Here is a 71116-nt window from a genome sequence, read left to right as displayed (position 1 = left end):
CTCATTAGATCGGAATCACTTCGCTATAACCGCATGGTCTTGCGATTTGCAACTATATCAATCTTACATCTCCGACAACGACTTTGATTAAAATTCTTATTTGCATTCCTCATTGGACAAAGAGTAATTATATCCTGTTTACGTCGAAGAGAGACTTAGCTTGGAATGTATTTTCGTACCTCGACAAACTAAAATATTGCGTTTCCTTAACTACAGCCTTTCAACAAGAATCGGGGATTGTTTTCATAAGAAAATCAATTTTGACTGCAACATTTCGTCTTTGGTACCTGATCCACATTTAATCACTGCATTCCTTAATATCTGGGGGCGGCAATCTCAGTGAACCAGGCCTACTAAATAATGTTATTTGTATACCGTTCCCTGACATGACAAAATGCACAAGCTGCGTACGCTATTAACCAGGTCGTCCTTGGTCCGTTAGTGGATGAAGGTCTCTACTTGATGATAACCAGAGGGATCCAACCCACGCAACGTCAACAAACCACACGACTGTATACTTCAGACTGTCAACACGTGCATACACATCACAGATGTTTTCTCTCAATAAATCCACAGGAAATGTGTTTATAACCCAGACATTAGAGCTTTCGACTCGTCTTCATTGGTTAGAAAAAGCAAAACGAAGGCGCTAGGTGAAAGGTATCGGCGAGACGTAGGCATCACTGATTTGATAGGTTAGGTGATCTATCTCTGTCAGTTACGTTTTTCTAACACGTCTTTCCCACGACAGTCTTTCAAGACGGGTGCTCCAATTCTCTTTTTAATGGATTAAGTGATAAATTAGTAGGAAGCTCCAATATGCTGATTAAAAGGAAGTGTTTTAATCAGTTAAGAAGAACATGTATATAATGTATATGCAACTGTAATGATTATGGGTTTTATGAAGGTTATGCATTTTGCTCAAATTCCGAAATAGCGAATGGAAATACAAGCTGTTGAAATGCGTAACTTTGTTTTTCCATTCAGAGGTGATATCTCACCCGCCCTACATTAGATTCCCGTCTAATATAAACAGCCATGATCAAGGAATACAATACCAACTATCACGTGATGCTTGGATACTAGTATGTCGACAACTGAGTCAAAAGTTCACTGACGAAAGTTCCGATATGGAAATTAAAACGATTGCGAAAGTTCAGAAAAGATAACAGGAAGACTACTGAAGAAATTAATCTTTTCTAGAGCCCCTGGAATTCCTGTTGGTTTGTTTGAAAACGATATACTCTCAGCATGCACAGTCAGTATACAATACATCGAATCATGTATTGACATCACCGCTTATACATTAGGTGTTTACTGGCAACTGCTCGATTGACAGCTGCTGCACATGCGCGTCTATGTTGTGTTTTTTTCCTGCGGTTGCCAAAACAATACGAAATGAACCCTTCATGTTGAAACGGCATAGGGGACAAAATGATTGATGCAGTCGATTTAGAAAAGTGTTACTATATAACCCTGAGATGTGTGGTTGAGGGAAACTGCAAATGTCGGACGCTGAGTAGACATACAGTACGGACACAAACGCTTTCAGGCAGAACTGATATTACGTAGAACCAAGCACGTAATACAACTACCAATGATTAGCGGCGATTGGGGCATAGAGACATATAAGAAAACTATGCTGTACAAGCAATTGATATCAAAATCTCTAAAATCGTTTTGTGTATTCAAAGTTGAATCGACTTTCAAAACAGAAAGGTCGCACTGAGGACGAAACTCTGGTAACCTTATCTGGTGATCTATTTTGATTAACTAGAGATATGACCCTTGGAAGGCAGCAAATACATCTGTGCTGGGTTTTTCCGTATAGGGTGGAGTTGAAATGATGACCCGACATTTTCGTTGGAAACTAAAACGAAAGTTCAAAAATACAGATATTATCATAAAAACTCCTGGTCCAGTATCAAGAGATCTAGACAGATGACGGGGAAGATATTGGACTGAAGGCGAAAATTGTTCGAATTAATAAAGCTTACTTGTTCAGATGATTATATGTATGCAGATTTTTGTGAAGTTGTCAGCTGAATTAATGCGCACGAGTAGGATAATCGCGTAGCTTGTTATTTATAGACTACTCAAAGACTATTTCATGGACAAAGCGCTCATTCCTTTTGAAGACTTTTCACAAGCTTGAAAGTTAAAAGTTTAGATGAGCATGTGTCTAGTCTGGTGATAAGGCATACAAAGAATAAAACAGAGTATACCACCATGTAGAATCTATGATTCGGATTTCAATCAGTATTGGAGGAAAATACAAACTATTATGCTTATAAAATGTTTTCTTTTCTGAGGCTCTAATTCAACTTGACAGTCAAGCGGAATGGATTGACAAAGATATCATGGATAGCGATTTTCAGGGAAAAATGAAAGTTAGAAAGTCTCGCAATTTACAGGTACTTAAAGGGATGGGGGTCGTCGGAATCTGTTCAAAGGTTGCCAGTAAAAAGTGTATCTAGGGTACGTTGGCGAATGATGAAAGTACAGAAAGTTGCACACGCGCAGTATTGACGACCTCCTAACAGAATTAGCTAAAACGAAAGTAACTTGTCTGCACTTTATTTTCGTCAAATCAACAGTTATTTCCTAAAGTTATCGAGGGTTTGGAGCTATTTTGACTGTGGAGTATTTATTCCTTTTGATTGCCTACTGGAAGTACAAAATATACACAAAAAGATATTATCGTTGAATTAGGTCATAGATTGCTCAAGGAAGGGACAGAGGGTACTTCAGTATTAGAGACACGTCTTTAAATTACTATAATATTTCATCGCGCTTTCCAACGCTTTAATTCAATTGCCCACTACATTATTGCCTGAAAGAGTAATATTACAGTTTGTTTTGATACTCGATCAAATCAGGTGTGCTAAGTCGCTGCGAAAAGTGCATTATGGGAAAGTTGTACTTTTGACAGAAAAAACAATAGTGTGTACAGAGCAGGAGTTATGTGATCCCAGCATTTCCTGATTTCAAAGTATTTCAAGGTTTTGATTTGCGGAGAAATAAAAAACCTTTGTCACACATTTATGGTGACCTTGGGTTCACAAAGTGTTTTTATGTTCTGAAAAGAGACAGATTTCTGTGACAATTATGCTGAGCTTCGTTTGTCACGAAAGGTGAACACACCTGCTTGACAACAGTACTCAGACGAGATATCCTGATAACAATCACCCTACTGTAGAGACTAATAGTGTTTTGTTTGTTTATGAATTGAATGTCCTAGCTGTGAAATACTGGCGTTCAATTGATGCTGTCAATAAGTAGAGTGTATCTTAGTCAGCATTAGAAAACGACCATCGAAGGGAAGTAAAAGGTAGCGAGAACTAACTGTACTTTTTGTTAACTGCGACACAATGCTGAACGTGCAACCGACATTGAATAATGGTGATTGGTGCCGTCAAGGTGGGAGTGTCTCAAATTTGACAATTCTTCCGCAAACGAAATGAAAGAACTTGGTTGTTTTGAAAGACCAGGCAATTCATTTTGTTACAATACAGTGTACTCGACCCCCTAGTCGAGATTATTTTTTTCGTTTCACCTACATTCGCCATTAGAAATGTACCAGCACATGGCTATAATTCGGGATTACTTAATCTGAGTGAGCAGTTTTGCTATTTGTAGGTCCCCTACACCCTGTACGTGTTTTCTAAAACTCGACGGTGTTGCTTGACACAAACACAGGTAGATGCAGGGACTAAAGCAACGATGTTTTAATTTGTATGGCCGGTGTGTTTTTTTTTGGGGGGGGGGCGTGAAACCGAACTCTACGGTTTTGGTTTTACTGAAGTTTTTTTATCCCTCGACCTAATTTTCTTTCACAATTGTCCTTTACATAGTTTACCCGTCTATTTCTTGCGAATCAAGTACAGTGGAAATACCCGCAAAACGAATTAAAAGCCGTATACTGTGGTAAGTGATAACCTGCAATACAAGAGTTTGACAGGTCACAATCATAAAAAAGACCATAACCTGTAAACAACCAAGATACCATATCTTTCTCCGAAGCATTGTTTGGTCGCTTCAGTGTTTAGGGACTGGTTGCAAGGTCGGACAATAAGTAGTCCGAGTTGCTTTCAAGATAATACAATAGACCGCGCAGGGCGGGATCCAGTCTGGGTGTAAACAAACGATTCCCTGCCAGACATTCGATCATGATTATTTGTGAGCACAGGTTTTCCACAGCTCCTTTCAAAACGTTTTATGTTTAGATTCTAGAAGAAATTTATTGATTTACTCCTTGTGTTGTCAACCATAAAATGAAAAAGACGAACAATCACATAATGCCCTCATTCGACATCAAGTGTTGATCGACTTTCAATCACCAAAATTCGTAAATCATACATTGCGGAGTATGTGTAAAGACTGTGCGTCTCCAAGTGGAGCTCTAGATCTATCAATGTTCAAGATCAAACTAATTTTGTTTACTCTGATTTGGTGATCACAGTTTAACCTTTCGTTATGTGACCCAAGTTGATGTTATCCTGTCTCTGGTTTTTGGTGGACTGACTTAAGCTGAATACCGTGCCAATTCCACCTGTGATGTTTCCATGGAAACAGGGTGCTTCCACGTGCAATTGTCATGATCGAGTCATTTTCGCTCATCTCATTCTTTCGTTTTGTGCAATCGCCTTCACAACGCAAGTTACGTTGCTTTTCTGCGATCCCTAGATAACCTCTGATAACCCATCGCCTGATGTCACGTGCGTCCGGTGTAGAGCGGTAAAGCGAAAATACATCTGTAAACAGGTGCCGCCAACTGGTAAATTACATGAATTTCTCAAAATCATCACAAAACATGTTTTGAAGGCTGATATACCGATTTTTCTTATTTTTGACCTTGACCTAAAATTTGGAGGGGAAAGTGAGAGCTGTTCGTAACTGCCCTCCCACTGGTATACACTGAAAATGTGCCCTCCCACTGAATTTTGATGCCCACTGCCCTCCGGTATCTACAGTCTGCCCGCTCCCCACTCCCCACAACAATTCAAGCTCCCCGCTGCCCTCTCCCCACTACTGCAATTCTCCATTGCCAACTAGATGCCCACTAGGCAACCCAAATCAACATAAAACCATGCGAGCAGTTAGCAGTATACCTTGGAACATTGCTCCCCTCTAAGTTAGGCGCTTAATTTCTCCTCAAGTTCTATTAAGCACGCCGCTTTCCCCTCCCTCTGCGTATTTTCCGGCGCCCACTGTCAAAAATTTTCTCCCCGCCCGCTGAAAGTAATGAAATTTCTTCCCCGCCCACAGTAAATATCGATATTTTCTCCCCGCCCGCAGATTAGTTTTGAAAGTTGCCCGCCCGCTGAAAAACTTCGCACGAACACCTTTTTGCACGAACAGCTTCGTTGGCGGCACCTGTGTAAATCGTCAACAACTTAACCTTCTTTTGAAAATTTGATTGAAAACGGCGTAAACTGTGTTCAAGAAATTACACAATGTGCTAAGTAAACGGTTTATGTCCACATTTTGCGTGGCATAGTGTCATTGTCAGAATAGTGATGGCGCTTTCTACGTTCCGTGAGCAATGAAAAAAATGAAATGTTTACACTCTCAACTCGATGTAGGCACGACGTGTCAGTATATCTGAGGAAAATAGATACGAAAAAACAAAGACAGTGAGAAGCAAAATTCACTTGAAATTCTGATGTGACAAGTCGATATAATTACAGTGTACTATTATGAAACCACGCTGACACTCTGTGCATCTGGAATATCAATATCAAATAACAATCGAATATCAATAACAATATCAAAAACTAGTATTACACAGAATTCAGTCTTTTAACAGTTATTATGATTACTCTGAAAGGTTGATTTCTTTACATTTCTTTTCGAGGAAGCCGATAAGACGGTTTTTAGAAATTACAGCTGCTCCGTTACGAATGTAAAACTTGAAAGGCAAAGTGAAAGCTGAACCACCCTCCCCTACGATTTGCCCCTTTCTGATATCCCACTCTCTCCATTACAGGAACAGTCCCCGTTGGCCGTCTTTTAGAACAGAACGACCAGTACTGTCAAGTCCTTTAAAGGGCTCTCTACAGATCTAAATCAACAACATGATTTTGCTTTTTATCCCGACAAACTCAAAACAACAGCATTCTACTCATCAACTAGTATCTCTGCTTGTTTTATTAAGTTCTCTCCTTGGCAAAGAATTCCTCCCGATGATATGAGAAAAAGTCTGCCTTCACTTCGCCCTCCTCGCTTATATGAGAAGAAAAGATCGCGTGCTACGCGAACAGAATCTTGGCTACCTCTTTTTGTCTAATCTCGAATGAGTCAAGACAACGATATCCTCATATGATTTTCTGTCTTATCAAGACGACTTTCCCTTGACCTTGGTCGGAGATCCATCAACTGACTCCAGATGGTCATGTCGCCAGCAACTTATTCTTTCTATGATAATCTAAATCATTTACTGTAATCCGCTTTTGTAGTTTACTCCAGTATGATCGTTAAGTAAGCCATTGGCGCCAATCAAAGTTGACCGTTTTTCGGGTTTTTCGGGTTTTCGGGTTTTACTTTCTTTGAAAATTGTCATCGATAGCGATTTGTTCTAAAATTATCCCTTTCATATCCTTACATCATATTTTTCCAGAAATGCTGAATTCACCAGAAGAGTTAGGGGGCGCAGTTTTGCCATAAATTACAATTCATCATGTCTTTGTATGCAAATTGGTGTCAAAACTGATATGCAACTCAAAACACATATGATATGACCAAAGTCCAGCATAAAAACTAAAACGACACAAATAATTGACCCCCTTAGTTGCGAAGTATGGCGATTTTATCGATTTGTGATGATAGAATAGAACTGTAGATACTGACGACAGGTGTGCATTGTGATGGGTTTCTTATATCAATGGACTGTTGATAGTTCCTCGCGCCTTGAGTTGTTCTGTCACCAGTTAGTGTAAACTGTGCCGTAAGTGGCAGCACAGTCAAAAGTATGCACAGAGTAGCAGAAGTTTATGACATTGGAAGCGATTTCTCGATGGGTTTTCCGTGTTTCGGGAGTGTGCACACGCTTGGATTTTCCACTCTCAGTTCAGCGAAATAGAGGAAGATACTTGACGAGCTGATAAGTCCGCTGTCGCTAGTTGCAGTCAATGCGACAATACACGCATAGCCTGTCAAGTGTTAAATGCATAGTTGTAGAGAAGTAGTGTTCCTGTAGATAGAAACATTGATAGAATTTCTTTTCTCATCCGTTTGCCAGAAACGTTTGCGTTTAACGCTGACTCAACGAAAAGACGCCTCAACCTGATGAATAGTTTGTGTACGGGTTTAAACGTAAAATCATTAATTTCGACTTTCCATCACTTAAAATTGTCAACAACACACGCTATAGTGCATCAATTACAGATGACAAGCAGAAGATGTGCTACCAAAATAAACCGTAAGGAAATTCGTGTGAAAATCCTTTACAAAATGGAAAAAGCTGACAAGGCGTGCATAGTGGAAAGGCATGCAAATAGCCTAAAAACCATTTCATGGTGTTAAATGAGCATTTATCGTATTATTTATTTATTTACACTTTTAATGAGCGGACGATTTACTGAAAGTAAGTAATATTCTTCGGAGCTCACGAAATTAACACAAAGCTTAAGTGAACCACGGGAGGAAAAGCAGTAAAGAAATATTCTTACAATAAAAATCTGCCGAAATGCACATATGTCTAGTAGTGTTAAATATACCGCAAAAAGATTATAATGGAATATATCTTTCTTGACAAATTATTTTAATAAAAATTACCTTATTTCTTTCTTTCTGCAGTAGCGAAAAATAACAATCATAATTATAATAATAACCATTAGATAGTGTTAAATGAGCAATACAGCACAGTCCCCCCTCCCTCCCCTCTCCGATTTGACTGATTATGGCTGCTGAGTAAAGTTCATTCTTGACAATAAAACTTTGCGAGGGCGTTGATGTCAAGATAAGCATATCAAATCGTGCTCGAAGTTGTTTGTTTACGTGGGCGGCTGGCATGGGTTACGTACTTTTGGACCCTGGATAGTTTCTGAATCTGTCATTTCGTGCATTTAGAAGAGTTAAAAAACAAGCAAATTGTTTGAACCTACGTTAAGGTTTGCTAAGGGAATTATAGCACACTATTTTTACCAGAACGAGTACAAATGTTTGAGATAATTGAAGATAAGCGGTGAAGAGAAGTCAATGTTTCAAAATATCTCAAACGTATACTTGATTAAAAAGAGAAAAATATGAAGAATCAGTTATTATTTTAACACATCATTTAACATTTTCAAAATCTTTTAAGCCGTTGGTAGTGACGTAGTTACAAAAATAAAACCCTATCTGCGTGAAGAGGTATCGAGGGACAGTGTTTTGACGACACCCTCGATCGTGCCCAGAAAATGCGGGCGGGAAATTTTACTTTTCTCAGAAAACATCTATCAAAAAGAGCGGCCAGTGGAAAGGGAGAATGTTTCGCCGATTTACGCTATCTCACCAAGCAAGGATTGGCGGGCGAAATCTTTTGGTGGGGAGAGGATAGAGGGGTATTTTGTGTAGAGGGGAGAGGACCAGCGGACAGTTCTCCTGGTCGGGAATGCGCAGAGAAGAGCTCGAAGGGAAGTGGGCGAGAGGCGAAAATGTTGATATCATGGTGGGACTAAAGCAGCGAATAGCTTTCTCTTTCCTCTTCGAATCTTGATATATCTAAATGTCTGGACACCTTTGGTAACAACTTCTCGAAATTTTTCGTTTGGATACCCATGTAGCGAGAATTCATAACTTTCTATTTGACGATTCAAACCTTGTGAAGTCTGAACCATATAGATGTTAAAATGAAAGGTCATTGAGCGAGTATCGCTGTTTTCCAACATAATGATCGCGTACTTTTTATAGGTTTGGAGGGACTGATTTGCAACTAAGTCTCCATGACAACAGTGGGGGAGATTGTAGTGTTCTGCAGTAACACGAACGCAGGGAAATGTATTTCAATATCAGGATTATGGTATTTCCTCATATCACGGTTTCCATGTTTGTCAGTGGTGCATTTTGCCACAAATAAACTTGTCAAGAGAAAACCAAATGTTATGTAGTCACGACTTTGTGAGAAGACAATGATGGGAGATGCGCTTACTTCGTAACCCACGACCTCTTTTCCTTCCTGAATAATATTTACATGTCTCAGTGGTAATAGATGTTTTTCTCCATATGTATTTAGAATTTTTGACACGAAAGTAACACACACTGTGCGCTTTGACCGACAATAGCTTGATATCTTCTTCTTGTCGTCTTCTGTACACCGAACAAAAGCTCTGGCGACCGTGACCCGATACTTTTGGTGACGTAAACGACAATTCTCGTGATTTTTTCAGTTTGATCTTTGCTCTTCGTTATCGCTAACGCGTGAGAAATTTGGATCTGAGAAGAAGAAGAAGACAGTGTTGCATTTGACCTTAAACTTGAGAACAAAGGTCAAATCTGACTACTCTTGATTATACTCTTTGTTCATAACTTGATATGAGAACAATTGGACCAAAAATCTGTTTGTAGAAAGTTGACACCTGCCATTTCTTACTTTACAATAGATTCTGGCAAAAGACAAAAAACAACAAGATAAATCATTTGCAAAAGATTAACCTAACTATATCATGCCAATCAAAACGCAACACTGCAACGTTTGCCGAGCCGATAATATTTAGCGAATTAATGTTGTTCGTTACAATGTCGGTCGAATATTTGACAGGCTCAAAGTGTTGATGGCACGGGGAAAGATCCTACTTCAGATCGAGCCTCGTTTTAGGATACAGGTCTGCCGCAACAATCGATGTAGAGTCATGATATTACTAACATGCTTTTCAACAGATTCACAACCACTATTCCTAATATTGCCTACTGAACGTATATATTCAATATAAGGCAGAGGATGCTTGAGTAATAAACGTCACAGTTCTGAAACAACGGTTAACGTCGATTGGAACAATTTCGTATAATGAAAACTTCCCTGTGATATCTGTCTTGAGATTTACTTCTGGCATGACACATCTTGTTTCCAAATCCATACCCTCTGTCGAGATCTCGAGAGATTTAGATGTTGAACTTAGCAATATGGTTCAACCAATAAGTATAGCTTTGTATAACTGTGAAGCATTTGCATTTTAACTTATCAGAAATGCCGATGAAGTGGGTGTATATTTCGGGTAAAAAACCTTAATTTTGGTATTAATGATGAAAATGAAAACTTGATGCTATTTTCTTAAAAGTAATATTTTCCCTGAAAGAAGAGTATATGTAAAAAAACGACTTTTTATTTTGCATTATCTTTCCTCATTGTGGAATGGCAAGGGTTGCAAGACTGACACTCAAAAAAATGATCAAAACATGATTTGCAAAATTAAAATGCCTCCTATTCAAAATGTAAGAACTTTATTGCAAAACAAAATAGTCATTTTGTTATATAGCATTTTAAGAACATAATATGAAAATTTCTGAAAATTTAACTAAGGAAGAGTGAAGTTAAACTCTTTGGAAATCTTGAAATTGGCAGGAAAAAGAAGACAGGAAATCGGGTGATTTGAATACGTTTGCATAAATTAACACTTCTTTATCACGCAACTTATGACTGCTTTACAAACGTAAGGGTGAACCAAACCAATATTTCAATGTTGGGTTAACAAATTTATTAAAATTGAATGAATATTTGCAAAAACGTTATATTTTTAGCTAAATATTTTGTGTTTGGTGCAGCAATATTACTCAAAATGTAACCCCACTTCAAAGTCACCTTCTGATACTTCGACGCATGCGTACGTATGATCCTATTGGAACCGGGGAATATCTTTGTCAATGATGGTAGAAAATTTACCAGATCGAGAGTGACAAATTGTATGGAAAGTTTATGTTTGGAAAATCGATTACGTTGGTTAAGGAAAACCGAAATTAGAGAAATTGCACTCGCTTTTCCGTGATTTCGAGCTGACAAAAGACTCTACAGTCTACTAGCATTACGTTTTAAACATTAATGCCCTGACAAGGTCAAAATACAAAATATCCTGAGTTTTCAAAACAACTCTTTCGTTTCTTAAAGCGTTTCCATTTCCTGACGACAGTCAAAGGGAACTTTTCAAGTGAATTCTAGGTAGGTATTGTGGGTAGGGCATCATTTTAGTTTCGATAAAAACACAATCAGTGAAGTAAAAAATTTATCAAAGTGGAAACTTTATCAAGGATTCAATTTTATCGTTCGTGTCATTGGAATAGCTCGGGTAGCTCTTTTCTTTTAACTGTAAAATTTTAGAAGGAATCAAGTTTAAGACAGAGACCTCCAACCTTAGACTCTGATCTGACTTTTGTAAACGTTGTGCAGTGACATATCTAGGCGCTGTGACCGTCGTTAACTTCATCACAGTCTCTGTGTGCACGACTATGACTTTATCTTTACACTCTAAGATCAAAATGTAACACTGTACCTGATTCGAAATCCAATACGCTCTAGCGACTATCACGTGACTCCATCTATTGATATTGACATAATTCGCGCCAGTCAAAGCAATCTTTGCTACACTTCTTCGCTTAAGCGTGAGAAATTTTGGACAGAGGGAAGAGTTGTGTATAAAAGTTCAAAAAGTGGCAGTTTTGAGAAATTTTATGTATTCAAATTTTATGCAAGAATTATGGATAGATCGAAGTTATATTAATTACGTATTGTATATATGCAGGTATATTTTCGATCATTCCGTAAATATACATGTCACAATTTGTGGATTCACCATATTTGTGAAATCAGCGAAGAGCGTTTGTAAAACTGAGACCGGAGCGTATTTTGAAGCTCATTAAGTAAATACAATTTTCACGGGCTCATTTTTATCATTTTTTTATTTTTCTTTGTTTTTTGTAAAAATCTGAAGTTTTGGTTTTCCCTATTGAGTTAATACAAGGATGGCAGCCATGTTGAATTGAAGTGTCATGTAATATTGGGTAATCATCATGTCTTTCTCTGGTACCAAAGTTTGCATGGTGACTCCGGATTTTATCTATGATTTCAAAAGAGGATGGCTTGAAGTTCTTTGGGAAGTTTTAGCAAATGTTAATGTACTTCAATATTTTGGTGGGAACTAGCTTCATAAAGATTGGCTCACATTTTTGCGTCTTCTCAGCAGTGTGTCAGCTTACTTTGCTTAAAGTTTAATAATTTGTTTTCATATTATGAGGTGAAAACCTTCCAAAAATTTAACTTTACATTGGTCCAGAGTTTGTTAACATTGATGGCATAGCGTACGTATTATTTGTCCCTGCATCAACATTTGCATAATTCTTTGACGTAAAATGTTCTTTTTCGGAAAAGTCTCACATCACCTTCAATACGCTACGCATGCGCAACGTGACATAGTACATATTGACAGCACCAGGAAATGTACTTTGTCAGTGACGACAGGAAATTAACCTGTTTTTCAAAAGTATCTAATTTTATTAAAAAGCGTTACGAAAAATCCCTTCAATCGATAAAATGAAACAGAAATTAACTATCTCTCAATTATCTATTCGATTATTTTTTGTCATCTGAATAACACGATTGGAACTAATTTAGAAGAGTTTGATCTCCATATTTTTCAAATTTCTCAAAAGTATAGGGTGCCTATCGCTGAATGTTGCAATATTACAAATTACTCATAAAAACAAGTGTTTAATGTAAAAAGAAAATCAGATTAGATTACATTTGTAGATTAAACCAACATTACTTCACTATCCATTTATCCCAAATTAGTTCCAATCGTGTTTGAACATACTTTGTGCTTCAAATAGAAAAGTTAGTCACACTTTATTTTGAACTTATCAGGTATCCCTTGACATCCTCGAAACATGAAGTGATTGTGTATATTTTCGTAACGTGCCTTTTGATTTGCACGCCTATTATTAATCACAGGTGTGCGGCAGGTCGTGAATGATAGATTCACACGTACAATGTCTACGAGTCAGTATCTGCAAAATGGGACAGCACTTTTTCTTGAAGTGGCATTAAAAATTCCAAAAATGAATTGAATGACTGGATGAGCTATAAACAGACAGCTGATGTCGCATATCGAAACTAACTTTCCCTTCACACTATTCATCTTTTCTTCGGGCAACTACTTCTCTTTGCTATGATGTCATCCCTGTCAATGTCTCTACTAAAAACACATCCAAAGTAGCGATGTCAATAATTTTGCACGCCACTGAGGAGTAATTCTCTAAACCCTAAGTTGTGTCTGAAACGATAAGGTCAATTTGAGTATGGACATTGGTATGTCTCATAGACTCCGCCATTCAAACAATCATACAAATTTGCAGATATTTTTGTGATATCCTTATGTCATCAGTAGAGGCGTTCAGAGAATTGAACGAAATGTATTTACTCAGAAGCCGAACAACATGTTTTCAATTTCGTGGACTTGGCTTGATTTATTTTTCAATGAATCAAAGGGTGTAAAAATAGCGTGGGATGTAATTACCCTCCTCTTGTTCTGTCTGTGGGCGGAATGCACGGTGGTGTCAGCGGTATTTCCCACAAGTCACGTGACTCAATTCGTCAATAAGTAGGCCTGGGCCAGTAGAGTTTGAATACTATACATTTGTACATTTTATGCAAACCGTAAATCCAAGCGACACCGTTCATCGTTATTCACATTTGACTGTGAGGCAGAGAGTCGGACGCGGATTCTTTATTTCTTATTCAGTCCATATTTTCTTGTAATTTTCCTATCTCACTGAACTCGATTATTATGGCTGATGAGGCGCAGAAAGGTGATAAAGTTGTGTCGCGGACTGTGATGTTTTCCTGCCTACAGATGATTATCACAATTGTCATCTTTTCTCTCGTCATCGCAATTCTATGGCTCCACTTCCAGAGCGAGCTTTCCAAACTTAAACTTTCCATGGAAAATTTGGACAACTCGCGGGCCAGTGGCGATCAGTCGAGAGCGACGTTAACTGCTGGCAGCAATTCAAAACCTTGCAAATGCAGTAACCCTGGTATTGATTCCGGGACGACGGGAGGCCATGGCGGCGTAAGTGCTGACGATAGGAACAGTCAAGACGGAGCAGAGAGTCAAAATTTGTTAAATTGCTGCTCAACAAACCAGGAAACGGTAGAACAGGTAAAAGAAGGATACTATATTTCTTCGTACTGGCTCATTCGAGCGTATAGTATGCACTCTGACCCGGATATTCCCACACGTATAAATAGTGCAATGGGGGATTCCCCTACTCATTGTTAACTGATACAAAGGACAGGGTACACAGACTTCATGGTGTGCCATTCAGTAGTAAGGAGTGACGGCACAATTTTAGCTCCCTGTTTTTGGCGGCTAATTCGTTTCAAATTTCACAATTTATTTTGAATGCGAAGCCAAACTCACATGAGAGAAGTACGAAAGATTAAAATGCAAAGATGTATCCAGTCAAATATACGATTGAAAAGATTTGCCTTTTTTGCGGTATCTTTTCAACCCATTTCGGATTAAACCGCACCCATCGTACAAAGTTGGACCACCTCTAACAACCACTGTTTTCATGGTATTCAAAACCAAGCGTATATTTGTCATTAAAATCCGCAAAAAGGATATTATATGTGAATTTATTATTAGTGATAAGGTTTTGATGATTTTTAATGTACTTTCTCTGTTTGTAAGAGGCAACTGCGGTTCTACTCTAAATCGTGTAACCTCTCCCTCTCTCCCTCTCCTCTCTCTCTCTCTCTCTCTCTCTCTCTCTCTCTCTCTCTCTCTCTCTCTCTCCTCTCTCTCTCTCTCTCTCTCTCTCTCTCTCTCTCTCTCTCTCTCTCTCTCTCTCTCTGCGATGTTAAATGTTGATATTGACGACTCAATTATAGTAGGGACCAGCTTTCATTTGCCATCAATAAAATCACTTATGTACGCAATGACGTACATTACATTTATGGTAGAAGGATGAGGCGATGAAGATGTTTTACAAAGTGAAAGTTATGAAAATATTAATAAAAGGTACTGATTTTTTCCGTTATTAAATAATTTATTTTCACTGTTATTTCAGTTGATTGCAAAATCCCTTGAAGGTGAGAGGCGGCTACTCGAACAATCAAGACAAGGTAAGTAGTTTCAATCCTAAAAATAGCAGTGACGCGTTACCATTTAATTCCGTTTTTCGATTGTTATTTCTAAAAATATCTTGCATTGTATACGTCATAAGCTACATTGCCACATTTACCGAAAGATTGCAATTAATTGATGTTTGGAGAGAGAGAGAGAGAGAGAGAGAGAGAGAGAGAGAAGAGAGAGAGAGAGAGAGAGAGAGAGAGAGAGAGAGGGGGGGGAAGGGAGAGTCAGGTGGACAGATAGAGGAGACGGTCAGACAAACGGGGAAATACAAATGATACAGAGAAGACAGAAAAAAGACCGAAAATAAGAGACAGAAAAAACATCAATCAAAACCGTGGTCTTCCACCAGCTAAGGGAGCAGTCGTTTTTTCACGGGGGAAGGGGGGGGAGGTCGGCGGAACTTAATAAACACATGAAATGAAAAAAGCTACCCTGTCCAAGTTACATTTCTAAAAGTTGGCACCCCCCCTTCATCAATTGTAACTGAACCCCCCTCGATTCAGATTTGATTCATTAATTCTTGCACCCTATGGCCCTGGGGTGAAAAATTTGCAAGAAAGTTTTGCCCTTGAAAAGTGTTTGCAAGAAATAGAGTGATCCTCCAAAATTTTCATGCACAAAAAAGTGACACCTCCCCAGATGTCAGAGTCCATATCAATAATATCTTAATTGACATATAACTTCTCATTTGAACTTTGAACCTTCAAAGAATCCAATATCATATTTGTTTTTCACATTTGCTCTTGCAAACATAATATTCTCATCACGTACATTTATAAATTTTGTTAAACATTTATAAATATACGAATTTAGCTAGTTTTGTATTAAAAAGTATTCATAGTTTCCGCATAGACTACAATGTATGGTGAATCAACATTTCGATGAAATGTTTAAAATTAATTTTTTCCATAACTCCATACAAACCTTCGTAAAATATGACCTCTCCCAATCATCGATTATAAAATGTGGCCCCTCCCCCCCCCAAAAAAAAGCGGTAACGTAAAAGTCACCCCTCTCATTTCCACCATCCCCCCACTATGAAAACAAATGCTCCCCAATGATACGTGGTGGTTGCCTTTTTTTGGAAAAGATGTCTTAGGATATCAAGGTTGCATTACACAAACTCCATATAGTCACCTCCAAGCTTTTGATAATTCTACAACGCGATGGAATATTTTTTATCATCAGTAAGTCATTTTCATATCGTGGGGTTTGTTGTCCTATTTTCTCAACTTAGAAATCCAACAATCAACTCGTGGCGAGATTGAGCGGCAAATTCAGCGTCTTTTAAACAACAACAGAACTCAAGAGCAGACAAGTCTAGGTAGCCGCAGTTCTATTCCCGTGGCTGTTCACGTGACCAGAGATTCCATATGCGCACGAGCTGGTAAGTGTACACAGATTTGCTCATATGTCAGCTCTTCACATATGTTTGACTTAAGTCTGTGATGTGTGATTATGTGTCAATACAATGCAATGTGTGAAAATCCTCACAGCTATTTAGTTTATTATTTATTCATCTGTCGTCCGATCTTTCTCTCGGGAAAGGGGTACTCCCACAAAAAGATGCACACGTATCGCCTTAAGGAGAAAGAGAAAGAAAATGAAAAGCACGTGTTTGAAGTTGTAAGCAACTACCATAGTTTCACCGTGCGAACGCGATGTGTAGCATGCAATAGAGTACAGTAAAGTGATCGTTGGAATTTCAAGAGAAAGTGAAAGAAAATGAGACGTTACTATCTTTCCAGATAAAAACATCTGAAGTTGTTACGGTGAAATATCAATTGAAATCGAGCAGAAATGACCGCTGACACTTCGGAAACATCCATCTAAGCATGGAAGATCAGAGAACTTAATTGGCCAGTGGGCAGGAATATCTTCCGCCACCGAGCGTTCGTGGTGCACACATCTTTATAGAGTTTCCATTGAGTTAGACATGTACACGGGTCACATTCTACTGTATTCAAATCAGTTACTGCGGTTTCGCAGAGGCCAATTAAAACGATTACGTATACATTTTACGAGCAGAAAAATACTGGTTGGTGGACTACCGAGGCAAGGTATTATTTCACGCCCACGTGTTATGCATACAGACAGACAGGTAGCTTCCATTGAAGCAGGTCAAAGTGCATTACAGGTAGACAATAAGCATTCCTAGGAACGAAATCGAAGTAATTTCGTCGAAATACGTCATCGGGACAACTTAGGGTCTGTTAATTTACATATGAAAAGCTCTCGATCGTATTGTTTGGCAGCGGAAACGTCATCTGCAGGCTTAAAGTTTGTCAGCTTACAAGGCTGCTGTTAGCAATAAGCTTACACGATTGTAACTAATTTGTGATAATTGAATGGTGAAGTAATGCCGATTTAATCTACAAATGTAATCTCATCTGCTTTCTTTTTACATTACACACTTGTTTTTATGAGTTATTTGTATTATTGCAACATTCAGCTATGAATTTAATTATCCCAAATTAGTTCCAATCGTGTTTTACATAGACCATTTCATCAGATTTACATTACCATTCAGCAATACATACAAGTGTTGTTGACTTTACAGGGCCCTCAGTGCGTCTACGAAACGATCAATATAACAGAACCTGTGTTCCTGAACTGTAGTTATGTGTTGTTATGTAATATCCGTCCTTGTTTATCTATAGCACTGTTACCAAATCGAAAGTGAAAGTAACCTGTTCAACATCGCCGAGCGGTAACACTCGCCAAACCAAAGACTAACTAGTGCTAGTCGGTGATACATTATTGAAAGGTTATTGAGTTTAATAGAAAACCAAATTTATCCAGGTCAACGCCTATGTACAAAGTGTGCGCGACCATCATTTCAGACAGGGACTCATCTTAGAATGTGCCCTCTGACCTACCACTCGTTGGACCTCATTTCAAAGCTCTTGGAGTAAGAAAAAATACCATCTTTGTTTTTCAAAATTCGAAAAGTGTAATTTTCCCATACTGAATTTCAAATATCGGTAAATGTTATGTAATGTGTTTGCCTCGTACCGAAGTTTGCATTGTGATCTCTGATATTTATTCTCGATTTGCTAAGAAACAAGTTGAAAGTTTCATTGAGGAAAACTGAGTCTTCAACTTTCGAGGTGCATACTCTCTTAAAGCGTCTAACTGCACCTGTTGATTTATTGTGTTATCAACAGTTTGACAAGCTAACAATACAATCACCATTCAGCAGGACGGTTTCAATTTCCCTCACATCATAGTTCCTGTAATAATATAATGATGACAATATTCATTTCCTTAACGGTCTTCGACGATGTTTCGATCAGCAAGTTAGTTTCGAGATGACATATCCGGTAGTATTTTCGGCGCGAAAGCCACGCAAGTTTCTTTCGGAAACCACAGTAAATTGACTGTATTTTGTGACCGCGGTTGCTTTACAGTAATATTTATTAGCCGATACTGGAGTAGAAAACACTTAGCTATAGTAAGGGTGTTGAAACTTTAATCGACCAAACTGGACGTTAAATAAGCACACAGTCATGCGTCCTAGACTAAACAATGAATGAATAAACGGAATAGGTGGAATAAGTTATTGCATGAATGAATGAATGAATGAATGAATGAATGAATGAATGAATGAATGAATGAATGAATGAATGAATGAATGAACGAACGAACGAACGAACGGACGGACGGACGGACGGACGGACGGACGAATCAATAAATGAACCGTTAACCTCAAGACAGTTGAATCTCTTGCCAAATCATGTATTTTTATAAATTTCAATTTCAGGTCAACAGATAGAAGAGAATTGGATCAAAGTGGGTCCATGGGAAGCATCCCATGGACTTGCATTCAGTGAAAACGTCAACATGGCCAGCGATGGTTATCATTTGGTAGTTCCGAAGTCCGGTCTTTACTTCGTCTATTCACAGGTCAGTAGAAGTACATCTGAAACGATAATTCGGTGTCAAAACAGACCAAAGTACAAGAACACGGATTAGTTTCCAGCTTCGATCAAAACATGTCATTTCACATGCAAACATGTCATCACCTCTAGGCCTACCCTAGCACCCCTTGTTAGAGTAAACAAGTCCAGAATAATAATTTATGACAGTAGGCTTGTCATTAACGATTGTGGTAAAAGGGCCATATTGTGCATGCTCATCTTCAACACTTACATAGTTTAGTTGCCATCGTGAGCTTCGTTTTGCCAGATAGGCCGGTGAGGGCGCATCTCCATATGTGGTCGAAGATTGGATCTTCGTAGCGAACGAGCGGCTGTGAGAGAGTCTGGCACTTAGCTATCTTCTTCCCAACGGTAGAATTTCTGTGTTTTTGCTCTCGGTGATGGTTCGTAACGTCTTCTAATCACGCCAATGAATGTATCTTTTTAGGTTTACTTTGTCTATGAAAGGGAAACTGGAAGATCCAATATCGACAACGAGTTGTTACACTTCACTAGTCTTGGTATGTATTTCAACTTTTTACTTTTACTTAGTTTACTTTTTAGTTTTGATCTAGACATGGAAAACGTTTCTTAATTTTACAAAAATTCCATTCCATTGATCAACAAAGAGATAATTATCCTTGTGGAATACTACATTTTACATAATGCCAACAATTCAAGGGCTAGTTTTTGCTCAATCTCAACCATACCTAAATAAGCGCTCAATGTAAAGATTAGACATATTTTGAAAACGTTGAAAATTTGCACCATACAAAATCAAACCCTTAGGAAGCATGTACAGATGTAGAATATGCGGTGGATTCATCTGTGTTGATTCGTTTTGTTTTCTTTTCTTTTAACAGGTAACGCCGATAGAGATTTGATGAAAAGTGTTCGCATCCGAGAGGGCGAGGTGACCAATGTCAGCAGTTTCCATTCCGGATTGTTCAAACTTCGAGAGGGAGACAAGATCTATATGAAGGTGTACCTACCTAGCAATGAAGTGAAGGTGGGATGTGAAGAGCAGTCGACGTACATGGGAATGTACATGGTCAATGATGACCTGTTCACATAGTGGAAAAAACATCGACTTCCAAAGCAGCTATTTGGAGTAATGTAGCTGCAAGCCTTGATACAGACAACAAGAACATACAGTCCGGCAGAGACACAGAAAGGCGTTACCTATAATCGAAACTCACAGTTCGTCATTTATAAAACAGTTGTTTGGTATAGTTTGAGTTTAATATAAAGGAAATGTGTATTTGCCTTTGAATGTGAATATCAGCCATGTTGTCTCAATGAAAATCAGTATCACAACACAATATTGGCGGCTTTTTTAAGCGGCCAGTCGAGAAAATAATCATATATTGATAAGCTACGATGAACGAAGGAGTTTAAAGTACTTTATTCACCTGTGACTCGCTGAGATTTTTTTTATGTGAATTAATGTTGTCTTCAGGGGCATTTCCAACGAACCAGAACCTGTGCCATTTATTGTAAACTTGGTTATTTACCGGATGGATTAAATTCTGCTTGCCTTAAAATCACTGATAAATGGCTAATTTAGGGGACACGTGCAATAACATAGCGACCATTTTGTTTGACTTTCCTTATCTCACACTCAGTGAACATAAAAAGTCTTTTCTTCACCAAAGCGAAAAGTTCACTCTGAAGTTAGTCTAAAAATTTAGTGGTCATATTGTTCTGTGTGCTGTTCAGTTTTATTCGTTGAGAGTGTACATTAAAAAGTGTAAATATTCGTTTAACAAATGAAGTGTATATTTTTTGTATATCTATTTTGTGAAAATAATGTACAGACACGTCACATTGAAATGCACGCTGTATGCATTCCGACAAAGAACATTTAGTTTTATAAGAAGTTACTAGTTAGATTTTTATCATTAGTAAGAAGAATACTAATTAATATAATTTATATATATATATATATATATATATATATATATATATATATATATATATATATATATATATATTATATAGATAGATAGATAGATAGATAGATAGATAGATAGATAGATAGATAGATAGATAGATAGATAGTTAGATAGATAAATAGATAGATTTTTGTAGAAGAGAAGATTATAGCAAATACTGGAGCATGTTTTCATCTTTTGTCGGTGATGACGTTTCTAATAGGTAAACATCAAGGCGAGTGGATCGTCGGGTAATCATGCGCGATACTTGAATCAAAAGTAATATAAGTAATATATGCAAGAAAATTGTACAAAGCTTTTCTAATGACGTAGTTGGATACAATTGCATCTCCCATGTGTCACTCTTCAAATTCAAGCAGAGTGGCACTTTCATTCAAGAAAAGAAACAAAACGTATATGCTACTGTTTTAACAACAGACAATTTTGAACACTTCGATAATTCACCTGTGCATATGCACCTGGCGACCGACTAGCTTTGTACGTTTGTTAAGGGGACAAGTTACCATCATGTGATGTCATTTCCTTTCTAGTAGTTTCACTTCCAGAACTACCGCAGTAACTAGCTTGTATCGTGAAATATGATTTGTGTAACATTTCCGAACCATGCCACCTCGGAGGGAAAATGACATCGACAGACTGTCACTTTGGACCGTTCAACAAATTATAAGAAATGTATAGAACTTTTTTTCAGATTTTGTTTGCACATATGCTGCGATGCCGATAGGCACGGATTGTAATCGCAAAAGTAGCAAGAACATTGAATCTAGAGGACATTACGTAGGCCAAGACAGCATTTTCCTGAGGTCCTGAGGGTGCCTCTTGGATTATGTTGATTTGTAAATATGTGCATTGTTAGCCCACAACAGTATTCATCTGTCTTGCTATCTTTCCACTTTGATAGCATTGCTTGGTCCCATGCCTGTGTTTTATGTGTGCATGCACAAACTGACATTTTCTCAACAGAATAATAATTATGCAGAGATGTCTGAAATCGGAGTTCATGTGACACCTTAATAATTTGTATTATTGAAAATAAAACGTACAAGGATATGAATGAAACACATACTTATGTTAATGATTACGTTTTTTTGTAAAAGACTGACAATCTGTTCCTACCAATTATTGATTTTCCATGATTTCGGTAAGAGTGAGGATTAGAGGGTATACCCTTTATCATTAGTAACCTAGGGAGTCCTGCATAAGTTTTGGTACACGATAGCTAGTGTTTTCTCACTCATGAGAAATTTAACATTATGAATCATTTGTGACCGCATAAAGTTCTTGCAATTTATTTATACAAGAGGCCTGTTCCACTATCACTGACCGATCTTTTTATTAAGTGTAACTCACTGCTGGAAGATGAGACTGAGTCTAAAAACTTATAAGGAAAGATTACAGCTTCAGACAGACTTTTTGCAGACAGCCGGAATTGTAAACTCCTATGATCTGGCCACAAGATAGAATGTATCACAAAACGCTTACTTGGATATATACTGTCCATAGTTGCACTTACTAATATTAAAGGATAAAACAAAATATGTCACATTCATTAAAAACTACATTTTCGCAAATATCTATCTTACAAGAATTATCTACTCTTCTTGACTGTACTCAAACTAATGTCAATAGAAGACACAGTTCTCAAAAGGACTATTCTCAAAGACAAAGTGCTTAACACAAGACATCCACAAAACATCTTGTACATTTATTTCTGCACCAAAGTATTAGCATCTGTTCTGACAAGTAAAACTGAAATAAAATTGTCTACATCTTGATTAATTGCACTAAATTCTTACTAAAACTCAAGAATATACATCTTTTGCGACACAGAGAAACCCCTAAACATATTTAGGATTTTCAGAACCCGCCGCTAGAGGGCGCTTTTTAAAAAATCTATGCATGGGTCAGAGCACAGTCCCTCCACCCAGGGAGGACTGTGGTCAGAGTAACTGTTTGCAGGCAGTTTCCTTTGGGATACGTAACTCCAATGTATGTTGTGGGGGGATATGGCTGCCTGGACGATTATATTATTTTGTTGGGGTGAAAGAGATAAAATATGAATAAAGGAAATTTTTATATGCATATATATGTATAGATATACTTTGCATCAAAATTATTTTCAGTGTTTGTTATTACATTAAAACATAACTGGCTTTTTTCAGTTAATAGGTACAACTGCAGTCATGCAATGTAGTTTAAGAATTTTTGTGGTATTAGTGTAATGAATCAGACAGTCCTTTTAAAACACATTACACATACATATACAACACTTGAACCATCATACCCAACTCTGTTAATATACTTTCCAGTGGAAGTAAATTTCAAACGTGCGCGCCTTGAAAGTGAAAGACTTAAACTTTCGCTCAAACTTTCCTTGATCAATCTTTCAACCATTCTCTTTCAAAATCAAGAATAATAATCAGTGGTCACCATACAAATTTTGGTATTATGGAAACAAATTTCCCAAGATTTACTTATATTTAAAATTAAAAATGGCCACCATAACTGTGCTAACTATATGAAGAGAAATAAAATTTTCGAATTTCGAAAAACTATACTGATTAAATGTTTTCTTACACCAAGAGCTTTAAAATGAACCCCCACAAGTGGTATATCAGAAAAGAATTGTAAAAGTTTGAGAGTCCAAATTTGTGTTCCCGAGGCGCGTTCTACCTTAATAGGTATTAGTTCAAACCAAATAACAAATATTAGGTGAATGATATGTCAGTGTGTATTTTTGACACAGTATGTCTTGACTGCTTGACTGTTATGTTACTTCATGAAAATATATAAAATTATACTATGGCAAAAATAGGTCAATAACCACACAAACAATCCGGAATTTTAAAAATGATAAAAATACTGGTTGTAAAGTAAAATTTTAAAACTTGTCTTTTATAAGGGATAAATTGTTGCAGACTATTTTCTACAATGCATGTCTATAAATCATTTTGATATATAATCACCAAGGATTTTAATCTCATCATCTGTGAGTTGCCGTGACACTGAATATAGATTATGACAACCCTCAAACAATGACAGCAAAGACTCATACAAGTCTCTCACATCTTTTGCATCTTTCTTCATGTCAGGACATTTGTGCTTTGTGTACACTTTACTTTGCTATTGCATAACAGCTGTATATTCTTTTCCTGTAATCAAACATGATATTAGCTTTCACACAACATTCATCTGCATTTTCACTTACTGACTTATAACAATACACAGCAATATAGAACTGAATGCTGGGCTGTAATACTATAAAAGCATTAATTTTCACTGGGATTTCATTTCCCTAATGAGGTACAATATGTGGCGTCATAAGGTTCTTCCATCATACCAAATATGAAGAGTGTAGCACATGTGGTTACTGAGTTATCGACAACTATGTATATTTCAGGTCAAAGGTCAATGGCGTCACGTGACATTTTGTAAAAAAAATTGTATTGCAGAGTTATCCCTATATACCAAAAATTAGCTCTAGCTCTATTTAGTCGCGTCGGAAGGTAGGGTTCCCATGCACCCCATGGATGTATTTTTAACCTACATTTTTGTAATCCTTAGGGTCTATATGTAATGAATTTTGATGTTCCCAAAATCAAATAGTGTCCCATGGGGTTCATTTGGCGAACTCTTTGGCGCCATCTTGGCCGCCATCTTGGGTTTCAACAAATTTTGAACGTCAATTAGACTTTATATCGGCCATTGACCGTAAATCGTAAAATTTGCTAAATTTCACATCCAATAATTAAGTTCCCGTTCCTCCAAACAATTTTTCATAAGGTATTTAAATATTTTTTGGAAGAACTCCGTGCAATAAACAAGAAAAACAACATTAAAAGTATGTGTCTTGAGATTTAGTGGGTGCATGAGCTTGTTTTCTTATTACGCGGTATGCCACATATCCGTGTGTAACATAAGGGGTAGGGGTAATATTTCCCTTTCTGTTTCGAATCATGAATGATGAAACCATAAAAATGTTACAATTTTTGAAAGTGCTGCATCAGACCTTTCTAAAAATATATAGATTTATTGGGAAAAGTTGCATATTTTTTAAGAACGAAATTACAACATATGGGGTAGGGGTAATGTTTCCCTTTCTGCCTCGAACCATGAATTATGAAACCATATAAATGCTATACTGTTTGAAAGCTCTGAAAAGGGCCTTTCCAAACATGTATAGTTTTATTGGCAAAAGTTGCATATTTGAAAGTTACAAAGCTTATGTCTTTCACTTTGTGTCAATTTTAAGTGATTTTTTAAACAAAAATATAATATAAGGGTCAGGGGTAATGTTTCCCGTTATATGAAACCATATAAATCTATCGATTGAGTGATCGACTTATCTATCGATACATTGATCGACATATCTATCTATCTATCTATCTATCTATCTATCTATCTATCTATCTATCTATCTATCTATCTATCTATCTATCTATCTATCTATCTATCTATCTATCTATCTATCTATCTATCTATCTATCTATCTATCTATCTACCCATCTAATACCTATCTTTCTATAAATCGATCGAGCTATCGCTCCCCATGAATCGCTGAAGCAGATATTGTCAGTTAATTGATACGTTATTGGTTGTTTTGATGCGGTATTGGTTGACTTTTCTATGTTATCAGTTGATTTAATCCGTTATTGGCGCATTGATATGTTATCGGTAAATTAGTTGATACGTTATCGGTTAGGAAAAATTACTACGTTATCGGTAAATTTTTACTACGTTATTGGTTGAAAAAAATTACTACTTTATTCATTCGTTACTACGTTATCGGTTGATTTACTACGTTATCAGTAAATTTTTACTACGTTATCTGGTTTGATACGTTATCGGTTAGTTACTACGTTATCGGTTGTAAAATAATCGCAATCATACCAATCCATAATCCAATGACAGTAGGTCAATATTCGCAAGACAATAGTTGTAAACATAGACACAAGACAGCACAGAACAGACAGTAAATATACGGTACACAAACAAAGTCATATTCATGAAAGAAAGATATATGGACCTCTGGCCAGAAGACCAAGAAGTGATGTCAGGTGTTTCGAAAATAGTAAGCACATCCTGCCCCACACGCCTGCTATGCCTGGTAGCATACAGACTTGCCACCGCTGGTCCTCGTGCAAAGAAACCCATCTTTTCCTTGTAAAATAATTATCAATGGCGTCTTTTTGGTGTGAATAGAGCGGTTGAGTCCAAAAACATTAAACATTTACACATTGCCCGCTCTTCGCCGACAGTGAACGCTGTGTTGTGGTACATGGTGAGCACCAAGATCAGCCCAAGTCGTGTATTGCTCATTACAATAATTTATGCGCGTTTATGAGACCTACTTTCTGATTGGCTCCGTTCAGCCAGCGCTGGAAACCAGCGATAGATCCGCGAATCTCTGCCTAATCAACCATGGTCTCTTAACGGGTAGCGCTGAGCTGTTGCCGTAAACAGGCGCGTGGTTTACGACGATGATATGAAGGGTGTAGCACTTGTGGTTACTGAGTTATGGACAAATATGTATATTTCAGATCAAAGGTCACCGAGGTCACGTGACATTTTGTCAAAAAAATTGTATTGCTAAGTTATCCCTATATACCAAAAATCAGACCTTTAGCTCTATTGGCTCACTCAAAATTAGATATGCGCATAATTAATGAGGTACAATATGTGGCGTCATAAGGTGTCCCATCATACCATATATGAAGGGTGTAGCACTTGTGGTTACTAAGTTATGGACAAATATGTATATTTGACGTCAAAGGTAACCGAGGTCACGTGACATTTTGTCAAAATATCTGAGATATCTGCGTGAAAGGAGGGACATGACCCAATCTATAAGCCCTGGGGCCCCCAGGTCTTCATCCGTGGGGCTAAAAACTGTGTCACTGCATCCTTTTTGCAATATGAATACGATGAGAAACTAAATTTTTATTTTACTTGGCCTTATACATGGGAGTCTATGCAGAACTGACTTATACATGGGAGTCTATGGAAAACTGCCATATACATGGGAGTCTATGGAGGTGTAAACTAAAAAGTCCTCTAACACGGCCAAATTTGATCGCATTGTGAAACAAATCGACGTGCATCTGTATGGGGTAGGGTAGGGTACTATCCTTGTGCAAAGTTTGAAAGAAATTGACCAGGGCTTGTCTGAGATATCTGCGTGAACGGACGCACGCACGGACGGACGGACCACGGACGGACGGACATGACCCAATCTATAAGTCCCCCCGGATTTCGTCCGTGGGGACTAATTAAATATGGTCATTACCTACCGTATGTTTCAGACAATCTTAGCCTACTGAATGAATCTTGCTTTCGATTACGAAGCCATAGAAAATCAAAAGGGTACAAGACAAGGAAGTTCGCTCTCTGCAGAACTCTACAAGATTTACAATAACACAATCCTTGATGATCTGCAATTTTCACAACTTGGCCTCCATATTGGTGATATTAGTATCTCTGCTCCCACCTGTGCTGATGACATTGCTTTACTCACACAAGATACCTACTCAGAACGTGCTCAAGCTACGATCATCCAACATTCAATAAATAAAGATAGACAAATAATTAATACCGCAAAATGTGCATCCGTCCAGCTTGCCCCCTCAAAATTAACTAATGTTCAAAACGCCTGTAAACCTTCGATCAATAACGCGCCGATAGAAAGAACACAAGAGACAGTACATTTAGGCCTAAATAGAAATCTACAGCAATCAGTATGTCCTGAATGCACTGAATTACAGTCCATCGAACAGCTGGTTCGCACAACTAAAATAAATACATAACCAATATAACTTACCAAACCCTATAGAGATGCTACTTGAACCTATATTCAAATACACACTCAAGAAACTGGTTAAATCAAACATTAGCGCCTACTGGACAAATCAACGACGCAATGAAGCGAATTCGAAATCGTCACTACGTTATCTAAACATTACAGCATGTAAGATATCTCAACCTCATCAAGTTTGGTCATCAGTAACATCATGTCCTAGAGATGTACAACGAGCCTGTGTCAAAGCGAAACTACTGACTGAAACTTACATTCTTCAGGCCAATAGGGCAAAATTTAATCAATCTGAGGTCAATGCTGTCGGTCAACTCTGCTTACAAGGACCAGAGGATCCCGTGGGTACATGTTCAGAGAAGTGATAGGGGTGTGCGGCTGCAAGTATAAAACCCAGGGCCCATTTTAGACCTAAAATCTCGTTATTTTAGGACCCCAATTTTTTAGACCTTTATGACCTTTGGCCCACGTCAAAAGTCGTAGCGTCAAAATTTGTAAAACGGAAAAAGCAAGTATTTGCCCTGGCAAAGCCTACCACTGTATCGCGTTACGGGCTATGTTAATTGTTGCTAGCCAAGCCATGATTCCGAAAACCATCAGGAAATACTAAACAATTTTGGTGAAAGAAAATGTCTTTCACCCTCACCAAATTTTGGTCCTGCTTCTGCAAATTTTAAGTTACAGTCTGACTGGTGTTTTTTTTAATTCCAATTCACAACAAAGCTCGCTGTTCGTCTGTAAAGCAATACTACTTCATGTGGCTATGGTCGATGTCTGTCATGATCAATACTTGGAGCAGTAGAGCCACTTTGTTTGGGTATTTCCTATTGGGCAAAAATCTGCCATATATAGAGTTCTGACGAATCAGTGACAATGTTTTAAAACAAAGTCCTATTTACTTTGGCTTAAGCCAGGGGGTCTCTTTAACGGTTCCCCTGCCACAGAAAAAGATACCGATGCTATTAGTGCAGCTCAGAACTCTGCTAGCGAGACGGGAACAGACGGTTGAAATTTGTTCTTGTGTGGCACTCAAAAATCAACCCGATTTTAGACCTTGGTTTACAGTGGAATTGATACCCCCATTTTAGACCAAGTTGCTGAAATACCCACCCCATTGGGCGGCACGTATACATATTGTCAAGTAATAGAAGTGACCCCCCCCCCCGGGCAGAGGATAGAGAACACTTTATAACAAGCTGCATCAAGCTAAATAACATTAGAGAAAAACATTGGAGCAAATTAGAACAAATTCTACAAGAGCATAACTTTAATGACATTGTTTCAATTGCCAGAGACGACACAGCCTTCCAGACACAGCTAATATTGGACTCATCCAAGATTGTTAACGACCCACATCCAGAATTCACCAGGACATTTGAGCACAGAACCCGGATGTTACTGTTTGCCCTACACACGGAAAGAAACACTCAGATTGAAAGGCTCGAACAATAGTGAATCCATTGGAACTGTTTTCCTGTTTTTTTTATGTTTGTGTGTAACTGTGTCTTGTCTGTTTATGTATATTCTTTTAACCTTGCTACAGACCTCAAGAGAGGGTGCTCCTATAGTGAAGGAGGAAATTCCACCACCACAACAACAACAACAATGGCGGCTGGAGACGTCACATGACAGAAAGCCCTACTTCTGGGTCTCGCCTCTCTTCGATCGTTGCGCACTTTGTCTTTAGGGACTGGTCAGTTTCTTCTTCGGCCTGGGGGGGGGGCGGTGGATTCATGGGGGGGGGGGGGTCACCCTGTTTTGACTTTGGTGGTAGGGGGGGTCACCATGTTTTTGAAATGCCCAATGGGGGGGGGGTCAGTGTGTTTTTAATTTCGACATGGCTCATACTTGCGAAAAATGCATTGTGCCAGCCACAAATTTCATCATTGCATTTTTCGGCGCGCCCTTCGGGTACATAACTTTAACAATAATAAGACATTTTTCGGAGCCCCGCCCTAGGGCAAAACTTTAATATATCAGACATATATATATCTGACATACTTGTACGTTTAAAATTTTTCTGCACGCCCTTTGGGCGCATTTCTTTAAAATATCAAACAATATTTTTCAGCATGCCCTTCAGCTGCATGACTTTCATATATCAGATATGTATATATATCAGAGATACCTGGATGTTTAATATTTTTCGGCGCGCCCTTCGGGCGCAGTAAATTAATATATCAGAGACATTATGTCAGATATATCTTGATGTCTGTCAATTGAAAGTCTGTTTTGCAAAGTGTACTGATCATTATGAAATCTGCAGTTTATATGAAAAGCATGACAAGTTCCTGATACTTTTCTGTTTCCTCTATGAGAATTCAGTCTTAGAAAGCAACATGCACTAATATTTCACAATCACATTTTTCCTATAACAGTTCTGGCCATCTGCTTTAGTATAAAAAGAGTGCAGTACATTCACAGCTCATTCAAAATACTGTATTCAAACTTCAGAATTGACACTTTTAAGTTCCTATTGTACAACTGACATGACAACAATTTCATTAAAACACAGAATGACTGAATGTTTAATAATAATAATTTATTGTTTAAAGACCACTACACACCTTGTCTCAGTGGTCTGTACATTACAGAAAATTATATTTAAATTATATATATATATATATATATATATATATATATATATATATATATATATATATATGGCATATATATACTGGCATTATATATATATATATATATATATATATATATATATATATATATATATATATATATATATATATATATATATACTGAATTCTCCACCTTTTGTTTTACCTTTGTCGCGCGCAGGGGGGTCAGCCTGTTTTCGAAAGCTGGAATAGGGGGGTCAGCCTGTTTTCGAAAATTGGAATAGGGGGTCAGCCACTTTTTGACGTCGGCAAAAAATAATCCACCGCCCCCCCCCCGGCCGAAGAAACTGACCAGTCCCTTAAACGTTAGTGTGTCACTTTGATCACAACCATATATTTTCAAATTGCTACAATGGTGCTGCAAATTTTCACAGTCGATTTGGAATCCAGAACTTGCTTTGGTCTGCGTTTTCGAGCACACTGACCTTGTCTAGGCACATGTTAAGCTGCAATTGCAAACTTACGCAAAGCCCACTTTTCTCCCTGTATGCGAGGGAAGCATTCGTATCGCCGCCATTGTGGATCTCCTTCCCGAAAAGCATGCTGGTATACTATGACAATCCTCGGCCATCGCCAAATTCTGATTTTTTTCTTTTTGAAAATAAATTTTTGCTTGTGACACGACGCCGAGGATTGTCGTTAGACTTCATGTAACTCTATGGGAACCGAAAAGGATTCTGCTCTACTATGACAACTGTCGGCCATAGTTGAAATAAATTTCATTTCGTTTTCATTTTACTTTGCGTGCGTTTACTAGTGCAGCTTAACATGTACATAGACAAGGTCAGTGTGCTCGAAAACGCAGACCAAAGCAAGTTCTGGATTCCAAATCGACTGTTTTTAAAAAAACTAGTGTGTAACTTATAAAGGAAAGCAGATGAGCTTACATTTGCAGATCAAACAGATATTACTTCACCATCCAATTATCCCAAATTAGTTCCAATTGTGTTGTGTGAAGATACAGTGAAGAACAAGGGTGATAAATCGCTGCCTGGTCGTACAGGCGAGACTCGCGTCTTAGACACTCGCCCTCCGACTCAGGCCATTACTAGTGTGACGTTTCCGGATGTGTAAACGTCTTTGTAATAGTTTCTTAATTAGTTAAGTGTCTTTTAATTGTTGTGTTTACGTTTAATTATAGTAGCGAGTAGCGCACTGTCCTTGGTACATGCACTTAAGAGGTCAGTAGACATATCCGATGACATGACTGGACTGCATTCCAATGCGTCTCTTTGTCTTAGAGTGTGTAGTCATTTATCACTTCTTCTGACAGTTGTTTTTGCCAACGTGGCAGTATTAGTATTAGGATGATATTCAGTAGGGATATTAATATGCAGATTTGGCAATCATAATGAGCAAACTATTGTATGTCATTGGCTTAGCTTCTGGTTGGCTAGAGAAGTCATACTTAAGCCAGTGTTTTGTGTGATTTTGTTGAGTTGGCAGCAGAGATCTCTAAGCTCTGGACTTAAAGTTTTGTAAGCAGATAGAACGGAGTTGCTGATAGAACGGAGTTGCTGTATGTGTACGAGACATCTCAGACGTCTCGACGGCATGGCTTGCAGACACAGGCTCTTGACTCAATGCAGGCGAACCGCTAGCCGTAACTGATACAATAAAATCAAAAAGGTGAGCAACAGCAGAAGCCATGCACGGAGACCGAGTAAATTTCAACAGACGGTTTCGCCTTCTTTTATCTCAAACACAACTTGCTAATTGGGATCGATCGATGCTCCAGTTCATCAACTTCATGAGTACTCACACCAATATCCAACATCTCTCTGTTAAGTCCATGAAAAAGCTGTGTTTTCGGAGCGGTGTCAGCTTGACTGGGGTCGATAGTCATGACCCACAAGGGAAAGCTTGTGATTGGATGACGGCTTTACGAACGTAAATTCAAAATATCGGTTAACTTTCACTTGTCCGCACCACAGGCTTCGCTATGGCAGCGTATTCATACTGGTAAGTAAGATTTTCAGTTTTGCTCATTAATGTTTTAACTTCTTATCTTACTTTGAATTTTTGAAATTTTCTTCATTATTCCTGACTTGTTGCCGTACCTAACAGGGGGTTTGCACCTAGTGCAAGTGGGAGTAGAAGCATATATTGTACAGGCTACTGCTATAGTATTTTGTTTTCGTTTTGATCATGTGTAGTAGGCAAAGTGAAAAACCCAGGCCTAGTCGGGCCTAGCCGAGCCCTCTAGGTTGGCGATCTAATTTAGCGCGAATTCAAACACGTTGGAAATTCCCGCAGAGACTGAGTTTCGCAAAGCTACATTGCATTGTGCCTCAGCTGGCCCTGTCGCGACGCCATGGATCGCTGCCAAAATCAAGCATTTTGCGTACCCTCGATGGATGATTACTTTTTTGCCAACGAACACAGAGTAAAGTTTGTGCAGGTTCGACTTTGCTTTTTTGCTATTATTTGTTTTATTGAAATTCTTGCGGCGAAATATCCACTTGTAATTTGCATCGATCGCAGCCTGCCATGCCTCTGCTAGCGCGGGGTTGATTACCGTAAAAAAACCCTTTCAATTCGACCAGAAAAAATAATTACAATTTGAAATCGTCGAAGTAATAGGAAATTAAAACTGCCGAAATAATTTAGTGGTCGAATTAATTGATACGACGATAATGAAATTTACGCCGAGACATGTTTGCTATGTGGAGACTGCTTCAAAGCATGGACTGTTAAATTTTGTGGGGTCGACAAACTTCGTCTATGCTGTAGGTTACAAAAAAACCTCAAACCTAAAAGGCACGTGGGTGTCACATCAAAATCAAAGTGGCCGCGATTTAGACGGAGCGATCTGTGATACTTTGCCACTGGCCACTTGATGGACGACGCGTAAGTTGACATCGTGTGCCGGCCCTTGGAAATATATTGCAACTCCGTGACAGGCAGATTAGATAATCTAAAAGCGTTTAATGCATTAAAATTTTGTAAAAATAATAAAAATTGACATCACCGATCATAAGAAACGTGGTGTTGAAGATATTATTTTTAAGAGAAGTCTCTGATGGTCATTTTCAGTAAGCATGGTCTGTCTTCGCAAAGTTGGGAAACCAACATCTGAAGATTTACTTCAACCAATACTTTGGGATTTGTTCAACTCTTATTATAATTTCTGGAAAGTAGATGTACATTTTCGATGTCTTTGTAGCTACTGGAGTTATATCCGAAAGATGTATTATTTTCTGTTTGAAGTTTCAGGTCACTGCTCAATGTATTAGTTGATGTCAATTTGCCGTATCGGGCATGGTCTCTGCCGTCACTCTAATCGTTAGTTTTTTCCTGATATATTCGATATCAGACTCAAAACACAACGTGTACAACGGTGATAATATAATGCATCTTTCGTATCGAAAACCGGTAAAGTTTGCAACTGGTGATGTCTGTGACGCTTTTGCTTCCAAATAGACATACTGAAATGCACAGGGAACTTAGTGGTATGGCACTTATATGAATTTTACTGTGGAGAAAGTCCATGACTTTTAAACTGGCCGTACAACCATGCAACAATAAACATGGCGGAGCAATGATACCGACTTCAGAGACTTTACGAATTTTTTTCATTGCGAGCGCTGGTGAGACCGAGTCGTCGAATTTTTTTCCCGCTGGCTATTTGGCTTTGATTTTTCAATTGCTCTCATGTGATAATTACAGCTACATGTAAAATCAAGAAAGGCCCTCTCTGTAAATCAATAAGCCTTTTGAATATGAAAAAATCGGACATCTGAACCTCAACACGCAGTTTGAAAGTTGCTCTCCGAATCAGGACAGGGACATCGGTGAGGCCGGATTTCACGTAGTAGCTATGGAAACCGATGGTTCATTCATTGTAAGAAAGCATGCGATGCACTGCTCCTGCTCGAGCTCCCTTGGCCCTTCTCACCTCTACACCGTCTATTACCTAACCATGCCAACAATCGATTACGTAATAGTGTTCAATCTTCAAATTTGGATACATTAAACTACCAATCATCAACCGTCGAACACATCAAAAACAATGGTCGCGGCCACGGATTCAAGGACGTTCACACAAGGAGACACTATCAATGAGAGGCGCATAGAATTGTTTTTACTACAGTTTTGAGAACTTCTAAAATAACTTGTAATCTGTATACCTTCGCACATCGAACCGATATTGTATGCCTATCACCATTGAAGTTTATGTCTTTCATTGTAGAGTTGTTTTTATCCAAAATAAACACATTTCCAGAATAGTCCCACAAAGCAGTCAAATGAAGGGATAATTGCTTCAAACGAATGAAATTTCACAACGAAAGAATGAAAATCAACAGCACATGCATCGTGGACGTGTTTTAAAACAATAGCGCTCGGGAATGGGACTATTCTATTCTAGTGACGGGGACGGAAAGCACAGAACTATAAAGCTACTGGAAAAACGTTCTGTTTTTCTCGCGATTTTAGCAACTGTAACGACCCTTTATTCTCAAAGTTACTTACCTTTCCATGATAGAATTAAACTAGGTTTATGGGCTTATGCACACAGTGTACAAGGATGTACAGCATGTTTTAAAAAGTCCTCTGCTGGGGACGAGCAGGGGTTTACACTCTAACGGATACAGTAAAACAATGGTCACGGCCATAGGTTCAAGGACATTCACGGGGAGACACGATGACAAAGAGAGTCGTAAAATTGCTTAGACTAGTTTAAAAACATACAATATCTGGTCATCTGTGTACCGCTGTACATCGAAACGACAAGTGTAAGCCTATAGCTTCGAAATTTTATGGGAGACACATCACGACTGAGACCGACAGTATAGCGGCACAACAAACTATTCCGAATTGTGCATCCGTGTTTAATGCAAACATCTCTGTAGGTGATTCCGGTTTCTCAATCAAATCCAAATTCCGACATTGACAAAATTGACATAAAAATACGATGTCCGAAAAGTTTTGTTTTATTCAACTAACTGATTCATCTCCTTTGACATCCCCCAAGCTACATGTAAACAGTCCGGAAAGACTGTGACATCGATGTCTCCCGGGCCCCCACGCATACAGCATGGCCATGCTCAGTATTTCATCACCATTTCGCAAAACATCTTTTCAACTGAGCGCATAGGCCACGTCTTTGTACGTTGGTCAACTTATGGCAGTAAAGGTCAGAATATATAACAGTGTTCAAAGTAACATTGAATATGGAAGATGAAAATGCTTTCATCGATTGACAAAAATGAGAAGGAACGAGTCAGTAAATATCGAACTATAAGCTTAAAGGGGAGAACGAGACTTCCAAGATTAATCAACTGGGAATTGTATTTCGATCAACAGACTTACACAACCAGAGAGAGCATTTTATTCAGCTTTAAAAATAAGTTACCGTCTTTCCTTTAATAACACCCCATTTGCGTTTCCATCTACTCTGTCCCCGGACCCAATTGGTATGATTGGCCTTCGGGTTTCGCCTGCCGTACTGACTGATACATGGTTATTTCTTCAGCTATTTTTTCATTGTTTCGCATAAGATACAGCATCTCTTTTCGTGCACAAGGCATGTTAACGTTTAGAAGGAACCAGTCACAGGAGGTTAGGATATTATATACCGTAGGTGAAATTATAATGGAATATTGAAGATGAAGACTTATCGGTCGACAAAATTGCCATAAATCGAGAATCGAGATTGTCTATGATTTATTAATGGGGAACAAAAACATTCGATTGATTCATTATACAACCAGAAAGAGCATTTTCTTCAGCTTGAAAAAATAAGTCGTCGTCTTTCCTTGACACTGTCCCCATTTGCGTTTGAAAATATTAGTCTGTTCCCAGTCGGTAAGAACGCACGGGGCGGCGTCGGCCGTACTTGCCGACATGTAACATACCGATTTTTCTTCAGCAATGTTTTAGCGTTTCGCAAAAGATATCGCCAACTTGTCCTTTTTAGTGCACGGGGCACATCTGTCTACGTGTTTTAGGAACAAGCAACATGTGGTTTAGAACATAATATCTGTCAAATTAGGAAGGAATATTGATTCACACACAGAAAGAGTCTATATTCGTAACGCTGTTGTTTTCGATGTCTTGAAATGTCGTTCATTCACCAACTGAAGGAATTTTTTTGAAAGCTATGTCATTCAGTCGAATTAATAGGGATTGAGAAAGTCACAATTTCCATCGGTAGTCGAATTGATAGGGGCAAAATAAAATTATGTTTTGAGAAAAAAATCGGGTGGTCGTAGAAGGGTGGTCAAATTGATACGGTTTTTACGGTAATTCTCTTACGGGTACAAGCAGACTTCGCATCCCGACGATTCACGTGTGCTCGACATGCTCTATGTCCCGGGACCGTTTTCTCGAACCATGGAGGTAGCTACCTCCATGCTCGAACGTACGTAGAGTGGTTTTTTTCTCGGCGCGCGGGGCCGTTCTCACTTGTTACCGTCTTCATATCGTGCTGTGTGCCGAACATGGAAGTATTTACGCATACAAATTGAAACTAGTTTTCTGTCAAATAAAAAAGATATTTCTGAGAATTAACCGCACATGTTGGGGTAGGACGCGTACTCGTTGATGTCACCAATAACACTGTTCCTGTCCGTGTTATGAATGTAGGCGAGACACCGAATATGATGATGCTGGGCAGACAGGTAGATTTACCTGTGGACTTGATGGTCGAACTCCTACCGACCGACTCGACCGAGCGTACTGATTATGCCTTGCATCTGAGAGAGAAATTACAATCAGCAGAAGTGCAATTGCCCAGAGACGACATTATGAACAGGGGCAGCATGGAAGTGGATTGACAACTGGTCAATTTGTATGGCTGCGTGCTGAAACCTGCAAGAGAGGAAAATCCAAGAAATTAGCAGCAAACCGATGGGAGGGGCCGTTCCTGATTATTGACAAACTTTCCGACATCACTTTCCGTATTCAGCGGAGTCAGTACTCAAGGTAGTGCATTACGACCGACTGAAACCCTATCAGTGGACACAAGCAGTTGATTGGCGTCAGCAGGACCAGAGACCCCCAGATGGCGAGAAATCTGCCTCACCTGAGCTGATAGACGATACCATGTCGAAAGACAACCGTCTTGGTGACACTGAAACATTCCCTGGTAGTACGTCCCTAATTGATCTTTACCAGGCAGAGGACACAGATGTAAACGTCCACTTTGACTCTGATCATACTGAGAAAGAAATTCATCAGTATGCAACAAGGAGAAACAGGAAGGCGCCTGATCGCTATGGCGACTGGCACTATGCCTCCGATTAAACTGGACTGACACCCAGCTGTGACCTTATTTCACCCCAGAAGTTACTACGGTGAAATAGGACACAGACAAACCAACTAACCAGATTGATGATGAACTGATGATGAACTTCGAACTTCTATGAGTAGACTTTAATTGTTTGATGATAGGTAGTGCACTTAAAGTATACCTATGACGGTGTTGTCATGTGTGACAAAAAGAACCAGCTGACCAGAATTTTGATTCCGGTAGATGTCACCATGGCAATGATACTTGACATCCTGCCATCTGAAGTCATGGTTGAACGAGCGTGTGGACGACATTCTTTTTTTATTCAAGTTAATGTTGCTGAGCTGACAACATGCCCAAATTACTAATCTGTGGACGTAGTCACCAGATTATCACCGGATTAACTTTGACAGAGTCAACAACGTACGCACCAGCAAGGTATAACTGAACAATGGCTGAAACTGCAACACAAAAATATTCAAATGCCAAAATTGGAATATCTGCAATTTTACCTAGGATTGGATGTGATACGGTTAATGTTGATATAAGAATGAAAATCTGGTATTCATACAACATAGGAAGTTGGCAACGAGTGGACATCTGTTTGCAAAGGATGGAATACACATTGAAAGGGATGTTGTCAAGTTACTAGTAGCAGATATGAAATGGGCGATGATGGATGGAAACGAAAAGCGAGCTCGTCAGGGTCAATCTACGAGGTCAGGTCATGGCAACAGGAGTGGATTCATCAGGAGAGGTCAACCAGTGCAGTACAACAGACAGGCTACAGGGCAGTACCGATCACATGGAAATGAACAATATCAACATCGTCAAACAAAGCCACTGTATAACAGTACTGGGAGGGAAGATGCTGTGCAAAATAAAAATGACCAGATAGTCCATTCGCCGATACCTCTTTTGAAAAATTTTGTATAAGTGTGTATGATACTGTGAAAACAACCATGTTACTAGTAGAGTAACAGTCCTTAGTTGGCCATTGTTATGTGTTTATCGGAGACTTATCGACAACAGGTGGATAACACCTTAACTTTTATGACTTGGAACATTCAAGGAGTCAAGCAGAAGCTGAATGACCAAGACTTCTTGAATACTATTAATTCTTTTGACTTTGTAGCTTTAGAAGAAAGTTGGTTAGATTCTGTAGACAATTTTTCCTTGTCTGATTTTAGTTATTTTCGTAGTGATGGGAAAAAAACCAAAACAGCAAAACGGAACTCTGGTGGTACTATATTTCTGTTCAAACATAAATATAAAAGAGGAGTACAGAAAATCTCTACGATTATACCTGATACAATATGGGTTAAACTAGATAAAACTTTTTTTAACTTTGAAAAAGACATATTTATCTGTGCAACATATTTCCCACCAGATAATTCATCCATTTACAAAGAGAAGGTAAATACTCTCTTTGAAGATATTGAAAAAGAAATAATCAATTACTCATCCGAGGGTGAAATAATTATTATGGGTGATTTCAATGCACGTACAGGAAGACCTGATGATTACGTTACAGATGACTCAAGAGACCATATTACATTACCAAATATGTATGCTATAGATAATTTCAGAGCAAGATTGAATAAGGATAATGATATCAATTCATATGGAAGGAAACTTATTGACCTCTGTTTGTCAACAGACATGAAAATTGTCAATGGCAGAAAAATTGGCGACTTGTATGGAGATTTTACATGTTACACATATAACGGCTCAAGCCTTGTGGACTATGTAATTGCACAATCAAGCCTTCACTTTAAAATTCAATACTTAAGAGTTCACCAATTGACCCACTTATCAGACCATTGTCCACTATCTTTTGCACTCACTGGGCAAGTCAGAACTGAAAATGTGGACAGCAGTACCGGTCTTAACCCCCTTCCCAAAAGATATTTATGGAAACAAAGTTCAATTGAGAAGTATCAAGAGGCTCGCCAAAGCCCACCAGTCAGTTCCAAAATTACTCAGTATTTACACACAAATAATTTGACCGGTAATATTGATGATGCTGTACAAGGCTTGAATGATATTTTTTACACGGCTGCAGACATGTCACTCAAAACCTGCACTTATAAAGTTTTAAAGAACGGCAATGTGAAAAAGAAAACAGGTCGTCGATGGTATGACAAATCATGTTTTATAATAAAACGTGAAGTTAGAGCAATGTGTAAACTAATTGTGAAATATCCAAATGACCCATATGTGCGAGGTGACCGTCGTTATTTTCAACTTAAGAAGGAGTATAAATAGTTAATTAGAACTAAACAGAGAATGTACCAGGAGAATCTTTTAAATAATATCACGGAAGTGAATGGTGGTAACTCAGATCAATTCTGGAGTGCATTGAAAGAATTAAAAACCAACAATTCCTTACAAACAAATGATGATATCAGTAATAGTATAAGTGTTGAGGAATGGATCAAGCATTTCTCAAATCAAAATAAGAAATATAACCATAGTTCAAAATTAGACAAAATTATAAAGGAGCTAGAAAGTAAGGAAATTAATGAAGAATTGAATGGGGATATTACTTTCACTGAAATCATGAAGGCAATTAAACAGTTAAAAAAGAAAAAGTCGCCAGGTGATGATAAAATAATCAAGGAAATGTTAATAAGTGGTCAGTATGTCCTTCTGAAACCAATTACAAAACTCTTTAATAGTATTTTAAATTCAAAAAAGTTTCCAGACATTTGGCGCACTAGCATTATAAAACCACTTTTCAAATCAGGGGATAAAAATAACCCAAATAACTACAGAGGGATAGCTCTATCAAGTTGTCACTCAAAACTTTTCACTTCAGTTTTGAATAACAGATTACATAAATATGTTGAGGGTCATGATATTCTAAGTCAATATCAGGCTGGGTTTAGGCCTGGATTTCGAACAACAGACAACATGTTCATCTTAAAATCGGTTATTGATAAGTATATATTAATAAATCAAACATTGAAAATGCGAAGGATAAAAGGAAAAATATAAATAGGTTGTTTTTAGGATTTGTTGATTTTAGAAAGGCATTTGATAGTATTTGGCGTCAAGGGCTCTATTATAAGTTACTAACATACAATATTAATGGCAATATTTATCAAATAATTAATATGTATGACGAAGTCAAATACAGTATAAAACTTAATGGTGGAATCACACGACAGTTCAAATCAATGCGAGGAGTTAGGCAAGGTTGCAATATTAGTCCCATTCTTTTTAATCTGTTTATTAATGATTTATCAGGTTACTTTGATGATAGGTGTGAACCAGTTAATTTAGGACAGTCTCTGATCAATTTCCTATTATATACTGATGATCTTGTATTAATTTCAGAATCAGAGGCTGGATTACAACGTTGCTTTGATAAACTTCATTCATATTGTAATGACTGGAATTTAGAAGTCAACACTAACAAAACAAAAGTCATTGTTTTCAACAAGAATGCTATAATAGTATGAAATTAGAAATTGTTCAAAGCTACAAATACTTAGGCATAGACTTCAAATGTAATGGGAAGTTTGACATTGCAAAGGAGACTCTATACAAGAAGGCACTGAAAGCGTTCTTTTATATTAGAAAAGTTGTCAGTTCATCAGCTAACATAAATATTCATGCATGGATTCATATTTTTGACCATGTTATTAGGCCTATACTAACTTACGGATGTGAAATTTGGGGAACTGAGAAATATTCAGATAGGACACCAATTGAAAAATTGAATCTTAAGTTGTGTAAAATACTTCTCCAAGTTAATCAGTCAGCAACAAATTTAGCAGTGAGAGGTGAGATGAGCAGGCATCCTCTTTTAACTTTTATCAAGAAAATGATGGTTAAATATTGGTATAGAACATACACTAAGAAAGAAAATACTTTGATCCATGAGGTGATGGTATTTTGTACTAACAATAACATGGCCTGGGCAACTGCAATGCAAGAAATTACAGGATTGGAGAGTGTTGGTAATTTTTGGCAAAATGATAAACATAGTGTGAAACACTGAACAGATAAGATAAGTAATGACTACATTTTAAAATGGAAAAATGACGTTAATGCAGAAAAGACATCATCAGGAGAGAATAACCAATTACGCATTTATAGAAAGTTTAAAACGGATTTTAAAATGGAAAAGTATTTAAGCTGTATCATGGATAAAAATGACAGAAAATACATTACCAAGCTGAGAATAAGTGACCATAATCTGATGATTGAGAAAGGTAGACACATGAGACCAAAACTAAAAGCTGAGGACAGAATTTGTAATAGGTGTGATACCAACTCAGTTGAGGACGAATTTCATTATATCATGTGTTGTCCATGTCATACAAAATCACGACAAAAATTGTTAGACTCGATAGCAGTCAACAATGAAAACTTCAACAACTGGGATTTGCAAGCCAAATTTTGCTACATAATGAGCAATACAGGTAGCATGATATACCTCACAACATTTATCCAAGAAACAGATATATTTTAAGATTACCCCACACTTCATATTCTGCATAAAGTTATATCTTATATATATATATATATATATATATATATATATATATATATATATATATATATATATATATATATATTATTTGATAAGTATCCTTTTCTCTTTTTTTGTAGTATTAGTTCTTGACTATGTTCACCTTTGAGGGAATAACGTCAATAAAGTTTATAAAGTTTATAAAAGATGCACTGATTGTGACCAGGGGACTCAATGGGCGAGTCTGAGAGGCCTGGATGTGCATCGTAGGCGTGCCCATGACAACAGGCAGCCGAGGTACACGGTGGGTAATGCTGGGCGAAGTGGAGTTTTGAACGGTAGCAAGCAGTCTGACCTAGATAGCAGAGCTGTGAAATCAAAGATAGCAGTGATGAGGGACAGCAAAGCTATGGAGGCTGAGATGGAAATACACTCCAGTGGACAGACCAGAGGTGTAAAAATCACCCCAGGGAAATCCCAGGCTGAAGTTGAGAGACCTGGGTGTGGGGGTGAGTCTGATACAGTGTGCTCGACAACTTGTTGCAGAGAGAGGTCTTTTGAGGACAAAGCAGCATTTGACAGCACCGCGGGGACGAGAGTATAAACTGATCTCCATAGAGACGAGTTGTCCTGATCCGAGGACATGTAGTGGCGATACAGAAATGCCTGAGACGGCCTCAGTTGCCGGTAGTAGTAGATTCACTTCCCGGAAAGAGAGTCTACTGCACCTGACTCTGGACCTGCTAGAAAGCGTGACTGAAGTACAAGAAGTAATTGTACAACGCACTTTTCATCTGCGTCGACCAAACCATAACTCGAGGGGATTCACCGGCTCCTTCTGCCAAGTAAGGTGTTAACTTTTTGACCCTGGTATAGAAGTAGGTAATCGTCGTTTGACTTTAGTTAGAAAGTTTTTGCCGTGAACAGTTGTAGTTAAACATTTTGACCTCGCGTGAACTTTCCCAGCTGAGAGGGATCCGTCGATATTTATCGTGATGGGATGTTTGTGCGAGCCTGGAAGAGTCACGATAGTGTCATATTTCTATAATTTTCTCATTTGCTGTAAGCTGTTGTCATGTCCTTGACTGCAATTGTTTTTGTTCAATGCGCGAGTGTCTATGAATTTGTTCTGTCTCCGATGAATATGACACGAGCTACTTTCAAGCCATTCGTTTCGCGATTCTTTTTTTTACTTAGAAACATTCCATCTGAACCTATGTGGTGATATTTTTGGTAGACATCGTTTTTTTTCCGTGGCTTTTTTGTTATTTTAAAATGTATACCGAGTAAGTTATGCGTAATTTATAGAGACAGCATTCGATTCATCCAGCGAGATTTCCGATGGCAGAGCGACCAGTCGGACCCTTGGGGATAAATGAAGAAAGCGGCCTTGAGTAGCGAAAAACGCTAGTAATTTATCTTTTCTTTGAATCTGAAGAATGCGTAAGAGTAAAAGAAGTAATAAGTTAGAAATATTATATATGTTGCGAAATATTAGACATATTGCCATATTGCGAGATTTGAGTTTATTTTTCCTTTTGAAGCGTTCAACATACATGTGTTCGTCAGCGATGATAAATGAATAGGCGTCCGAAAAATGGATAAACGCAAGTAGTTTGTCTAACATACACTGAGAACATGCCGTGTCTTTTTTAATCTCTAGTCGCCGACACAATATCACATATAGATTCCTTTTTTTTTCTTATTTCCCTTTTTTGCGATATCAAACATTTCACCGATGCGAGAGCGTTCTTGTATATATTCGATCTAGCGTTTTGTATGCAAAGATATATTGTTCTGTTTTCGTTTCAATTACAAAGTTTGTCTTTACTTTTCACTGACTATTTTTACGATTGTTGGAAGTTTTACATGCTATTTTCTTGTGTATTTTGATATTTGCCAAAATTCTAAAATTTTTCTCAGTTACTGAAAATTCACTTTCTAGAAAGTCGCTTAAGGAATATTTGAGACACTTTTTAAGGCTTGAGGGCAAGCCTTTGTGGAAGAATGAACGATGTCATATTTCTATAATTTTCTCATTTGCTGTAAATTTACCTTCTTAAAAATCGCATGGGCGAGAGATTGTGTCCCGCATATCTTTCAAAATTGGCGCGAAGATGCATTTTCACAATTCTTTGTTCTAATTAAATGGCGCCGCCGTTCAGGAACCCGTATAATATGAATTCTCATGATTATTCATAGATTCCCTTTTGTACAAAGTTGGACAATAGAAAGACGCTGGTAGGGTGCTTTTCATACTTTCACGGCTTGGATCTTAAACAATATTGTTATGTGGGCAAACTGATAACTTGTACATTGTTTCTTTTCAAAAGTCGGTAGAACTCAAAGTTGTATTTATTGTACTTTCTAAGACGATCGAGCCGACAAAGAACTGGAAATGTATAAATTGAGGTTGCTTTCGTGATTATGGGGTAATTCACTGGAGATTCTGTTTTACACTGAGCCCCATCTCTCACGGAGGCCTAGGGTCGGCCGAGATAGGCCGTTCCCGCACGGCACCACAGTCAATAAACCTGGTCAAGTTCCACACCGTACACCTGTTGTCGCCGTATTACTACGTAGCCGCACCTATGCCCTTATTATGATATTATGACATGATGGAGAATCCGAAGTTCCGGTACGAAGACTGACATTGGGTCGTCAGCCACCTCTCGTCGCCAAGCGAGACAGCTCTACCAGAGGAGTGAAAATTCCCCGAGAACATGAAGTATTTTTTTAAAGGAGATATTACATGGTGGAGGACCAAACCCGGTTTAAAAGTCTGCTCGGAAAATCGACCTGTCTCTTGACTGCTAAGCGAGTGTGTGAGCGATCCCCGTAACCAGACAGCAATCCCCGTAACCAGATCTATAAAGTGAGTTGCAGTTTAAAGCTGTTCCCTGAGCGAAGACCGTGTTGTCATCTTACACGAGCGATCCACGAAAAGAACAGTGAGTTGACTGTACGAATTAATTCGCCAAAAGTCGCTGTCAAATCCTGGAAATCAGAGGATTCAACGGGACGGCTGCAGCGATACGGACGAATTGAAGAAGATGCCTTACCAAGCGCACTTCGACGCTCAAAGCAGGGCCATGTCAACTCCAGTCAGCTGTACCAAACCCAGAATGGAATCCGTAGCAAGAACTTTCCGTAGACCAACGTCTCCAGAGATGCCGTACATCTAGCGCCCCAACAACAAGGTAATATTCTAGTTCTACTGCGAAACCAACTTTAACCATGAGATGAAATATTCAACTGAAGAAGCAAACACGAACATTGAACTGTCGGACAATAGTCTGTATTGAACTTGCTTGAATTTAGTTTGTATAAGCTGATAGAGTATTTTTAAAGTGATACTCTGATTTTTTCGTCCTTGCCAAAACGCTATATGATGTCATCAACGTATCTCCATTGGTGAAATTTCTGTTATTTTCTTTTTACTAAAAAAAAAACTTTTTTAATTTGTGCCTTTTTGTTGGATTTCAACGCAAATTCTGCACAACTGACAGCATTTTTTTTGTTTTGATGAAATGCTCCAGTCATCAACTTTTTAAGCGCGGGGTTTATGTCTGTTAGAGCACCTAAACAAGGTTTTCTGTTGGTTGCCTATTAAGCATTTACATTTTGCGTCTTAGAATGACGATGCCGGTCTTTAGTCGCTGCTCCGATAGGGTTGGTATTGCGCGGGCCAGTCTTTGTCGTTTGAGCACCTTTAAGCTGTTGTCATGTCCTTGACTGCAATTGTTTTTGTTCAATGCGCGAGTGTCTATGAATTTGTTCTGTCTCCGATGAATATGACACGAGCTACTTTCAAGCCATTCGTTTCGCGATTCTTTTTTTTACTTAGAAACATTCCATCTGAACCTATGTGGTGATATTTTTGGTAGACATTCAGCTTGAGCGGAGATACCCCTATTTGCATATTTATATTAGAATTTCGTTCAAATGGAAGTGATGAGGGCGCTGTTCTACTTGACCGTTAGTGTGATTTTTCCTGTTTTTGGGGGGGCAATTTCAGCCCATTTTTTCCCAACAAACGATGTCAGAGACGTTTCTATGGTCATATAAAGCAGTTAAGTTTGTGCCTATGAATTTTTATCAACTTCTACGGCTTACTTTTGGTGCTATGTGAGTATTGTCGATCTATGGCTCGCTAAACATAGGCCTACTTTTGAGCTGCCGCAACTGCATGCACAGCTGATTCTTGTGAATATTTTTACATAGTTAGACAGTCTAATCATTATTTAAGCCCCTAACTTAGATTTATTCTTGTTCATGCCCTGCAAATCACTGCTTTGGCCTCGTAGGTCGTACACCGTCCCGCCATCAGAAGACAAGATGGCCGCTTAAAGTGAGGAACGTGTTGCACTCCGCTGACGCCTTGCTCACGTTTACAAATTGTTTAGGCCCAAAGATTGCACAATATCACATATTTTACTGTTGTCAATCCAACTTATGTTATATTTATATTTGATGCTTGGGTTACAATTTCGCGGTAGTCCTCGTAGGCATGGCTACCAATATTCCATTGGGTAACCGGAGAAGTCTGGCAGTTGCGAATCGGCCATCGCCAGCGCCGATGGTGCCGACCAACTCGGCCAGTGCAGTGGGACTCGGCCAGGAGAAGTCTGCCACTCGCAACAAAGCAATATGATTGCATACGCATTCTCTTCACAGTTGAATATGCCAACAATTTTAACTTTTTACTACCATAGTTTTTGTTATTTTGTCGGTTTAATACTACCGGGTACTACGAACATTCAGAAAACAACTCAAAGTCGAAGAGCTCCCACGTCCACCCTGCAAAACATGTACGGTCTGCCTCCGTGTTTCTGCAGATCGCGCGCGTACCGTATTAAAGTTCAGGCAAACATTATGCCATTTCTTCAGTAAAATTCATGGCTTGATGACTCTTAACTAAGTTGCTTCGCCATCTCCTCTGACTTTTTAACGAACTTCAAGTGTAACTACGACGAAGACTGCAAAACTCGCTACCACGATCGCGATACACCGCCATCTTTAATTTTACCCAATGTGTGTATATCATACGTGCGTTGAACTGTGATCTGTGAAGTTTGCAAACATTACGCTCATCTTATGAATGACATTTAGATCGCTTTCGTATATAACTTAAGTGAGACTTCAAAAAAAGAAACACTAATATGGAGCATATATTCTAATAGGGTGCATACTGTACTGGCCGACTTCTCTTGTATTCGGTCATTGTCAACTGTCAGTGTCTGTCTGTTTGGAGTCGATGCAGGATGTGGTGGTCGGACATTCCCACGCCTGATTTTACTGACCCCTCAGCCTTTCAAGATAATAATATCGTTGTAAGAGTGGATTTGAGTGACCGTGATTTGTCACAGTTTTCCTTTTCACTGGTAACGGGTACTATATCACTGTTCAGTTACCATGTTTCAACTCGTCAATGTTGACTGAAGTCCGATAGCATAAAGGCGAGTTTCAGTGCCATAGCGTTGTACGCTGTACACGCGTACACTGGGCTGTAGGATCGGCCTTGTACGGTAACACTAACAGCGCATACATGGCATCATGAAATCATGCCGCAAATATATGCGCACTGTCAGAAATTCACGAAATTGTCACAAGCGTTGTTCAATAGCAAGTGGTTTGACACAACAAGTATTATTTTGTTCAAGACCTGTATCAGGTGTTTCGGGTCACAGTCTAAAAATAGCACACAGCTGAGAGGTATAAACCATCATTGCAACGTACGAATTCAGTTGTCAATTATCATTAGTATTTATTTCTATCATGCATAGATACGATGAAATTACTCTCAAAAGTGTACATTACCTCATAGCATGTTCAATTTCGCATTAAATAATCATATTTGTGAGCTTTCGAGCCCATTTTCACGACCAAGTCGCTCGAACGACGTGTATTCCGACATATTGCTTGTTTACATTCAGAACGAGGCTCTACAGCCTATTGAATTATGCAAATTTCTATACGTCCGCTCAAGCTGCATTGTTTTTTTTCCGTGGCTTTTTTGTTATTTTAAAATGTATACCGAGTAAGTTATGCGTAATTTATAGAGACAGCATTCGATTCATCCAGCGAGATTTCCGATGGCAGAGCGACCAGTCGGACCCTTGGGGAAAAATGAAGAAAGCGGCCTTGAGTAGCGAAAAACGCTAGTAATTTATCTTTTCTTTGAATCTGAAGAATGCGTAAGAGTAAAAGAAGTAATAAGTTAGAAATATTATATATGTTGCGAAATATTAGACATATTGCCATATTGCGAGATTTGAGTTTATTAGTCCTTTGGGCCTTTGGCCCAAAGTACTAATGTGATGACGCGGCCTCTGTTGTTGCATACAGTGGGCCGTATGCTGTGGACGCAGGTATCTCAGAAACGCTTCAGTAACTTTTTCTGAAATTTGGTCTGGTGGTCACTTTGGCATGTATCTCAAACGGTCTTTTTTCTTTTTTTGATTGAATCATTTTAAAGTCACTTTTTTAGCTTTTTTGTGAAAACCACTATTTTCAATTTTTCCTCAAAACCACTGATTTGATTATTGTGATATTTGGCATGGGTGTTCGTATAGTTGAAATGCCGTCAGAAATGTTCAAAATTAGGTGATACATGCCTTGTATTATTTTTAAACAATATTTTATCCATTTTTATTTATATTTACTTGATTTTGACTCGCTTTCGTTAAAGCTACCGTCTGCGCATGCGCACAACTCTAGGACAAAATCTGAGTTGAAGAATCGAATCGGACGCCATCTTGTTTCTCGGTCTGGGAACAGTTTTTACTTTGTGAACGTTTCACTGTGTATTTCAACATGTTCTATAGTTATGAAGTTGACAGTGATGCACTTTTGCGGCTGTCGTGTATTTTTTGGTACGAAAGGCGCCTTTGATCGACTGAAGAATGATGGTACCGGCAGGCATATCAGAGGAAGTAATCCACTGGCCCGCATAGGTCAGGGACTCACTTAGGGGAGAACCACTTGATTTCTCGGGGGGGATGGAGGATTTTGAGAAAAAAAAATTGTCACCAGGTGAAATAAAGAAAAAAATAAGCCTGTAATGGCTTGAGAAAAAAAATTCTCATAACAGACAGAAATAAAAAAGGAATTGTCACAATGCAGTTGAAATGAGCAAAATTTTGGAAACTTCATTCTCATGTGTTCTTTGCTAGCATGCTGCCATAGGCAGCGCAAATGTTTTTACCACAAGCAATTCTCATGTGGTTTTTTCCCAGCACTTATGATATAAGCATTCACTACTTTACACCTCAGTGCACTCGATGTTTTCCTTCCCTTTTCTGACCCAAGAAATCATATTTTAGGATTTCTGTTGCAATATCTCAATGGTACAGGCAATATCTAGATGGGACTATTTGACTTCTGTACATTGTGAAAATTTAAAACACAAGACATGAGTCAATAAACTAGTGTAAAAACCAATATATTATTCTCTCAACATAAATATGTTAGAAAGATTACAAGTTGTCAAAGAAAAATTGAGGAACAACAAATATAATGAAATACAATGTGTGAGCCTTATTTCTCTGACCACAAAAGATAACATCTCCCCTGAGAACTTAAAAGGAATTGACTGTTATAAAGAAAAGCAGGTATAGTACTGATCACTGTTGATTTGCCAAAAAAGTGTTCTATAATTTAAAGTTGTATATATACTAGACTTTCCATTTTGTTTTCATTCGTTGGAATGTAAAATGAATATATAAAACCATCCTGTGATATGTGAAACACTGGCTTAAATTTGAAAAATTGCACTGCTACTCCATTTGATAAAAAAAGTTTATGCAGGTGTGACAGTTGAAATTAAAAAATGCTGTCTCTCTGACAAAAAAAGTTCCCATACCCACTTCCTGCATACCCCCCCCCGAAATCAAATGGGTCTCCCCTTAATATGCGCATGCGCATATAACAAGTTAGGTTGTTTTGCAAGGACCTGCTCTGGCAAGACTTTGAAAAATCACGAGGACGCGACGCTGTCTTGTTTCTCGGTCTTGTGCGAATTTTGACGTTTTGAAGCTTTTAGCGTTTATTTGATGATATTTTGTAAATATGAAGTTCACAGTGATTGTATTTTTGTTGCTGTCATGTATTTTTTTGGCACGAAACGCTCCTTCGTTACCGGCGAATCCATTGCTTTAGCGAGGCAATCCCACCGGCGGCCCGTTAGTAATAGCTGGGTGAGAGCGAGGGAATTCGCTCTGTCCTTCTACCTCCATGTCATAACAACTAGCGTCGTTTTATGTTGATGTACTGTCCTTTCGACACAGCGATAACTTTAAGTTTTCTGTTGCTTATTTTGGGTAATTTCGACCGTTGTGCATTGATTTTGACATCATTGTTGAAGACAGTGTGTGCTTTAGACTGTCGGGTCGACAGTCCTCGTGCCTTCTTTTGACCGGATCCGGAGTCACTTGCGGTAGTAATCCAACGTAGGCGATCGAGCGCCGAAGGCGCAAGGTCGAGTGCACGACCTTGTATAAGGCACGAGCTTGTATAAATACCGAAAGCTACGCGAGACCAAGCAGTACAAGCGACTGGCGAGAGTCTGTGTGCTTATGTTGACCGATTTACCCGCACTTCAGAATCACGGCATAATCCGACATGGTAATTTGGCATGATCATCAGATCATACATGATCCGAGATTGCACTTTAGCAAGGTCACGATAACTAATGTTGTTTGTTTCACTGTCGTTTAATACCTATATTTCCACTAAAAGACCATTAGAATTTCATCCTGGCTACTTTGAAATCGTGCACTGGCATGCATGTAGTTGTCAACATCACTATGCTTGAATGTAGTAGACTCTTACTATGAATATATCGACTGTCACTGCATATTGCATATGTGTGCAAGTCACTCCATATCATATCAAAAAATGTAGTATTGCGACGTTTGAGCTGCCACAAGCCAGAATTTACAGTTTATGAGAAAGTTATCTTACATGTAAAACTCAGTTCTACTGTGAACAAAATGCAAGCTATGTTGCATAACTATGGTGAATAACATAATATTTTGTACCTATCACCGTGTCAGAAAATCAGAAGGAAACAACCACTCAGACAAACTCTGGTCAGGATGATACTGTCCAATTTTAATATTTGTCTCTCGGCACACACTAGATACTCATGACTGTAAAACAACATTTCCATAACTGTATATTCAGTTTTTATATTTAGTTTGCTTTTCACCATATTCTATGTCCTTCCCTGCACTACATAATTCAAAATTAAATATTGTTTTGGCCTATACATACTTGAGGGGTAAGCTTATTTAGTCTCATACATTAAAGATGCACTGTTGACCTTCAGAGTCCAAACTTTTTATCATTGTGGTATTGTAGATAGGTGTACACTCCAAATACTAAGTACAAGTGTGGTGAGTGTAACAAGCAAATGTTTTTTAGTCAATGGCCCAAATTTATTTTCTATTTGATGGACAATAAATACATGTGTAATCAATGCCAACAATCCAGTTTAAGTAATTTGGTTTAGATTAGCCATTGTCCATTATATTACAATAGTTTGTGGCTAAATTTTCTCCCCTTCTGTATCATATAAGTTCACCGTTTCCTGTTTTAGATATTGTTGATCCTATTGAGTTCCATCTCTTATTCTTGATTCACTTTCATATTAACTTTCATTTATGTCCAAACAATTTGACTTTTTGCCAAATTTCACATTTATGGCAAATAATAAACAGTAAGGAGGCACAAAGGACGTCGGTGCCCCCGGGCCCCATGTTTTTCCTTTTGAAGCGTTCAACATACATGTGTTCGTCAGCGATGATAAATGAATAGGCGTCCGAAAAATGGATAAACGCAAGTAGTTTGTCTAACATACACTGAGAACATGCCGTGTTTTTTTTAATCTCTAGTCGCCGACACAATATCACATATAGATTCCTTTTTTTTCTTATTTCCCTTTTTTGCGATATCAAACATTTCACCGATGCGAGAGCGTTCTTGTATATATTCGATCTAGCGTTTTGTATGCAAAGATATATTGTTCTGTTTTCGTTTCAATTACAAAGTTTGTCTTTACTTTTCACTGACTATTTTACGATTGTTGGAAGTTTTACATGCTATTTTCTTGTGTATTTTGATATTTGCCAAAATTCTAAAATTTTTCTCAGTTACTGAAAATTCACTTTCTAGAAAGTCGCTTAAGGAATATTTGAGCACTTTTTAAGGCTTGCGGGCAAGCCTTTGTGGAAGAATGAACGATGTCATATTTCTATAATTTTCTCATTTGCTGTAAATTTACCTTCTTAAAAATCGCATGGGCGAGAGATTGTGTCCCGCATATCTTTCAAAATTGGCGCGAAGATGCATTTTCACAATTCTTTGTTCTAATTAAATGGCGCCGCCGTTCAGGAACCCGTATAATATGAATTCTCATGATTATTCATAGATTCCCTTTTGTACAAAGTTGGACAATAGAAAGACGCTGGTAGGGTGCTTTTCATACTTTCACGGCTTGGATCTTAAACAATATTGTTATGTGGGCAAACTGATAACTTGTACATTGTTTCTTTTCAAAAGTCGGTAGAACTCAAAGTTATATTTATTGTACTTTCTAAGACGATTGAGCCGACAAAGAACTGGAAATGTATAAATTGAGGTTGCTTTCGTGATTATGGGGTAATTCACTGGAGATTCTGTTTTACACTGAGCCCCATCTCTCACGGAGGCCTAGGGTCGGCCGAGATAGGCCGTTCCCGCACGGCACCACAGTCAATAAACCTGGTCAAGTTCCACATCGTACACCTGTTGTCGCCGTATTACTACGTAGCCGCACCTATGCCCTTATTATGATATTATGACAATAGTGTATTCCGCGTTGAACATTGTGTTTTCGGACAATTGTTTTGTTCTGTTTTTGAACTTTTATTGAACAGTTTTTAGTAGACATTTAAGACTTTTGTGTGTTTGAGTTTGTTTTTTGTATTATGTTTAAAGCGCAGTGGTCGTCGCGCTGCGCGTGCGCGATTTTTTTAGTCCCCACGGACACCGTCCGGGGGACTTATAGGTTTGGTCATGTCCGTGCGTGCGTGCGTCCGTGCGTGCGTCCGTCCGTCCGTTCACGCAGATATCTCAGACATGCCCAGGTCAATTTCTTTCAAACTTTGCACAAGGATAATACCTAACCCCATGCAGATGCACGTCGATTTTTTCACAATGCGATCAAATTTGGCCGTGTTAGAGGACTTTTTAGTTTTCACCTCCATAGACTCCCATGTATAAGGCAGTCTCGATAGACTCCCATGTATAAGGCAGTCCATAGACTCCCATGTATAAGACAGTCCATAGACTCCCATGTATAAGGCCAAGAAAAATAAAAATTTAGTTTCTCATCGTATTCATATTGTAACCAGATATGAACTGAAAATGCTCACGTGTTTCATAATATTGCATTTATGTGCAAGTTTGAACCTTTGCTACATGCTTTGCTACATTTAAAGTGTTATGATCAACACAATGAATTTCACCACAGATCAATTCTAAAGGTCATTAAGTATTCAAATATGTAATTAGCTGAAATAAAAATAATTAATTTCTTTGAGTACTGTCATTGTATCACAATATAGCATGTGTAATTACCTTTGGTCAAGTCCTTCAAGCTCTATATGCCAAACCGTGAAAGCTTGTTAGCTATTTATGCAAATTATGAATTAGCTGACATGAAAATGCAAAATGACTTTCAATACTGTTATAACCTGGTATAATGATCAATGTACACAGCATGTTTCGCCAAATTTTATCAAGTAAATGCCAGTATATATCCCTAATTGGAAGGTTCATTAAATATGCATATTGGGAATTGGCTGAAAAAATGTCAAATGACTTTCAATAATCTTGTATCATAGTATCTTTAATGTACATAGCAAGTTTTGCCAACTTTGGTCAAGTCAAAACAGATAAATATCGCTAATAAATGCGGGATATCGGACCGCAGGCGGGCGAAGATTGCATTATAAGCGCGCCAACCCAAACTCACTGCATGGACATCACATTTACGAAATCGAAGTCCAAAGTCAACTACGTCATTGTTAGAATAAGAGAGGTTTTCCATCACACGGGAGCATACCACCACAAATTTTGCACAGATGGCGTTGCACTGGCATTGAAAAAGGGTGCATGGGAGCATGGGAACGCGGGCAGTTTCCCTCGCTATGGGTAGGAAATGCATTGAGCAAGACACACTTCCGGGTTCGCAAAAAAACGAGGATCCCATTTACGGGGCGCTCAAATATAACTATTTGCTGTGATACATAGCAGAGGCGTATATGTTTGTGATGCTGAGAATAACATCAGTAAATAAATGACGGGTTTTAAAAGTTGACGTTTTTTGCGATGAAACAGACTTCTGAAGGTAGCTCGCTTGGGGAACACGTCATCCCGGCCGCTGTCCGCTTTGACCCCAGTAATTCACACTGGTTTTGGTCGGCCCCAGGTACCCAAGTCACTTCGACCCCGTCACACTTTGCCTACATATCCACGGAGACGATTCAACATGTTCCACAACAAAGCCAAGACAAAAATTGAAAATATCAATAAAATGGCTTCACAAAGGCTGAAATACACGATACTCGATGAAGTATGAAGTTTATGAAATGAAATCAAAATTGACAACACAAGTGTTTGTCTCGGGTAATACCACTTGAAGTTGAACTATTCTTGACCGCGGAGTGACGTCACTTTCACCTCACGCACGCGAGTGAGGTGAAATGGGATTTGACTTCACAGGACAATGAACAATGCAGAAATTATGTGACAAAGTACAGAACTTAGTGTTTATCATTGACATGATGTTGAAACTTTGAATACTGCTGTAAATGTTGAAAAATCCACACTTCAATATTTTGTTCTCTCGGCAGTGTGACGCAAAAATGACGTAAAAATCCGCCAGTTCCCGGATGTCCGCGGTCAAGAATTCTACAGACTGTTTTTTCCATACAGTGCAGTATTTGTCAGTGACAAATTAATCTTTGCAATACATTTTTTTGCGATGAGCTGGAAATTTGATTAATATCGAGTTAATGTACATAAATATTCTGTTATTTACTGGGACACGTTTATTTTCTCGATCCGCTATCTGCGGACTACGTGCTGAAGTACTTTGACTGTTCATGTCAACGATCGTTTCTCCCTCTGCAGAGTTTCTGTATCCCGTTCAACAACGCTGTACCTCGATCACACGATAGTGACGCTATGTAGCTGTGCAGTATTGAAACTTATCATAAAATGGCCACCTCGTCTAACAGTAACACGTATTGTCGGGATTATCGTACGGAAAAAAGACTGCAAAAGTAAGACTTATGAATCTTCATCAGAATTGAACACATCATGATTGTACACGAGTATCAACCGTGAATGCACGTTGAGCTCGGCAGTTACACAAGCATGGTACGCTACATGCATAGCCCTACGAGTATGGCGACAGTGTCCGGCTTTGGCTACGCCGGGGGCTACGCCGCCTACCGGAGGTGGGAGGCGGCGTAGCCAAAGCCGGACACTCTCGCCATACTCGTAGGGCTAGCTACATGCACTGCAGCGATGCCGATCGTATGCATTCCAAGGCTTATCCCGGAATTTGTTTCACAAACAACCTCAAAGGAGAGCAAACATACTTCTATGGACAATGACGAATACGTTTCTTGGCGAAGCAAAATCAAAACAGTGCAGAAGTACATGAAGTAGGTCATGGCCTTGGACTCTGTGCACGAACCTGATTGGACACTTCAATACCTTTGACCCAAAGTTATTATTCATCAGCACTTCCATGCCATGAGGCTAGGTAGAGAACGTATTAGCCCTGCGTACGATGCTGTGTGTTCCCACAGTCGTTTGGAGAGCTATTCAGCGCTGGGACTATTCGCCCCATAGGCGAGTGTACAGAAGCGAGAAATACCCCAAGTCTGGTAACAGAATGGCTATAAAAACCACGCCATGTCACATTCCGTGTCCGATTTCACTGTGAAAATTAGCAAGTTCATCTATCATGCAACCGTCGATCGTTCCCTATCATTCTAAAATTTCAACCTGATACTTTATCGGATTCAAAACACGCTCGTTTCGTGTGATTTTCGGCCGAATTCGACGGACACCTCGCCAAAACCTGGGGGTGAGCAACATTCCGGTCACCTCTTGGGTACCTCCACTTTACTGACGTTGGCGCCGCCTACCCATGAGGGATGACTGGAATGTTGCTCACGCTTATGTTTTGGTCAGGTGTCTCTCGAACTCGGCCAAAAATCACAGGAAATGAGCATTTTGTAAGCAGATGAAGTATCAGGTATGAATTTTCGTGTGATTTTCGGCCGAGTTCAGAAGACACGTCGCCAAAACATAAGGCATGAAAAACCTTCCAGTCACCCCTCATGGGTACGCGGCGCTAATGTCAGTAAAGTGGAGGTGCCCAACGTCCACTGTGAGGTGACCGGAATGTTGCTCACCCCCAGGTTTTGGCGAGGTGTCCGTCGAATTCGGCCGAAAATCACACGAAACGAGCGTTTTTGAATCAGATAAAGTATCAGGTATGAAATTTTAGAATGATAGGGAACGATCGACGGTTGCATGATAGATGAACTTGCTAATTTTCACAGTGAAATCGGACACGGAATGTGACATGGCGTGGTTTTTATAGCCATTCTGTTTCCAGACTTGGGGTATTTCTCGCTTCTGTACACTCGCCTATGGGGCGAATAGTCCCAGCGCTGAATAGCTCTCCAAACGACTGTGGTGTTCCGCTGCAGCTAATAGCCCCGCTCACCACAGCCCTGCAAAGACCCGTACGTAGAGTTGGTGACTTCAAATCCATTTTTGGACTTGATGTAAAAAGCCAACTTACTGCCGAAATTCAGCGTTCTTGGGCCCAAGTCGTATCCCTGCCTACCTCAGCTACTCGATCGCTTCCAAAAATGCCAGTCTTTTATTCTTTTTTCGTAAATAACCGTCGATGTCGGCAACTCTCTCGCTAGCCCTGCGTACGTACGCAGTGTACGCTGTGCATTCCCTGTGTGCGTTCCTAACACAGGGCTAAGAACGTATGTACTCATTTCTGGCGATCGAGCAGCGAGGGAAACAATCAATTACCAAGGATAAAGCTAATTTGCTAAACGATATTTTATCTTGAATAGTGAGTTGAATGAGTAATAAAATATCATATTTTTAATGTTCAATACGAGGTTGAAACACGGAGCGACCGTGGTTGAAACCAGTGCTATCCAGCTGTTGCCAACCTGGACAAGCACATTTCACAGCGCCCTCAAACAGTCGATTGTTTTCACTTGTCATGCGCGGCGTAACAGAAAAATTAAAACTTTCATAACTTCATTAATATCCAAGCCACGCCCACCAAAACCTTTTCAGTTCTAGCCATTTGAATTCTGAAGATGTCTACCAAATTTGACTGAAATACGTTCAGCCGTTTTTGAGAAAATGGACCAACAGACAGACAGACAGACAGACAGACAGACAGACAGACAGACAGACAGACACACAGACACACAGACAGACAGACATCGCTGCGACATATGCTCACGTGTTCACACGTGAGCAAAAAAGGATGCAGTGACACACCCACGGATGAAGTCCAGGGGGCTTATAGATTGGGTCATGTCCGTCCGTGAGTTCATCTGTGAGTCCATCCCTTCATGCAGATATCTCAGATATTTTGACAAAATGTCATGTGACCTTGGTGACCTTTGACCTCAAATATATATATATATGTCCCTAAGTCGGTAACCACAAGTGCTACACCCTTCATATATGGTATGATGGGACAGCTTATGACGCCACATATTGTACCTCATTAATTATGCGCATATCTTATTTTGAGCGAGCCAATAGAGCTAGAGGTCTGATTTTTGGTATATAGGGATCACTTAGCAATACAATTTTTTTGACAAAATGTCATGTGACTCAGTGACCTTTGACCTCAAATATACATATTTGTCCATAACTCAGTAACCACAAGTGCTACACCCTTCATGTATTGTATGATGGGAAAGCTTATGACGCAACATATTGTACCTCATTAATTATGCGCATATCTAATTTTGAGCAAGCCAATAGAGCTAGAGGTCTGATTTTTGGTATATAGGGATATCTTAGCAATACAATTTTTTGACAAAATGTCATGTGACCTCGGTGACCTTTGACCTCAAATATACATATTTGTCCATAACTCAGTAACCGCAAGTGCTACACCCTTCATATATGATATGATGGGACACCTTATGACACCACATATTGTACCTCATTAATTATGTGCATATCTAATTGTGAGCGAGTCAATAGAGCTAGAGGTCTGAATTTTGGTATATAGCGATAACTTAGCAATACAATTATTTTGACAAAATGTCACATGACCTCGATGACCTTTGACTTCAAATATACATATTTGTCCATAACTCAGTAACCACAAGTGGTACACCCTTCATATATGGTATGATGGGAGACCTTAAGATGCTTCATACTGTACCTCATTAATTATGCGTATATCTAATTCTGAGCATACCAATTGAGCTAGATGTCTGATTTTTGGTATATATGGATAACTATAGGATGGAAATGTTTTGACCAAATGTCATGTGACCTCGATGACCTTTGACCTGAAATATACGTCTATGTCGATAAATACGTAACCACAAGTGCTATGTCCTTTATATTTAGTAGGATGGGAGACCTTATGACAACACACGCTTTACCTCATTAATTATGCACACATCTAATTCTGGGCAAGGGAATAGAGCTAGAGGTCTGATTTTTGGCATATAGGGATTAATTAGCAATACAATTTTTTTTCAAAATGTCACATGACCTTATGACCTTTGACCTTGATTATACATATATATGCATAACTCAGTAACCACAAGTTCTATACCCTCAAATTCTGATAGGATATTAGACCTTAAGATGTCACATCTTGTACCTCATTATTATGCGCATATGTATTTCTTGGCTGGCCAATACAGCTAGAGGTCTGATCTTTTTTCCCGATTTAGAACCATAACTTAGACATGCCTCATGTGTTTCAAATTGGGAACAACGACATAGACCTATGTGCCCATAGATATCAACATATACACTCCAGTGATACTTCTTAATGACCACATTTCCCTGCCCCATCAAGACTAATACTCCTATTACAAGTGGGGACTATGTCATTTCAATGACTTGTTAGTGATAAAACACAAGTCATTGACAATGATATATTCCCCACTGACAGGACACAATAGACAAAACAAGCGAGTTTCGGTTTTTGGCAGGAAAATTGAACGGCTACACATTAATTAAAGGACTGAGAGATCCTGTGCACGGTCATTTCAGAGATCCAACAGCTAGCTACTGTAGGCCTACCGTTGCTACGCAAACTTCGTTGTTGTACCTCCTGATTGCCGGGTAGGTCTGAATCCTCTTTCAAATGAGATAACAAGATAACATAACAAGAAGACCTATGAAAGGTCCTACGCTTGACTTGATACCTGGTGAACTCGGAATTCTCGTTTGCACCCTAACGGGATAACCGTCGTAGTGGAGTTGGATTCACCACAGCCGAGTGTAGCGCGCCATATACCCGGTTCTCTTGACACCGACGTTCATGCAGACCACGGAACAGATGCTTCTTGCTGCAGCGGGCATTGCTCTGCAAGCTGTAGATTTCTGTAGCTTGCATTTTTGTCAATTGTACTCCTGTTGGGCCTCTTGAAATGAAAGTTCTCATCCTTGCTAGCGATGTCGTAGACCAGAGCCCGGTCATTGATAGTCTGTTGGCATATACACGCGTACGGTAAGTGTTTAGCTCCATGGCTCGAGCGAGCCCCATTCAACTGACTCAAGAAAAATATGATCAAATGTGATCTCAATCCAGCGTGTAATTACTGTTCAATATTCAGCAGATATTTAACTTAAATTGATTGATTTTTTACTGCGTGTTAGATTTGGTAAGTTGGTATGCTTGTGACAAATCAGTTGCCATATCAGCGGCAATATCGCAAACATAATAATCAACCCGTAACTCATGCGGCATTCTCGGATATGTTGTCAACAAGGGGGGACCCCCTCAGGAGCATGCGCAGCGCGACGACCACTGCGCTTTAACTTTGGTACTTTATGTAGCGAAAGCATTTATTACCGAGTAGACTGACTTTTAAATTTTAGCGGACATATGTTTCATTGACGTATTGCCCAAGGAAAGAAAGTTCCAACGTGAGTTTTGGAACTCAAAGGAGGGGTATTGTGACGTTTCTGTATGTGTAAACGTCTTTGTAATAGTTTCTTAATTAGTTAAGTGCCTTTTAATTGTTGTTTTTACGTTTTAGTTCTAGTAGCGAGTAGCATACTGTCCTTGGTACATGCACTTGAGAGGTCAGTAGACATATCCGATGACATGACTGGACTGCATTCCAATGCGTCTCTTTGTCTTAGAGTGTGTAGTCGTTTATCACTTCTTCTGACAGTTGTTTTTGCCAACGTGGTAGTATTAGTATTAAGATGATATTCAGTAGGGATATTAATACACAGATTAGGCAATCATAATGAGTAAAATATTGTATGTCATTGGCTTAAGGCTTTGTTCGTGTGCAAAAGTAGCTCTGATTGGCGAGAGAAGTCATACTGAAGCCAGTGTTTAGTGTGATTTTGTTGAGTTAGCATCGGGCGCTACTCCACTACTCTACTACTGTTATGCCCAGCAGAGATCTCTAAGCTCTGGACTTAAGAGTTTTATAAGCAGATAGGACGGAGTTGCTGATAGAACGGAGTTGCTGTATGTGTACGAGACATCTCAGACGTCTCGACGGCAAGGCGGATATCCTGAGCAGCTGACTTTGCCTCATGGGGCTTCAACATTGATCCAGCGGCAAGGATGCCGACAGCCAACCCCACTGAGACCACAGGCGTACGGAACGTTTCGTAGATCGTCGTCGGATGGGAAGTGACTGACACTGTGAGGCCAAAGGCCGAACCTCGGTACTGTATAATATACAGTACCGAGGTTCAGCCTTCGGCCTCACAGTGTCAGTCACTTCCCATCCAACGACGATCTACGAAACGTTCCGTACGCCTGTGACTGAGACCAGAGGGGTAAGTCCAGTTATAGTTAAGGACTTGGTTAATGGCTGTATGCTGCTCGTTCCTGTTCCCAGAGTATCACCTTAAACTCTGGTGTTGCTGCTCTAGCCTTGCTAGACTGCCTTAACAGAAAGACACTGAAGACAGTTCGTTCCAGTACTCCGTTGCTGTCGAATAGTTCCATTGGGCATAGGCTACTTGGCATTCCAGACATTCATTCCCTGCTGGGTGGAGCTACGTACGATCCTGAGTAAAGAAAGCAGAGAGTTTAGAGAGCAGAGAGTTTAGCAGAAAAGCTGTTGCTTTAGTTCCAGTAAGCTGTTGCTGTAGTTCCTGTTGAATGCTGTATTTAACCATTAAAGAATATAAGCCGAATGGCAGAGAGCTGTAATACACGACTCCCAGTGTTTTATTGGCCTGGGTTGGGCCGTTAACTCCAGCAGAACTTCGCCGGCAGGTACCATTAAGTCAGAAACCCTTACAGGGCAAAGCAGTGTAGTATTACTGGAGTCTATTTGTACTGTTTTTATTATATTGGTAAGATTCAGCTACCCAATTGGATAACAGCTTATTCAACGCTGCACATTAGCCCTTAAAGTATTACTCAGGCCAGCTACCACTTATCCTGTTAAGATATAGTCATGTGTAAAGCCCTGTATGAACCTGACTCACGACACAAAGGCCAGAAAGAGAAAAAGTGTCGCACTAGCTCTCGGCCGGCCGGGGCTCTCTGTCGTCGGGAAAGTCTTATTCACGGACCCTTGCCACAGTGGCTACATTTATAGTTATGTAGGCAAATTGGGCACTCAGGCCGGTTGTGGAGACTTCACTCTACCTCGGGCCTGCAGACTACAAAGCAGGCTGAAGTCATCCCGAGTAAATCAAGCTCGTCCATAGAGTAGCACTCCATAGTCAGTATAAACCCTGCAGGTTTCACGCTATACTATGATTTATTTGCTCATATATTTCTTTTAGTACTTTTGTCAGTCACACTGGGTCCAGAATGCGAAATTACTGACAAGAGCTTCGGCCTCCGATGGGCGAACTTTATGTCCACTTGTTGTGGATAGGTCAGCCGCTGGCCATAACTCTGCAGGTGCTGACAAATTGTCATAGACGAAACCGCTCATGCCGCTGGCAGCGCCTTACGCCTCGGACTTGCGGCGCGCGATTTCTCCATCGAAAACAGTCGCTTTGGAATCCAGAACTTGCTTTGGTCTGCGTTTTCGAGGACACTGACCTCGTCTAGGTACATGATATGCTAAGCTGCGCTTGTAAACTCACGCAAAGCCCACTTTTCTCCCTATATGCGAGAGAAGCGTTCATATCTGCCGCCATGTGGATCTCCTTCCCGAAAAGCATGCTGGTATACAATGACAATCCTCGGCCATCGCCAAATTCAGATTTTTTTCTTTTTGAAAATTTTTGCTTGTGACACGACGGCCGAGAATTGCCATTAGACTGCATGTAACTCTATGGGAACCGAAAAGGATTCTGGTCTACTATGACAAATTTAATTTTCTTTTTACTTTGAATTTACTTTATTTTCATTTTACTTTGAACTTTCATTTTCAATTTTACTTTGATTTTTTTTCATTAACTTTTAGTTTCTTTATTTCACTCGATATGTTTTCATTTTTTGCTCACGTGAGCACATGTCGCAGCGATGTCTGTCTGTCTGTCTGTCTGTCTGTCTGTCTGTCTGTCTGTCTGTCTGTCTGTTGGTCCGACATCTCAAAAACGGCTTATCAGATCAGAATCAAATCTGGTACATAGATTCAATTAGCAAATGGCAAGAACTGATTAGTTTTTGGTGGGTGTGGCTTGCATACTTTGTGCTCATTTGCATAATTAATGATTTTAGAAAAAACGGATATTCATTAACCAGATATGAACTGAAAATGCTCACGTGTTTCATTATATATTGCATTTATGTGCAAGTTTGAACCTTTGCTACATGCTTTGCTACATTTAAAGTGTTATGATCAACACAATGAATTTCACCACAGATCAATTCTAAAGGTCATTAAGTATTCAAATATGTAATTAGCTGAAATAAAAATAATTAATTTCTTTGAGTACTGTCATTGTATCACAATATAGCATGTGTAATTACCTTTGGTCAAGTCCTTCAAGCTCTATATGCCAAACCGTGAAAGCTTGTTAGCTATTTATGCAAATTATGAATTAGCTGACATGAAAATGCAAAATGACTTTCAATACTGTTATAACCTGGTATAATGATCAATGTACACAGCATGTTTCGCCAAATTTTATCAAGTAAATGCCAGTATATATCCCTAATTTGGAAGGTTCATTAAATATGCATATTGGGAATTGGCTGAAAAAAATGTCAAATGACTTTCAATAATCTTGTATCATAGTATCTTTAATGTACATAGCAAGTTTTGCCAACTTTGGTCAAGTCAAAACAGATAAATATCGCTAATAAATGCGGGATATCGGACCGCAGGCGGGCGAAGATTGCATTATAAGCGCGCCAACCCAAACTCACTGCATGGACATCACATTTACGAAATCGAAGTCCAAAGTCAACTACGTCATTGTTAGAATAAGAGAGGTTTTCCATCACACGGGAGCATACCACCACAAATTTTGCACAGATGCGTTGCACTGGCATTGAAAAAGGGCCCGGTGCATGGGAGCATGGGAACGCGGGCAGTTTCCCTCGCTATGGGTAGGAAATGCATTGAGCAAGACACACTTCCGGGTTCGCAAAAAAACGAGGATCCCATTTACGGGGCGCTCAAATATAACTATTTGCTGTGATACATAGCAGAGGCGTATATGTCTGTGATGCTGAGAATAACATCAGTAAATAAATGACGGGTTTTAAAAGTTGACGTTTTTGCGATGAAACAGACTTCTGAAGGTAGCTCGCTTGGGGACACGTCATCCCGGCCGCTGTCCGCTTTGACCCCAGTAATTCACACTGGTTTTGGTCGGCCCCAGGTACCCAAGTCACTTCGACCCCGTCACACTTTTGCCTACATGTCCACGGAGACGATTCAACATGTTCCACAACAAAGCCAAGACAAAAATTGAAAATATCAATAAAATGGCTTCACAAAGGCTGAAATACACGATACTCGATGAAGTATGAAGTTTATGAAATGAAATCAAAATTGACAACACAAGTGTTTGTCTCGGGTAATACCACTCGAAGTTGACTACAGACTGTTTTTTCCATACAGTGCAGTATTTGTCAGTGACAAATTAATCTTTGCAATACATTTTTTTGCGATGAGCTGGAAATTTGATTAATATCGAGTTAATGTACATAAATATTCCGTTATTTACTGGGACACGTTTATTTTCTCGATCCGCTATCTGCGGACTACGTGCTGAAGTACATTGACTGTTCATGTCAACGATCGTTTCTCCCATAGTGACGCTATGTAGCTGTGCAGTATTGAAACTTATCATAAAATGGCCACCTCGTCTAACAGTAACACGTATTGTCGGGATTATCGTACGGAAAAAAGACTGCAAAAGTAAGACTTATGAATCTTCATCAGAATTGAACACATCATGATTGTACACGAGTATCAACCGTGAATGCACGTTGAGCTCGGCAGTTACACAAGCATGGTACGCTACATGCATGCATAGCCCTACGAGTATGGCGACAGTGTCCGGCTTTGGCTACGCCGGGGGCTACGCCGCCTACCGGAGGTGGGAGGCGGCGTAGCCAAAGCCGGACACTCTCGCCATACTCGTAGGGCTAGCTACAGCACTGCCGCGATGCCGATCGTATGCATTCCAAGGCCTATCCCAGAATTTGTTTCACAAACAACCTCAAAGGAGAGCAAACATACTTCTATGGACAATGACGAATACGTTTCTTGGCGAAGCAAAATCAAAACAGTGCAGAAGTACATGAAGTAGGTCATGGCCTTGGACTCTGTGCACGAACCTGATTGGACACTTCAATACCTTTGACCCAAAGTTATTATCCATCAGCACTTCCATGCCATGAGGCTAGGTAGAGAACGTATTAGCCCTGCGTACGATGCTGTGTGTTCCGCTACAGCTAATAGCCCCGCTCACCACAGCCCTGCAAAGACCCGTACGTAGAGTTGGTGACTTCAAATCCATTTTGGACTTGACGTAAAAGCCAAATTACTGCCGAAATTCAGCGTTCTTGGGCCCAAGTCGTATCCCTGCCTACCTCAGCTACTCGATCGCTTCCAAAAATGCCAGTCTTTTATTCTTTTTTCGTAAATAACCGTCGATGTCGGCAACTCTCTCGCTAGCCCTGCGTACGTACGCAGTGTACGCTGTGTGTTAGGAACGCACACAGGGAATGCACAGCGTACACTGCGTACGTACTCATACGCGGCGTAACAGAAAAATTAAAACTTTCATAACTTCATTAATATCCAAGCCACGCCCACCAAAACCTTTTCAGTTCTAGCCATTTGAATTCTGAAGATGTCTACCAAATTTGACTGAAATACGTTCAGCCGTTTTTGAGAAAATGGACCAACAGACAGACAGACAGACAGACAGACAGACAGACACACAGACAGACAGACAGACAGACATCGCTGCGACATATGCTCACGTGTTCACACGTGAGCAAAAAACGACTACACACAATTTGATGAGATTTGCTACAAATGTTGATCACACCAAGAACCATTAAGGGGTAACATGAAAGAGAGTTGCTAATTTGCATATTTAATGAACTTTCCTAATTAGGGATGTATGTCTGATTTGACTCGATCAAAATCGGCCAAACTTGGTATGTATATTAAAGACACTATGATTTAACATTATTGAAAGTCATTAAGATTTAACTGCAGCCAATTTCTTATTTCAATATTTAATGAACTTTGCTAATTAGAGATATATAGTTAAATTGAGTGGACCAAAGTTGATGAAACTTGCTACATGTATTGAAGCTACTATGATACAACATTTTTGAAAGTCATTAAACATTTTTAATTCAGCCAATTCCCAATTTGCATATTTAATAAACTTTCCAAATTAGGGATATATATCTGAATTGACTTGATTGTAGTTGTTGAAACTTGCTATACACATAAAAGATACTGTGATATAATATTATTGAAAATCAAAATACATTTAGACTTCAGCCAATTCCTAATTTGCATATTAAATTAATTTTCATAATTAGGGATATTTATCTGCATTGATTAGATCAAAATTGATGTAACTTTTTATGTACATTTAAGACACTATAATACAATATTGCATTTTCTCTTCAGCCAATTTCTAATTTGCATTTTAAATGAACTTTCCTAATTAGAGATATATATCTGAATCAACTTGACCAAAGTTGACAAAACTTGCTATATATATTGCAGATACCATGATACAACATTATTGAAAATCGCTAAGCATTTTTACTTAAGCCAATTCCTAATTTACATATTTAATGAACTTTGCTTATTAGGGATATATACTGGTATTTACTTGATCAAAGTTGGCAAAACATGCTATGTACATTGATGATTATACCAGGTTAAAACAATATCGAAAGTCATTTCACATTTTCATGTCAGCTAATTTATAATTTGCATGTCTAATGAGCTTTCACAGCTCGGCATATATGGCTTGAAGGACTTGGCCAACGGTAATTACACTTGCTAAATAAAGTGGTGATACAATGACAGCAGTAAAAGAACTTTAATATTTTTATTTCAGCTAATTACATATTTGTATACTTCATGTCCTAATCGGCGGTGATTATTGTTCATTACGTTGATCATAATACTTTCAATGAAGTTGCAAACATGTGGCAAAGGTTAAAATTTACACATAACTGCAATATATAGTGAAACACGTGAGCATTTTCAGTTCATATCTGGTAATTTCACTTTATTATATTTTCATTTCAATTATGATTACATTTTTTTGTTTGAAAATGTTTCAAATGAAATGTTCCTGCTTTTTTAATCAAAATAAAATCATGAAACAAAAAAATTTTGTTTCGAAAGTCTAACGTTTGATTTTTTTCCTTTTCAAGAAACAAAAAATTATGTTTTCAAATATATTTTGTCTTATTTGCAATCGTTTTTCGTTTTTGTTTCGATATTACTTATTACGCAGGAATTCGTTTGTTAAAAATCGCTTTTAAAATAATATTTGACATAACAACAAAATACACTTATAATTTTGAGCTATTTTTATTAGTGACAACTCCAGGCCACCATAGTAGTGATGTAGTTACAAAAAAGACATATCTGCTTAGAGGTATTGACGGACAGTGTTTTGACGACACCCTCGATCGTCGCGTGTGGGAGGGAAATGCGGGCGGGAAATTTTATTACTTTTCTCAGAAATCAACTGTCAAAAAGGCCGGCAAGCGGACAGGGAGAATGTTTCGCTTATTTAATCAATTTCACCACGGGAGTGGCGGGCGAAATCTTGTGGTGGGGAGAGGGTAGTGGGGTACTTTTGTGTGGAGGGGAGAGTACTAGCGGAAAGTTCTCCTGGTCGGGAATGCGCATAGAGGAGCTCGAGGGCGAATGGGCGAGAGGCGAAAATGTTGATATCATGTTGGGACTAAAGCATCGAATAGCTTTCTCTTTCCTCTTCAAATCTTGGTATATCTACAAGTCTGAACACTTTACATCTTCTCTAAATTTTTCGTTTGGATGCCCATGTAGCGAGAATTCATAACTTTCTATTTGACGATTAAAACCCTGTGAAGACTGAACCATAGATGTTAAAATGAAAGGTCATTGAGCGGGCATCGCTGTTTTTCACCATAATAATGATCGCGTACTTTTTATAGGTTGGAGGGACTGATTTCCAAATAAGTCTCCATGACAACAATGGGGGAGATTGTAGTCTTCTACAGTATACGAACACAGGGCAATGTATTTCAATACCAGGATTACGCTATTTCTACATATCATGGTTTCCATTTTTGTCAGTGGTAAACCTTGCCACAAATTTACTTGTCAAGAGAAAACCAAATATGATGTAGTTGGTTCACGAATTTGTGAGAAGACAATGATGGGAGATGCGTTTACTTCGTAACTCACGACCCCTTTTCCTTCCTGAATAAATATTGACATGTCCCAGTCAGTGGTAATAGATGTTTTTCTCTATATCGCTTTGACCGAAAATAGCTTGATATCTTACTCTTGTCGTCTTCTGTACACCGAACAAACACTCTGACCACCGTCACCCGATACTTTTGGTGACGTAAACGACAATTCCCGTGACTTTTTTCAGTTTGATCTTTGCTCTTCCTTATCGCTAACGCGTGAGAAATTTGCATTTGATAAGAAGGGGACAATGTTGTTTTGGACCTGAAACTTGAGAACAAAGGTCAAATCTGACTACTCTTGATTATGCTCTTTGTTTATAACTTGATATGAGAACAATTGGACCAAAAATCTGTTTGTTGAAAGTACAATAGATTCTGGCAAAAGACCAAAAACAACAAGATAAATCATTTGCAAAAGATTAACCTACTGACATCCATGCCAATCAAAACGCAACACTGCAACGTTTGCCGAGCCGATATTATTTAGCAAATTAATGTTGTTCGTTACAATGTCGGTCGATAGCACAACCTAAATCTTAATAATGGATACGATGTCAATATTTGACAGGCTTAAAGTGTTGGGACTGCTGAAACAATCGATGTAGAGTCATGACATTACTAAACATGTTTTTCATCAGATTCACAACCACTATTCCTAATATTGTTTACTGAACATGTATATTCAGTTAAAGGCAGGGAATGCTGGAGTAGTAAACGTCACAGTTCTGAAACAACGGTTAACGTCGATTGGAACAATTTTGTATGGTGAAAACTTCCCTTTGATATCTGTCTTGAGATTTACTTCGGGCATGCCACATCTCGTTTCTAAATCCATACCCTCTGTCGAGATCTTGAGATATTTAGATGTTGAACTTAGCGGTATGTCAACCAATAGGATAGAAGTATAGCTTTGTATAACTTTGGAGCATGTGCATAATATTAACTTATCAGATATGCCGATTATAATCGATGAGAGACAGTGTCCTGAGAAATTTGCTAAGCGGAATCGCGGTATTTGTGAAAGCAAACAATTGAAATACCGTCAAGTGACTGCTGAATACTTCAGACATCAAACGTTGACTAAGTGCCATGATCACAGTGTATCCACCTGCTGTATTCTGAATGTTTTTTGTAAATGCAATTTTCCAACTTGGGACGTTAAAGGTGGAGCTGTATGTTGCCTACAAAGTTTTTAGCTACTATAGACTATAGTCTATAGAAGCTATTGGGATGGGTATCCGTCCGTCGTCAGTCTGTATGTATGTATGTATGTATGTCCGTTTGTGAGGCGTCCGTCCACTCAAATATCTTGAGAACCGCAGTACTTACTGATTTGATATTTGTTGTGTAGATGAAAAATATGATTTTGAGAAAATGTTTTTTTTTTTTTAATTTTGTGATATTGTTGAAAATAGGCAAATTAATGTCAAAAAAGGTGTTTTTGGTAAAAAATCTTCTTCTTCATAACCGCTGGTCAGACAGCTTTGTTATTTGGTATACAGGTCCCTAGGGATAACCCAACTTAGATTTGTTCAAATTGTGATGAAATATGCAAATGTGTATTTTTAAGGAATTTTTTGTCATTTTTGGTCAAAGTTTGACTTACATTGTATGTAATTCTTGTACTGTATAAACCCTATTGGTAAGATTCAGCTACCCAATTGGATAACAGCTTATTCAACGCTGCACATTAGCCCTAGTATTACTCAGGCCAGCTACCACTTATCCTGTTAAGATATAGTCATGTGTAAAGCCCTGTATGAACCTGACTCACGACACAAAGGCCAGAAAGAGAAAAAGTGTCGCACTAGCTCTCGGCCGGCCGGGGCTCTCTGTCGTCGGGAAAGTCTTATTCACGGACCCTTGCCACAGTGGCTACATTTATAGTTATGTAGGCAAATTGGGCACTCAGGCCGGTTGTGGAGACTTCACTCTACCTCGGGCCTGCAGACTACAAAGCAGGCTGAAGTCACCCCGAGTAAATCAAGCTCGTCCATAGAGTAGCACTCCATAGTCAGTATAAACCCTGCAGGTTTCACGCTATACTATGATTTATTTGCTCATATATTTCTTTTAGTACTTTTGTCAGTCACACTGGGTCCAGAATGCGAAATTACTGACAAGAGCTTCGGCCTCCGATGGGCGAACTTATGTCCACTTGTTGTGGATAGGTCAGCCGCTGGCCGTAACTCTGCAGGTGCTGACAAATTGTCATAGACGAAACCGCTCATGCCGCTGGCAGCGCCTTACGCCTCGGACTTGCGGCGCGCGATTTCTCCATCGAAAACAGTCGCTTTGGAATCCAGAACTTGCTTTGGTCTGCGTTTTCGAGGACACTGACCTCGTCTAGGTACATGATATGCTAAGCTGCGCTTGTAAACTCACGCAAAGCCCACTTTTCTCCCTATATGCGAGAGAAGCGTTCATATCTGCCGCCATGTGGATCTCCTTCCCGAAAAGCATGCTGGTATACAATGACAATCCTCGGCCATCGCCAAATTCAGATTTTTTTCTTTTTGAAAATTTTTGCTTGTGACACGACGGCCGAGAATTGCCATTAGACTGCATGTAACTCTATGGGAACCGAAAAGGATTCTGGTCTACTATGACAAATTTAATTTTCTTTTTACTTTGAATTTACTTTATTTTCATTTTACTTTGGACTTTCATTTTCAATTTTACTTTGATTTTTTTTTCATTTAACTTTTAGTTTCTTTATTTCACTCGATATGTTTTTCATTTTTTGCTCACGTGAGCACATGTCGCAGCGATGTCTGTCTGTCTGTCTGTCTGTCTGTCTGTCTGTCTGTCTGTCTGTCTGTTGGTCCGA

General features: G+C 38.9%; 1 protein-coding gene and 1 long non-coding RNA gene across 2 annotated transcripts; both read left to right on the top strand.

Moving 5' to 3' along the window:
- Positions 1–13601: 13601 nt before the first annotated feature.
- Positions 13602–20942, top strand: LOC139141107 (tumor necrosis factor ligand superfamily member 10-like). The gene is made up of 6 exons (XM_070710690.1): positions 13602–14126; positions 15040–15094; positions 16342–16491; positions 18868–19010; positions 19473–19545; positions 19888–20942. The coding sequence occupies exons 1-6, from the start codon at positions 13752–13754 to the stop codon at positions 20097–20099; spliced, it is 1008 nt and encodes a 335-aa protein (XP_070566791.1). The 5' UTR covers positions 13602–13751; the 3' UTR covers positions 20100–20942.
- A 10888-nt stretch (positions 20943–31830) lies between these two features.
- Positions 31831–44695, top strand: LOC139141102 (uncharacterized). Its single transcript, XR_011554136.1, has 2 exons — positions 31831–32385; positions 42281–44695. It is a non-coding gene; the product is annotated as an uncharacterized lncRNA (long non-coding RNA).
- The last annotated feature ends 26421 nt before the right edge of the window (positions 44696–71116 follow it).

Source organism: Ptychodera flava, chromosome 1, assembly GCF_041260155.1.
Source record: "Ptychodera flava strain L36383 chromosome 1, AS_Pfla_20210202, whole genome shotgun sequence".
Classification (NCBI taxonomy): domain Eukaryota; kingdom Metazoa; phylum Hemichordata; class Enteropneusta; family Ptychoderidae; genus Ptychodera; species Ptychodera flava.
This window is presented reverse-complemented; position numbering and strand designations above follow the sequence as displayed.

Excerpts from the sequence above, each read along its gene's own strand:
- LOC139141107 (XM_070710690.1), top strand. The coding sequence starts at position 13,752 with ATGGCTGATGAGGCGCAGAAAGGTGATAAAGTTGTGTCGCGGACTGTG. Across the intron at positions 16,492-18,867 it reads TTCCATATGCGCACGAGCTG|GTCAACAGATAGAAGAGAAT; the intron begins GTAAGTGTACAC and ends TTTCAATTTCAG. Across the intron at positions 19,011-19,472 it reads TTTACTTCGTCTATTCACAG|GTTTACTTTGTCTATGAAAG; the intron begins GTCAGTAGAAGT and ends GTATCTTTTTAG.